Raw genomic sequence first — 66,425 nt, forward strand, 5'->3', positions numbered from 1 at the left:
TAATATTGCAATTATATGCAATTTAGCTTTAAAAATACTAAATAAATTTGTAAAAATATGCAAAAATTATATTAGCTATATTTTAGAATATATATGATAATTCAATAAATGAATCACCAAAAATGATAATTTTGGGAATTATTATTGGGTTTTTATGGATAAAAATAGGGGAATAAATTGGTTTAAAAGCCTTTAAAATTAAGGAAAAAAATACTAAAACATTTGAACATACTTATATATGCATATATATGCTATTTTAAAAGTATTTTGCATATTAGAAAATATATAGGAAAAAATTGGGTATCAACAGCTACCCCTCTTTATCCGGAAAGGATGAAAGAGTTATGGGGTAAAGATATGATGGCCAATTTGACCAAGCGAAGCGGTTTGAAGAAGTTAGGTCGCGCCTTGACTTCTGAGCTGCCTACATATCCCTGGTTTTATAAGAATCGGGTCATATGTAGTTCAGGATCCGTCGGCGGAGTATGCCGATGGAGACTTTTCGAGAACGGACGCAATCTCGGGTGCGTGGTAGGTTTGTGAGAATGTTTAGGCTTGATATGGATGCGGGAATTGGAGCAGGATCGCTCCTGCAGAGATGGTTGTTTCTCGCCGGTGTACCTACAATAAGAAACAATACAAGCATGTATCGCGCATAAATTTAAACATGATGCAAATTCCCGTCGGACCGTGAAGGTTGTCTTTGGACGGTTAGGATGACGTCCTTAGATCATGATGTCCTGGTCCATGAAGCGTGCAATAAAGGATTCGCAGGCCATGAAATGATGCTCTCGGGATATGAGGATGGTGCCTTCGAGCCATGATGCCTTTGAATAATGATACACAAAAATAAAAGGGATCCTCAGGCCATGACATGGTGTTCTCGGGCTATGAAAATGGTGCCTCCGAACGATGACGCCTTTGGATAATTTGGCAATCTTTCAGCCCATGAGATGTAGTTTGTGGTGATCTTTCAGCCCATGCGATGCAATTTTGTGGCGATCTTTCAGTCTATGAGATGTAGTTTGTGGTGTTCTTTAAGCCATGCAGATGCAGATGGAGGAAGAGCTTAACCTCGGAAGGCAGAATGGTAGACTTATGCGATGTAGAAAATGCAGATGGAGATAGCGTTTAGTCTCTGAAGGTAGAATGGTTGCCTTATGCAATGCAGAAATGTAGATGGAGACAACGTTTAGTCTCGGAAGGCAGAATGGTAGCCTTATGCAATACAGAAATGCAGATGAAGACAACGTTTAGTCTCGGAAGGCAGAATGGTAGCCTTATGCAATGCAAAAAATACAGATGAAAACAACATTTAGTCTCGAAAGGCAAAATGGTAGCCTTATGCAATGTAGAAATACAGATGAAGACAGCTTTTAGTCTCGGAAGGTAGAATGGTAGTCTTATGCAATGAAATAAAATGGCACATGGTAATAAAGCTTTCTTAGCTGATAATATATTGCGATGTTGTGACTACTGGGGACATTGTGCCTGCTGGGGACACTATTGTGTATGGATAGCAAATGTGAGTAAGTGCAACGGTTCTGAGAGTTGTATTCCTGAACAATGTTTGTCTCATGAGTATATAGCCTGTTTGATATTTTGCAATCAGAGTGCCTGCATCCAAAGAAAAATCATGAGTTTTGCAAAGAGGAGGTTAGTTCGTATCCTCGTTGGCTCTACTTGACCTGCTCGACTCTGATTTGGCGACACTATATGTGTCATTGGGGTAGCGTTGCTAAACAAGGCAATTTCGATAATAAACATACATGAGTTTGTAAAAATATGACATAAGGATATAATTAAAAATAACTTTTAGATGAATCGACGATTGTGACACGGTTCAGGACATTGCAACCTCTCTTGCTACGGAATTTTGAGGGTCCTCCTCAAAATTCTGCCCCAGTTTGATGGGTTGACGTTTCTGACTATTGCTTGCGATGATTCGGCTAAAATTGCTTCGGAATTTTGAGGGTCCTCCTCAAAATTCTGCCTCAGTTTCCAATTGTGGGGGAAATGAAAATTTTATTGAATTGTGACCGAACCCATATGGCTGCCTACATATCCCCTCTTAAATGGGAATCAGGTCAGGCGTAGTTCAAATTACATCATACAAGGGAAGTATAAAGATTACACATAATAACGCTTGACTGCATCTGAATTAATCGGCTTCGGCCAAACTTGTCCGTCCATTTCTGCAAGTATGAGGGCTCCTCCTGTCAAAACCCAGTAGACCATGTATGGACCCTGCCAATTGGGGGAGAACTTCCCCTTGGCTTCATTTTGATGCAAATTTTTTTTATTTAACACCAGCTGCCCCGGTGTGAACTGTCTCGGCTTGACTCTCTTGTTGAAGGCTTTTGACATTCTGTTCTGATAGAGTTAACCATGGCAGACCGCGTTCATTCTTTTTTCGTCTATAAGGGCTAGTTGCTCATAACGACTTTTCACCCACTCTGCGTTGTCGAGCTCAGCTTTCTATATAATCCTTAGGGAGGGAATTTCTACCTCGGCGGGAATGACTACCTCTGTGCCATAAACCATCATATAGGGGGTTGCCCCGGTTGATGTGCGGACTGTGGTGCGATACCCCAATAGAGCAAATGATAACTTCTCGTGCCACTGTTTATGCTTCTCTATCATTTTCCTCAATATCTTCTTGATATTCTTGTTGGCGGCTTCCACAGCTCCGTTCATTTGAGGCTTGTAGGCTGTGGAATTCTTGTGTTTGATCTTGAAGGTCTCACACATAGCTTTCATCAAGTCACTGTTGAGGTTGGAGCCATTATCAGTAATGATTGAATCCGGAATCCCGAATCGACAAACAATGTGGTCGCGGACAAAGTCTGCCACAACTTTCTTAGTTACTGCTCTATAAGATGATGTTTCGACCCATTTGGTGAAATAGTCGATTGCTACTAAGATAAACTTGTGTCCGTTGGAAGCGGCAGGCTCGATTGGTCCAATAACATCCATTCCCCAGGCGGCGAACGACCACGACAAGCTTGTTGCATTAAGCTCATTTGGAGGCACCTTTATCATGTTTTCATGTATCTGACAACGGTGGTATTTCCGGACATACTGGATGCAGTCCATTTCCATAGTCATCCAAAAGTAACCAGCTTGAAGTATCTTTTTTGCTAAGACAAAACTGTTCATATGAGGACCGCAGGTCCCAGCATGAATCTCCTCTAGTAGTCTGGATGCTTCCTTCGCGTCGATACACCTTAGTAGTCCCAAATCAGGAGTCCTCCTATACAGGATTCCTCCGCTGTGAAAGAAATTGTTGGACAACCTCCGAAGTGTGTATTTCTGAGTAGGGTTTGCAAGTTCTAGGTACTCGCTTTTTGGCAAATATTCCTTGATATCATGAAACCAAGGCTTTCCATCTACTTCTTCTTCAACATGGGCACAATACGCTAGCTGATCGTGGATCTATACTGAAATGGGATCAATAAAATTCTTGTCTAGATGTTGTATCATAGATGACAGAGTAGCCAACACATCGGCGAACTCATTCTGGACTCTAGGAACATGTTGAAACTCCATCTTTGTGAACCACTTTCTCAATTCCTATACATGATGCAGATACGGGAGTATCTTGGAGTTCTTGGTTGCCCATTCTTCTCGGACCTGATGTATGAGTAGGTCTTAGTCTTCAATCACTAGCAACTCTTGAATGTTCATGTCAATGGCCATTTTGAGCCTTAAGATGAAAGCTTCATATTCAGCCATATTGTTGGTGCAGGGGAACTAGAGCTCGACAGACGTCGAATAATGCTGACCGGTGATCTCCTAGTGCCTGTCCCTTGATCGTTTTCTGAGTCACATAGATGATGTTAAATTCACTCAATAGGATTTGCCACATGGCTGGCTTGCCAGTGGGCATGGGCTTCTGGAAGATGTACTTAAAAGGATCCATCCTTGATATGAGATATGTAGTGTAGGCACATAAGTAATGCCTCAGCTTCTGGGCCACCCAAGTCAAAGCACAACAGGTGCGCTCTAATAGAGAATACCGAGTCTCGTACGGGGTGAACTTCTTACTGAGTTAATAAATGGCCTGCTCATTCCTCTTTGTTTCACCATGCTACCCCAAAACGCAACCGAAAGCTCCATCCAATACTGCAAGGTAGAGTAATAAAGGTATACCTGGCTCAGGCGGGACCAAGACTGGTGGTGTTGACAGTTATTCCTTGATTTTGTCGAAGGCCTTTTGGCAGTCATCAGTCCATTTGGTAGTGGCGTCCTTCTTCAATATCTTAAAGATGGGCTCACAGATAACTGTAGACTGTGCTATGAACCGGCTGATGTAGTTAAGTCTCCCCAAGAAACTCATCACGTCCTTCTTGTTCTTTGGCGGTGGAAATTCTTGAATAGCTTTTGACTTTTGATGGATCCAGTTCTATTCCTCGGTGACTCACAATAAACCCAAGCAATTTTCCAGTAGGAACCCCAAATACGCACTTCGCGGGATTCAGTTTCAGGTTGTACCTTCGCAGTCTATTGAAGAACTTCCTCAAATCTTCCATGTGATCAGTGGCCTTCTTAGACTTGATGATAACATCATCTACGTACACCTATATCTCCTTGTGTATCATATCATTGAAAATGGTAGTCATGGCCCTCATGTAGGTGGCCCCAGCATTCTTCAGGCCGAACTACTTCATTTTGTAATAGTGCATTCCCCACGGCGTAATGAAAGCCGTTTTTTCAGCATTTTCTTCACCCATCCAGATCTGATAATAACCAGCAAAGCAATCAACGAACGACTATAATCCATGTTTGGTGTAATTGTCATTTAGGATGTGTATATTTGGCAAAGGGAAGTCGTCTTTCGAACTGGCCCGGTTGAGATCCTGATAGTCGACACAGACTCTGACCTTCTCATCCTTCTTTGGAACTTGCACAATGTTGGCTAACCATGTTGCGTATTCTACTACCCTGAGAACCTTAGCTTTGACCTGCTTAGTGACTTCCTCCTTGATTTTCAGACTCATATCAGGCTTGAACTTTCTGAGCTTTTGCTTTACCAGCGAACATGTTGGGTCGATTGGCAGTTTATGAGCCACGATAGATGTACTCAGGTCAGTCATGTCCTCATATGACCAGGAGAATATATCCTCATATGACCAGGCGAATATGTCCTCATATTCCCTTAAAAATTCTGTGTATTCCTTCTTTTCTGACAGCGATAAGTGAACGTCGATTCGTGTTCCTTTGACGTTTTCTGCATCTCCCAGGTTAATAATCTCGGTCTCGTCCAGGTTCGATTTAGGTCTATTCTCAAAATTCTCAACTTCTTTTAACAATCTCATCTGGTATGTCATCTTCATCTGAATTAATGTCCGTTTGTTGCGTTGTCTCATTGCATGTCACAATCATTGGTTCATCAAGACAAGTAATAGTAATGTTGTATAAGTAAAGTAATGAGAGAAAAATAATAATGAGTGTTTATTCATAAGAAAAGTCAAAATGATTTGATAAATTGCATAATCGTTTGGAACATTGGAGATCTTATTGCGGGAATTGAAAAATACGACAAGAAAAATCATTCGTAAATAAAAACAGTCTATGATTCTTGGTTTAGCCTTGCTACCCCGAGGCTCGTCGAGCTCTGGTTGTCCGGATAGTCCAGTTATTGAGTCTTTCCTCTCTGCTTACAGCCTGTATGGAAGGGCCTTCCTCCCCCTCCTCCTCGAGAACAACACAACAGTCCATGTAATTGTCTTCTAGGAACAAGTTCTTCATCGATGCCAGTGTTTCTTCTTCGTCTGACCCATAAATAATATCTGCTGGTTAGAAGGTCTGCTCCAGATGTGGTATTGGCTGCTCCAGTGGATAGTAAGGACCGCGCCATGGTGGCGACCAGTTGTTGAGTTCTTCCCAGGTGTACTCATATCCTAGACCGAAAGTAGTGCTGTGTTTCTTGAGCTTTATGAGCTTAGCGATTCCTTGGAGGTTCTTTCCGAGTCCCTTGTCAGGTTCGTACCCACTCCAATTCAGTATACTCTCGATCTTGTTATCCCACTATTTGTCTTTGTCAACAATATTTACCCGTTCAATGTGATGGTAAGTCTCTCCACCTAGCTTCCTTTTCCCTTCAATTGCCGGAATGGTTTGGCGACTGTATATAGGGTTGCTACCATCGCTGTGAATGATCACTTCTTGGTGATTCCATTCGAACTTTACGGCCTGATGCAGTGTTAATGCTACGACCCCAGCAGCATGAATCCATGGCCGTCCCAACAACAGATTGTAGGATATTGGCACATCTATCACTTGGAAATCAGCATCAAACCAAGTTGGCCCCATTTGCAAGCATAGACTAATCTACCTAATGGTGGACCTTTGGGAACCGTCGAAGGCTTTCACATTGATGGATCCGTCCTTTATCTCGTGCAATCCCTTACCCAACTTCTTGAGTGTTACCAGGCAGATATTGAGGCTGGAACCTCCATCGATCAGGATTCTAGTAATAAAATAGTCCTCGCATTGCACGGTGATATGCAGTGCCTTGTTGTGCCCCAGCCCCTCAGGTGGCAGCTCGTCCTTATGAAAAGTGATCTTATGGCTCTCCAACACCTGTCCTACCATGTTAGCCATTTCTCCACCAGTGATGTTGCTTGGTACATATGCTTCATTAGTACCTTCAATAGAGTGTTCTTGTGCGCCTCGGAGTTTTGTAACAAAGCAAGAATGGAGATTTGTGTCGGTGTTTTGTTCAACTGGTTGATGACCGATTATTCCTTGGCATGTATCTTTCTCCAAAAATTGTCTGGACCTATCTCAATGATGGGTGGCCGATTGGAGTCCTGCTTGCTTGACTCAGCTAGATGTTCAGGGGTATAGAGTCTACCAGTTCTTGTCATACCCTGTGCTGCAATAGTCTCTTCAAACCTGACCTTTCCTTTCCTCCTTGCCTCGGCTGTATAGTTCCAGGGTACAGCCTTTATATGGAATGGTGTCATGGTCGATATTGCCACTGGGATTGGTGTGGCTATCCTTACTCCGAACGGAGCATGTGCCTTAGGTGGTAAAACTGCAACCTCAAATGGTGCGGGCGCATTTGTCGGAGACACGATTCAACCTCAATCGGTGCTGGTGTCTTTGCAGATGACGTTGTTTCAAACTCAAGTGGCACAAACATATTTACCTCAGCGTCCCCAGATGGCTGAATTTGGACTACGATTGGATTAAGGGTAACTATTGGCTTCTTTGGGTCATCACCTTCTGTGATCAACCCGATTTATCCCTCGGGATCCCAATCATCCTCTATTTCAATCATGTGAATGCCACCACCCTTATGGTCTGGAAGAGGGTTGTTGCAGATATTTGGAGCAGGTTCTTTTTCCACAATAATCTTATTATCGATCAGAGACTGGATCTTGTCTTTCAAAGAACGACATTCATCGATAATGTGTCCCTGCATGCCGGAGTGGTATGCACATGATTTGTTTGGGTTAACCCACTGAGAAGGGTTCTTAGGAGTTGCAGTAGGAACAGGGGTGACATAACCAGCAGCTTTGAGTCTCTCGTACAATTGGTCAATAGGTTCAACAATGGCTGTATATTGTTTTGGAGGTCTGCGATCGAAATTTAGTCGAGGTCTAGGGAAGTTTTGGCATACAGGAGGTGATTGATAGTAGGATGGTTGAGCATTGTAGGTTTGGTAGACATGTGCGGGTTGGGAATATTTGGGCGAAGTAGGCTAATATGTGGGAGGTGGAGGTGATTGATAAGTTGATGGTAGAGCTTGGTATGAGGGTAAGGGTGCTTGGTAGTTCAGAGTTGGCTGATATGTAAGTGGAGGTGTCGGGTAAGTTTGGTATTTGATGGAAGATTTGGTTCTCTGTGAAACTATTACGGCCCCCACGTCCCTTTTCTTAGACATACCACTGGACTGCAAGGCCTTATTTGTAGCTTGCATGGCCTTGAAGTTTGTAACCATACCGCTTTTGATGCCCTATTCAATCTTTTCACCCAGCTTGATAATGTCAGAAAATTTGTGGCTCTCGATCATCATTAGTCGTTCATAATACTGTGGGTCCTGAGCCCGGACAAAGAATTTGTTCATCTGTTCCTCCTCTAAGGTAGGTCTGACCTTAGCATCTTCAGACCTCCAGCGACTAACATACTTGCGAAATGTTTCTGTAGGCTTCTTCTTTAGATTCTGAATATAGAACACATCCGACACATTTTCTATGTTAAACCTGAACTTGTCCATAAAATCGAACGCCATGCTTACCCAGCTTGACCATTTCTTTGGATCTTGGCTGATGTACCAGGACAACACATCTCCTTTCAGACTCTTCATGAACAACTTCATGCGGATTCTCTCGACTTTCCCTACTCCAACCATCTTATCACAGTACGTTCTTAAATGGACTCTTGGATCCCCTGTACCATCAAACATTTCGAACTTTGGAGGTTTGTACCCCTCGGGCAGTTCGACATCGGGTTGTATGTAAAGATCTTCATAGTTCAGCCCCTCAATTCCCTTGCCTTGAATCCGGCTAGTCAATTTCTTAAGTTCTTTAGCCAGGTTCCTGATGAGCAAGTCCTTATCATCAAACTCGGGTGTGCTTGAGATGGGTTGGGTGGATTGTGGCACGGTCTCCATATAGATAGGGTGTTATGGTGGGTGTGGAAGTGGTCATTTGCGGAGTTTTAGGGTTCTAGGATGAGTAGTGAAGCATTGTTTAGGAGATGGCAGGTGTTGCAGTGATGGTGAGGAGGGGGATGGTTCTGTTGCTTTGGGATATTCTGTGGAGGTGTAGGGTTCTGAGCATTTGGGAAATTGATATTGGGAGTGGTGAGGAAAAATGACAGATTTGCTAGATTCCGAACCTGGTCAAGCTCTTTTTGGAATTTCAGCAGTTTTTGTTCAAGTTGGGATGCATTTTCTTTAGGAACCTGAGTACCATGACCATTAATGACCTCTACCCATTCAGTTGAATTCTCCTTTCTGACGTTGTTCAAATCTTCCATCTTTCCTTTGTTCTTGTTTTTGACAGGACTAAGAGGAGGAGTGGGTGGAGGGTCCCTGGATCTCGTGGAATAGGATGATGTTGCCAGAGTGCACGAACTAACCTTTGGGGAGGGTAATAATAAAACAAAAAGGTAACCAAGTTAGTGAGGATCATAAAAAAGTGCTGCAGTATTTAAACACATAGTGCGGGAATGTAAAGCGTGTCCTAATTTGGGAACCTCTTTGTGCCCGAGGTAGGCCTAGCGACAAATTGATTTGGAGAACTTAGAATGCTAAATACCTCATTTTATTGATAGAAAATAAGACGAATCCCAAATCGACACTAAACAAACAGGAAATAAAAGTCACTAATGGTCAGTGGCCTTATTACAATTTATAAAGCGGAAAAAATAAACTCCTATCTACTTGATCCCTGAATGACCTCCCCTAGATTCGACATATTTGGCTCCGTCGAACAGCTTCCCCAACTCGCGAAGTCCCAGTAATAGGTAAACCCTGGCTAGATGTCCGCCTTCGTTTCCCTCAGCCTTTTAACAATCTTCGATTCTTTTGAGAAATTTCCTTTCCAGCTCTACTATGCGCCGCTCCAAATATCCTAGTCGCTTGTTGGCACTGACATCCATGTCCTTCCATTCCTCAATCAGCTTCTGGTTGTCCTCTTGTATCTCACGGTGTTCACTCTCACATTCATGGAACCCTTTTGCGCAACTGGTTGTATTTGACCTGTGCCTCGGCCTTTTCATCTATGATTCGATGACCTTGAACAAACCCAAGCTAGCCCAGACCTTCATGATTATCCTCCAACCAGCCTGAATAGTAGGGAGTACAACCAGCATGGTACCTGTCTAGCTCGATGGTGTCTCTCCCCATCACAATCTTGCAGTGCCACATATGCTGAGCTTGGCACTTGTAAGGACTATCATCATACTGGAAGTCAGCCCGGAAATGGCTCATCTTGTCGACCCTAGGTACAACCTGCTTCCTACAAGCTTGCCTCATAACTCGGAGAGGGACGTAAGGGTATATTCCTCTCAGACCAATCAATACCAGGAAAAGTTCATCTCTGGATCGGGCGATGAACTCCTCGGTCGGAACCACTCGAACATCCATTGAATTTGGTCTTCAGTCAGATTTTCAAAAGGCTCGACCCATTCTCCAGCATCCTCTGGTTGGGCAAACATATTAGGGATGTAATTCATTCGCTTTGGATGATGAAAAGCGATGTGATCATCCCAGTCCCTTCATAGAATCTCTTGTCGGTATTCGCCCTTTTGGAGGTGTTCCATGAGCCAGAGTTGAAGTAGTAAATTGCAACCTTCGAAGTGTTTTACTCCTTATTGACACTTCTCTAAGGCTCAGTACATATCCGCAATGATCATGGGCACAATGCTGAATGGTTGCCCACCAATTCCTTCCGTTAAGGTCTTAGTTACCATGGCTAGTCTGGTATGGATTCTTGCTTCTTCATTGGAAACACGATCAGTCCCAGGAAATAAAACATGAAGATGAAGACCCTTCAATGAATGTGCCCTAAGGACGTAATGGAAAACTCACCAGGGTAGGTACGGTAGGATTTGCTGTGACCATACCTTTCGTACAAATAGTCAAAAGGGATGTAGGATTCCTTAAAGCATGTCAGTTTTGGATTCTTCTTCAGACCCATCATTTTGAGGAAGCCCCTGCCCTTTCGGTTCTCAGGCATTAACAATCCCGAAGTTTCCCATACTATACCGACCAATCCTCCTATCTCCTCTAGCAAGGGTGTCATTTCAATGTCCCCAAAGCGGAACATAGCTCTCTCACAATCCCAGAACAAAGTAGCAACTTCTACGATTTTGTTGTTAGGTTGGATCTCCAGGAGGGAAGGTAGGTTTCCCAGATACTTTCTGACGAGGGTTTGATCACTAGAGTGAAGATCTTTCCACCAGCTTAGTAGTCTTGGGTGGATATTGGTGACCATGCCGAATCTAGGGACTTCGTGCCTTATATTTCTGCAAGACAAATAGGGTTAGGCCCGTACCCCCAACAGACTTGACTATTTAATACCAACAATTAGCATGAAGCATTTAGTTCTCTAAATAATTGCACAGAACGTGGTGATGTTCGTTTGGGTTCAGAGAAACCCAGTGGACTTTGGACAAGGCTATCTTAAAGGATCATTATGCGGACAACATAACTGACCCGACTAGGTTTGACCATGATGCATGCACAGTTTGAACAGAGTAAGGTTTCTATGGGGTTTTAGGCTGATACCCTTGAGCGGACAACTCAAGGGGGAAAGGCACGGAACTGTCGACTACACCGCTGATCAACTAGTTTTACCGCAAATATGCTTTTCCGGATTTAGGGGTAATAATATAGGAAGAGCGCAACCACTCATTATAAGAGTTGCTATGGTATTTGTTTGGAACGAGTGGAGTATGATGTTGAGCATGATTATGCAATAATTAAAAGCATGTTGGCACGTATTTGCACGTTAAGAAAGCGACAAATACAACAGTTTCATAATTTAAAGCAACAATAAAGGAAACAAATGAAGAAGATAAGTCAGTTTTGCTTTTGAAAAGAAATTAAACGCTTAAAGGAATTTAAACAAGTAGTTGCACATAAGGGAGAGTATAAATTCACAATAACAGTCTGAAAAGGTAAAAGCCTAAATAATCCCCAGCAGAGTCGTCATGCTGTCGTGCCCCATTTTCCCCCTTAAGTATATGGAGATCGGATTTATGACATTTGGGGTATAGGACAACTTGTTCCTTTTGGGAACTGGGTTTGCATTTGAAGAGTCGCCACCTAATGATTTAAGGTATATTAGGACGCCTACAAGGGTTCACTCCTTAGTTCGTTTGATAACCAGAGATTGGGTAAGGGCTTGAAATTATCCTAAGGGGAAGGTGTTAGGCACCCCTCAGGATTCACTAGTGTGGTTCCCGGCCAGACAGTTTTGTGAATTTATGCAATTTAGCAAACAAACAGGTATAGGCTCAAATAGTAGGAGATTTAAACACATAAGAGTTTGAAAACAATTAGAAGGCGAATTTTTGAAAAAAGAAAGAGTTACAGTTTCTACAAATACTTGAAAATATATAAGAGGCAAAGGGGGTCCTAGGTTTATTTGTAATATGGATCACGTCATTGCGATACCCGGTATGACACTCCTCAGAAGAGGGGATACACGAGGTATTAGTGCACCGGTCATCATATCCATATCTACCATTCCCACCCTGTTAAGGTATTAAAGTGCGAATTGGTCTCGACCTCTATTGCATGCTATTACCCGTCTCATTCCTATCAATCCCAGAGGAACTTAGGACTACTATTCCTAAAGGGAAGGGATATTAGGCTGTCTTTCTGGTTTCAAAAGGTGAAAAAGCTAAGGCGACATACAAAACACATAATACTGCACATTATGGGAAGCATGTAAACAAGTAAAGGGCTCATGTATACCTCCTCAAGCAAAAACACATCAATTAGCATGACTTAAGCATACATTTAGGGTCTGAATTTAAAATACTAAAGGCGAGTGAAGTTTAATTATTGAAGCAAACAAGCTTAATACATAACTCAGATAAGAAGTCTGAATCAGGTTTGCCTGCTGGTTGTAGTGATTACTAATTAACAAAGGCATACTCAATTTTATTGTTGTTATCACCAAAGGCTTGCCTAAGTGTTTGGGTGAGATACTATAAACATGATATTTATCGCTGATTTAGAAGGTGGCAAAATAGTAACAATTTTAAAACAAATGATTTGAGATCCTATAGACATGCTTTCTAAACCGTATTAATAAGAAGAGAGAGAGTTGTTTAAAACTAGTTAAGAACTGTATGAATTGAATTGATTTTAGACTAGACTGATTTTCGATCTTATAGGCATGGTATCTATTATCGATGAGTTAATTCCTATAGACATGATATCTAATTGAATGTGTAATGAAGCAGGCAAAATTTACTCGCAATTCCTATAGGCATGATTTCTATAAAGTTACTGATTTTAAATTATCGGACATGAAGCCAGATTATAAACAGTTAGATCCTAAGAACATAGTGTCTAAGTGTGGTGATGCAGAATTTAAGACGAGTCCTATAAGCAGGTTCTCTAAATGTAGAGTTAAGTATACAGAATTTAAATCCTATAAGCATATTTTCTAGATGTAGGACATGCAGAATTTTATTGAATACAGATCTTATGGGCATGATATCTAAATGCTGAGTTGAACATGCATAATTTAAAACAAGTCCTATAGGCAGGTTTTCTACCCCTCTAACAGCTAAAGATACATAATTACCCATCCCTTTTCACTAGCCATACCCCAATGTTTATTACAAAATGAATAATGAATTACATCAGAAAAGTATAAAAGAAAAAAATTACAACCAGAGGAAGCCTGATTCTGACTTCCTCTCTGAGTTATAGAATAAACCACCTCAAATGTCATTTGTTTCAAAGCCTTTCTCAGGCCTGGCTGTGTCAGAGTTCCCTAAGGGTCTCAAGGGAATCCCGGGCAGTGCTTACACCCAAGTTTGCTTAACCAGATAGTAATGAGTGTTGTGTGGAAGGGCCAGCCCTTATGTGTCCAAGTTCAGAGGGAGCTTATGGGTCCCAAGGCAAGGCTCACACAAGAGGGGCAGAACCTAAGTATAAGAGTATTGTGGAAGTGCAGGAGCAGAGAGTTGTTTAAAAACTATATTGAGAATAGTAAAAGGACAAAGGTAGTAGTTTGAAAAACAGTAGTAGTAAAGCTAAAATTTTATAACATCAGCAATTTGCACAAAGGGGCAGGGGTTTGGGAGTACATTGCAGGTGGTATATGACCCTAGGAGGGGCCAAATCTGGACATGCACAGCAAAGAGTGATGTTGGCATGCCCATAAACCAGCCAGAGAATACAACACATAGAGGGGATATGAAGAATATGACCCCAGGGAGGGTCAGGTTTGGGTCATGCACAACAATGTCTCATGCTGACATGCCCTCAAACCAACCAAAGAATACAAACACATAGGGGATATGGGGGTTTGGGATTCATAAGTCATAATAAGTGACTGACAGAATTCATACATAAGGATAACATTAATTCAGAAGGGGAAAGGGACAAATTACAGCATGCTTAATAGTGGAACTTTGATTAAATACAAGCAGGAAACATGCAAGAGTGCAAGATATAATAAAGAAACATGTTGTTATTGATGCTGAAGATTAATTAGAACATACTAGTAAAGAAGCAAATGCAGAACGAAAGTAATCAAATTTCCCACAGCCTAGCCTTGGCTTTCAGCCGGCTAGACAAGGCACCAATACAAGTAGTAACAGAGTAAGGAGAAAGAGTTTTTGAGTGGAGTGTGTGTTCTGAGCTCAAATAGTTCGTGTGTCTGAAAAAAGAAAAAGTGCAGGGTATTTATAGCTTTTGAAAACGGGTGAAGGAGAAGTAATAAGATACAAACATGGAAACAATCACAAGTCAGAATCAATTACACAAGTGATTCCCTTTAATTAAGGAATCACTGCTTAACGGGCAGTGACAGACTCAAAAATAAGGACAGAAAATCAATTTGTAAGCAGACTGATTATTACCATAAAAGGAGTAGTAAAACCATGGAGTAAGTAATCAAGTCTAAGTACAGAACTATACTTATTTTGGAAAAGGGATTCAGTAAGGCAGAATAAGGAAAAGCATCAATTAATTTTAATAGGCGAGTGAAATTAGAGTTCATAAAAGAAAGGTTTTGAACTCAGTCACAAGATTGAAGGTCAATCAAAGAAGGAACCTCAGCATATAAATAGAGTGAACAAACATCAGACATGTAAGGCCAAACCCATTGCAAAAGAAACAACATACAGAAATAGGCATAAGGTTCAGTAGTAAAACAGACATTCGAAGCATAGTAGCCAAGTAAGTCAAGTCACATTGAATCAATAGGGAAGAAAAAAGAGTATCAGAACATGTAAAGTTTCACAGCAGCAGGTGAGGAAAACCCCTTGAAAAATTAAAGTTTCAAGCATAATCAAGTTGTAAAGATAATAAAAACCCAAAATAAGAGGAATCACATAAAGAAAAGAGGTTCTGAAACAAGGAACTTCAAATCGAGTCAGGTACTCAAACGAACAGTTTCAAACCCAAAGACATAGGTTTTCAATAACAAACGAGTTCAAAAGATGGTAACAGACAAGTCAAGCAAGAATTTAAACAAACAAGCACACATCTAACAAACAGTTTCAGAACATGACTGAAGCCCAAAGAAATTAAAGTTTTAAACATGCGAACATCACAAACATGTTAAAAAATCAGAGAAGAGATTTTAAAATAACTTTACAAAAAAACCTTAATCGGAAAAGATAAAGAGTCGTTTTGAAAGCAAAGTTAAAGAAACTTCGAGAAAATGCTTAAAAGTTCAAAGCAAGCACAGATCTAAAGTAGATCTAAAAGAAATCGAAAAGTCTTAGAGGTTAGGGTTTCAGAAGACCCAGAAAAAGGTGAGAAAGGCTTCGAAAGTTACCGATCTAACTAGGAGAGTCAAGGATCTGACTCGAACGGCCATGGCTGGTCGGAGAAAGGTCAAGGATGACCGGAGAAAGGCCATGAACTGGAAGGACTCCTTCAAGGTCTGGCCTTGAATCCATAAGAACAAACACATAGGAGCCATGGAAGGCTGGTACAGGTCTCAAATGACCACAGAGGGCCATGGATTAGGTAGATATCAAGGTGGGGTGAGAGGGCGGCGGCTAGGGTTCATGAGAGCTTCATAGAGGTTTGAGAGAGAAGGGGAGTTCAAAGGTGGCGGATTGTATCAAATGATAGGGTTTTGGGGGTCGTTTGGGATTAATTAAGGTAAGGGCAGCCAGTGGCCGTTGATCTAAATGATCAACGGCTGAGATTTAAAGGGTTAGGTGGGGATCCGGGTATGGGTCAGTTTAATTGGGTTGGGGGTCGGGTATGAGTAGGAATTGGGCCAGGGTAATTGGGTTTAAATTGGGGTAGAATTTGGCTACAATTGAAATGAAATCTGGCTAGATTTTAAATAGTCATTTTCCCTATTTTATTTTATAAAAAATAGCAAATTAAATTCTGAAAACAAATTAAAAGCCCTAAAATGATCTGCAACACATAATTATCAATTTAAAAATACTGGACTTAATTTTATAAATATAAACACAATTAAATCTTAAAAGAGACTAATATTGCAATTATATACAATTTAGCTTTAAAAATACTAAATAAATTTGTAAGTATGCAAAAATTATATTAGCTATATTTTAGCATAAATATGAGAATCCATAAATGAGTCACCAAAAATGATAATTTTGGAAATTATTATTGGATAAAAATAGGGGAATAAATTGGTTTAAAAGCCTTTAAAATTAAGGAAAAAATACTAAAACATTTGGACATACTTATATACGCATACATATGCTATTTTAAAAGTATTTTGAATATTAGAAAATATATAGGGAAAAATTGGGTATCAACAACTGCCCCTCTTTATCCGGGAAGGATGAAAGAGTTGTCGGGTAAAGATATGATGGCCAATTTGACCGAGCGAAGCTGTTCGAAGAAGTTAGGCCACACCCTGGCTTCTGAGCTACCTACATATCCCTGGTTTTACAGGAATCAGGCTATATGTAGTTTAGGATCCGTCGACGGAGTATGCCGATGGAGACTTTTCGAGAACGGACGCAATATTGGGTGCGTGGCAGGTTTGTGGGAATGTCTAGGTTTGATATGGCTGCGGGAACTGGAGCGAGATCGCTCCTGCCGAGATGGTCGTTGCTCACCGGTGTACCTGCAATAAGAAACAATACAAGCGTGTATCGCGCATAAATTTAAACATGATGCAAATTCCCATCGGACCATGAAGGTTGTCTTTGGACGGTTAGGATGACGTCCTTAGACCATGATGTCCTGGGCCATGAAGCGTGCAATAAAGGATTCACAGGCCATGAAATAATGCTCTCGGGCTATGAGGATGGTGCCTTCGAGCCATGATGCCTTTGAATAATGATACGCAGAAATAAAAGGGATCCTTAGGCCATGACATGGTGTTCTCGGGATATGAAAATGGTGCCTCCGAACGATGACACCTTTGGATAATTTGGCGATCTTTCAGCCCATGGGATGCAGTTTGTGTCGATCTGGAGGAGCCAGTGGCTATTCTAGACCGGTAGGTTTGTCAGTTGAGAACGAAGAGTTACCCTTCGATTCGTGTGCAATGGAGAGGTCAGCCTGTTGAGGTAGTTACCTGGGGGTCCGAGTCCGATGAGGAGCCGATATCCCCATCTTTTCATCGACTCAGGTACTTTTCTATATCTGTTCGAGGACAAACAGTTGTTTTAGAGGTGGATAATGTGATGATCTAAAGGTTCATCTTTCGTTTTAGAATCCGATTTCGTGTTCTGAGGCCTTAAAACCCTCATTTTCATTCTCCGCGATTTGCTTGCATAGTCCGGGCGAGCTTCCAAAAAGCCTTATATGAAAATTTGAGAAAAATAGTGTGTTTTGCCTTTAAAATTGATTAAAGTTGACTTCGGTCAATATTTTGAGTAAACGGACCCAACCCGTGATTGGAAGGTATCGTACAGTCCGTAGTAAAATATGGGACTTGGGCGTATGCCTTGAATCGAATTCCAAGGTCCTTAGCCCGAGAAATAAATTTTTGAAGAAAATTGTTTGCTAGAAAATATTAGAATTTTTAGAAATGGAATAGTGTGTGATCTCGTTGGTATCGGGACTGTATTTTAGTTTCGGAGCCCGGTACATGTTTGATATAGTATTTAAGTCGTGTCTGTGGAATTTGGTCAAAAACAGGACTGATTTGACGTAATTCGGGCCGTTGGTTGAGAAAATAAAAATTTCAATATTCTTAAAGCTTTCATGATTTTTGTGTTAAATTTGTTGTTTAAGATGTTATTTTGGCGATTTGATCGCACGAGCAAGTCCGTATGATATTTTTAAACTTGTATGAATGTTTGGTTTGGAGCCCCAAGGGCTCGGGTGAGTTTTGGATAGGCCACAGAGTGTTTTGGACTTAGGAAAATATTGATGATTTGCTTCAGCTGTTGCAGGCCTCTGATCTCGTAATTGCGAGATCATGCATCGCAATTGCGAGCCCTGCAGGGTCCGCATTTGTGAGCCTTTCATCGTAAATGTGATCAAAAGTCTAGGCCAGCATAGTTCGCAAATACGAACAAATGCGAAGGGAGTCTGGGAAGGTAAAGGATCGCAAATGCGAACATTTGTTCGCAATTGCGAGGTCTGTGATCGCAAATGCGACACTTTCATCGCATTTGTCTAGGAAACAGGAATTGTGAAGGCTTCACAATTGCGATATCCCTTTCTCAATTGCGAGCTTCGCATTTGCGAAGCTCTGGTCGCAAACGTGACATCTGCAATTGAGTAAAAGGGTTTTGGATGGGATTTTTCATTCATTCTTCAAATTTTCAAAACCTAAAATCCAAGAGGCGATTTTCCTAGAGCAAGTTCTTCCCTAAATTATAGGTAAATGATTCTTAACTCAATTCCTTCAATCTATTTCATCTTTTTACAAGATTTCATCACAAAATCTAGGGGTTTTCATGGGAAATTTGGTATTTTTGGGTAGAATTTAGGAATTTCGAAATTTGGGGATTTAGACCTCAAATTGAGGTCGGATTTCAAAACCAATTGCATATTTGGGCTCGTGGGTGAATGGGTAATCGGGTTTTGGTCCGAACTTCGAGTTTTGACCAAGCGGACCCGGGGTCAGTTTTTGACTATTTGGGAAAAATGTTGGGAAATCTATAATTAAGCATTGGAATTGAGTTCTTAGCATTTATTGATATTATTAAGTTAATTATGATTAGATACAAGCGGATTGGATCCTATTTGGTCTAACCTTAGCTTGAAGGAATAGGTGTTGTTGTCCTATTTGCTACGTGTTAGTATTGAGTACGACGTATAGGTATAGTGACGAGTATCTATATGTTGATGTTGAGCATGCAAGTGAGTCTTATACTATGATCGTTGTGTCTCTTATTACGTACTGTTCATGCTTAAATTGATAATTCTCCATGTTGAACAAGTCTTATGATATTTTCTTGGTATTGGATCATTGTCGAGTATTGACTCAAGTTGAGACTTATTTTGTGAAGTTAACTGTTGAAATGAGATTTGTTATTGTTGATTCCCTTGCCGGGCTGTTATTGTTTTTACTATTTGGGTGAGGAAAAGTGTAAAGTACGAAGGGTAATACCGTGCACGATATTGTGAGTGAGTGTTAATGCACGAAGGGTGATGTTGTGCCATATTATGTGAGTGTTAATGCACGAAGGGTGATGTCGTGCCATGATTTTGAGAGTTAACGCACAAAGGGTGATGTTGTACCATGATTATGAGAGTTAATGCACGAAGGGTGATGCCATGCCGTTTCTGTCTTTTCTTATGGTAAGGATGAGAATAAAAGCACGAAGGGTGATGCCGTGCACGTGTTATTATATCATTATTTCTGTTGGTTCAAATATGGTGTTTACTTTGCTTCTTCATTGAATTACTGTCAGAATCTGTTATTCCCCGCAACATGTTTTCCGTTCCTGTCTTTATCTGTTAAATTTCTGTTATTATTTTTTCTCGTATATGATTTAACTGCTCAAGTTTATATTGTTGTCGTGTCCTAGCCTCGTCACTACTTCGCCGAGGTTAGGCTCGACACTTACTAGTACATGAGGTCAGTTGTACTGATACTGCACTCTGCACTTTCTGTGCAGATTTCGGTGCCGAACCTCGTGAGTAGAGTTTGGGTTGCTGCCTTCAGTCCACGGGAAACTCAAGGTAGATCTGCTGGCGTCCGCAGACCCTGGAGTCCCCTTCTTCCACATTTTGGATTTCCTGTCTCTTTCTATTTGGAGAACAGATATATTTCTTTTAAATCAATATTTGTAGAATTTCTTAGACGTTCGTGGATTGTGACACCAGATCATTGGAGTAGCCATGTATTAAAGTTGTTGAACTGTTATAACACTTCTGCACTTTATCTCTGTTTAGCTTTAGCTATTATTTATTTATGTTCTAGTTAATAATTAATGTGGTAAAATTGTATCTGTCAGCTTGCCTAGCTTTCAAGAGTAGGCACCATCACGATCGCAACGGTGGAAAATCCGAATCGTGACAGCCAAGGAAAGAGAAAAGCTTAGAGATGCACAATTTCTTGGTTTGCAAGCTCAAATCAGAACTCTCCTTTCTATTGAAGCTTTTCCATTGCCCCAGTCTCGTGAGTCATCGCCAGAGGCCCGAACTCTATGTGACCGTTCCTCCCGTCCTTCAAGTGATCGTTCTTCCGGCCCTCTACAAGACCGTTCTTCCGGCCCTCCACAAGACCGTTCTTCCAGCCCTCCACAAGACCGTTCTTACCGTCTTCGAGATGAAAGTTCTCAGGTATTGGTGATGCAATAGGAAATACCCCTTGAAGAGTAATTTGATATACTTTGAACTAGATTAATTGAACTTGTTTTGAATTCGAATGAATATTTTTTAACTTGTTTTAAAGGTTTGATTGGTTTGAATTGGGATGTTGGTTGGATATGGTTGAATAGGGTGCATGAGTGGTTGGATTTATGGTGAATTGGGGGTTATTGGTATATGTTGAATATGTATTTCTATTTGGCATGTGGTGTAGCTACTAAACAAGCATTTTCTAACAAATATATGCCTAGAAAACCCCGACTTCGGTCGGTAAAGATAAAAAAAATTGATAAATACCGACCAATGTTGGTCGGTTAACACACAGCAAATACCTGAAACTCAACAATACCGACCAATATCGGTCAGTAATTTAGCTGAAATTCTCCAGAAAATCAAGATTACCGACCAACTTTGGTCGGTATACTTAAATTTTAATTATTTTAAATAAAATAAAAATTCTTATACCGACCAACGTTGGTCGGTAATTAAAATTATATTTGATTAATTTATTTTTCTTTACCAAACAAAGTTGGTCGGTCATTTTCGACCGACTTTGGTTGGTATGCTGTACCGATCATTTAATTACCGACCACGCATAAATGGTCGTATTTTGGACGCTTGTTGCCCATTACTAACCAAAATCAGTCGATTTTTCCGGATGGTTTTAAGCGAATTTTTAGTAGTGTATGTAATATGTGTTCATATTGTTTAATTCTCTATTTAATTTGATATTTTGTACTATTATTTTGTAGATGGGGAAACGTGCAGTTACTGTAAAATATAATATTACTATCATATCTCAACCTAACATGAGATTATAATTCGAATACCATAAACAATTTGAACTCCAAGTGGGATGTCATCGCTTTGGCACATTTATCTAACATTTTTAACTCATACATTTTTTAGGGATAATATATAATAACCCACTGAATTTGAATACGTAATACATATTCGAAAGGTTTAATTGGTTAACTGTTGAAAGGCTCAAAAGTAGAATCCGAATCTAGGGGGGTTGAAATAGACAAGATTCAGCTCAGATCCAAAGAAATAGAATCTGATATTCTCTCATTTCTTTGTCTTTTCTTTCATATTCGATTTCTTCATTCCGAATTTCTCCATTCCTTCCTATATGCCTTTCTAGAACCCATCTAAGTAATGTGCGCAGTACAAAGTTCATGATGCAGAACTCATTTGATTCATCCTATTGGTGTATGTAATTATTTCACTTTACCGCATGTACTCTTATACTTTGTGGGAGTCCTATGACCGCTTATGTTTATTAGAAGTGTAATGAATACCACTTTTACAGAGCATATGACCTAGAGAATGAATACACTCTCCTGAAGGTGAGTGAGAAGCAAAAAAATATTAAACACTTATGTTTAAAATATTTTTTTATTAAAATCTATTACTATTTGTATTTCTTATTTCATTTGCTTTTTTTTTCTTCTTCTTATTCTTTCTTTTTCTCTTTCTTTTTTTCTTTTCTTCTTCATTTTTTACGTTTTTCTTCTTCCTTGCACTATTTCTTGCCAGAAAAACTGGTGATTCCATCTTCGAGCATAATTAAAAAGCATTGCCTTTTAATTAGTCAAGTTGAAAGCATCTTCAAGTGTATCTTGATGAATTAGTAAAAGAAAATGACAAATACATAAAGAGAAATAGAAAATATGCGCAGCTAGATAGATAAATTATATTCCCCAAAGAAGCTTACATTGAGAAAAAATTTCAGACACATTCTTTGCTAGCTATTTTAGGAAAATCTTCATTTCAGATATAAGGTTCTCGATAGAAACACTGTAATCACTTCACGAAAAAATAAATAACTTTATTAAAATTCGTAGGCCACTTTTTTCATCTCGCCAGAAAATTTGGCGGCCACCTTATTCCTGCTTTCAACTCCACCAGTCAACTATTACTATCACTCTTTAAAAAGCTTTGAACTTTATAAAATGAATAAATCTTTGAAAATCAAGAACTAATTTTGCAACTAAAAATCAAGAAAACATTGAAGTCCAGGGGGTGAAAGAAAATGACGAAGAATGGGAAAATAGAGAAATAAAATGATGATGAAGAAGGGGGGAAATGTGAAAAGAAAATAAAGGAAAAAAATAATGTGTGTATCAAACACCATACAAAAACTGGTTCTCTTTAAAATGTGGCATTTATTATACTTTTAACAAACAAGAGGGTCATAGAACCCCCCATAAAATATAAGGATGCTGTTGAAATGTCAAAATTTCAGATTCCCACATCGGTGGGTTAGCAATAGTTGGGGGGATTCTCCCCCTATAAAAGAAGGCTTAATGTTTAGGATTTAAACACACCTCTCATTTGCCTTCTCATCTGTTTAAGGCATTTGTATCTTCTCTCTTTAGTATTATTTCACTTGTATTTTTGGAGTGAAATAAAATATTGGTTGTGTCCGAGGAGTAGGCAAAATTAGCCGAACCTCGTAAATTCTGGTGTTCCCTTTATTGTTGTTTTATTGTCTTATTTATTATTTGGTGGCTGTCATAATTTTTGGTATAGTAGTTGTGACTTATTCACACTATATACATTTGGCTTCCGCAACAATTGGTATCAGAGCCAAGGTATTGTCTAAGTATGCTCTGTGGTTGCAGCATAGTCTGATCTTCCACATCAGAAAAGATTTATCTTGGTAACTGAGTCAAGGTTCTGTCTGAGTATGCTCTGTAGTTGCAGCTTAGTCTGATCTTCTACATCAGAAAGGAAATAATCTTGATTTGTGTCGTCAACTATTAAATAATATTTGTGTCAAATATGGGAGACAATAAACAAGAAGAATCTACATCAAGTGTCAACAATACGTCATCATTGGCATCTTCGCTTATGACAAGAATTGTGTCAAATGCGAAATTTGCGGTAGAAATTTTTGACGGGTCCGGACATTTTGGGATGTGGCAAGGCGAGGTTCTAGATGTCCTTTTTCAACAAGGGCTAGATCTGGCCATTGAAGAAAAGAAACCAGATGTTATTGGAGAAGAAGATTGGAGAATTATCAACCGTGTTTCTTGCGGTACCATTCGATCCTACCTTGCTAGAGAGCAGAAATATCCATACACAAAGGAAACTTCTGCAAGTAAATTATGGAAAGCACTGGAGGATAAATTTTTGAAGAAAAACAGTCAAAATAAATTGTACATGAAGAAGAGACTGTTTCACTTCACCTATGTTCCTGGTACCACGATGAATGAACATATCACCAGCTTCAATAAGTTGGTCACAGATTTGCAAAATATGGATACAACTTATGATGATGGTGACTTGGCCTTGATGTTGTTGGCGTCACTTCCTGATGAGTACGAGCACCTTGAAACTACTCTACTCCATGGAAATGACGAAGTTTCTCTCAGAGAAGTTTGTTCGGCTTTGACAGCTATGAACAAAGAAAGCGAGAAAAACAGAAGGGCAGAGAAGGAGAAGCACTGTTTGTAAGGGGTCGTCCTCAAAATCAAACGAGGAAAAAGAAGGGAAGATCCAAGTCAAGATCCAGACCCAGCAAAGATGAATGTGCCTTTTGTCGAGAAAAAGGGCACTGGAAGAAAGACTGTCCGAAGTTGAAGAATAAGGCCAAATATAATAATGGAAAGGCCATTATGGATTCAAATGTAGCTGATTGTGATGATTCAGACTTCTCATTAGTTACAACAGAGTCATCAACATCATCAGACATATGGTTGATGGACTCGGCTTATAGCCATCATATGTGTCCCAACATGGACTGGTTTGTGGAATTTCAAGAAGGAGAATATGGAGTCATCCACACAGCGGATAACAGCCCTCTTACCTCATATGGCATTGGTTCAATACGATTAAGGAACCATGATGGAATGATCAGAACATTAACAGATGTTCGATATGTACCGGATTTGAAGAAGAATCTCATCTCTGTGGGAGCCCTGGAATCAAAAGGGTTCAAAATCATTGCAGAAAATGGAGTGATGAGAGTATGCTCCGGTGCACTAGTGGTAATGAAGGCTAATCGGAAGAATAATAATATGTACCGCTATCGTGGCAGTACAGTTATTGGGACAGCGACAGTGACATCCAGTGACGACAAAGAGGCAGAAGCAACCAAGCTATGGCACATGCGCTTGGGACATGCTGGAGGAAAATCCTTGAAAACTCTATCAGATCAAGGATTGTTAAAAGGAGTAAAGGCTTGCAACTTGGAATTTTGTGAGCATTGTGTTAAAGGGAAACAGACAAGGGTTAAATTTGGTACAACGATCCATAATACTAAAGGCATTTTGGATTATGTACATTCTGATGTTTGGGGTCCTTCCAAAACACCTTCATTGGGTGGGAAGCACTATTTTGTAACCTTTGTTGATGATTTTTCCCGAAGAGTATGGGTGTTTACAATGAAGAGCAAAGATGAAGTGTTGGAAATTTTTCTCAAATGGAAGACGATGGTGGAGAATCAAACAGGCAAGAGGATCAAGTGTATTCGCACAGATAATGGAGGTGAATACAGAAATGATCATTTCAATAAGGTATGTGAAAATGATGGCATCGTCCGACACTTCACTATTAGACATACACCACAACAAAATGGAGTGGCAGAACGTATGAACCGGACCTTGCTGGAGAAGGTACGGTGTATGTTGTCCAATGCTGGCTTGGGCAAAGAATTTTGGGCTGAGGCAATTACATATGCATGTCACCTCATTAATCGTCTACCATCTGCTGCTATTGATGGAAAGACACCATTTGAAAAATGGTATGGAAAACCTGTTGTAGATTATAACTCTTTGCACGTGTTTGGCTCAACTGCATATTATCATGTGACGGAGTCAAAATTGGATCCAAGGGCAAAGAAGGCTATTTTTATAGGAATTACTTCTGGAGTCAAAGGATATCGCTTATGGTGTCCTATGACAAAGAAAGTAATATTCAGCAGAGATGTTACCTTTGATGAATCTGCTATGGTAAATAAGGTAACAGAAGACACCAAACAAAATAAAGGTGCTTCTAAGCAGGTGGAGTTTGAGGGAAAATTTATTTTTCCTACACAAGAAGCAGAGGAGGAAACAAATGAAGATTACCCTCTGGAAGGTGAGCCAGTAGAGGAGATTCCAACTCAGGAACCTCAACAACAACTTGAATCAATAGCAACCAGTAGGCCAAAAAGAACAATAACGAAACCTGTTCGTCTCATAGAGACGGTTGCTTGTGCAACCTCAATTGTAGCTAATGATGTTCCTACCACTTATAAAGACGCTGTCCAAAGTTCAGAAGATGATAAGTGGAGGATTGCCATGAATTATGAAATACAGTCCCTTCATCAGAATCATACATGGAGATTGGCCAATCTCCTGAAGGGAAAGAAAGCAATTGGGTGCAAATGGGTATTTGCAAAGAAAGAAGGATTTCCTAACCAAGTAAATGTTCGCTACAAAGCAAGATTGGTGGCCAAAGGATATGCTCAAAAGGAGGGAATTGATTACAATGAAGTGTTTTCTCCAGTTGTAAAACATTCATCCATTAGAATTATGTTGGCTTTGGTAGCACAATTGGATTTGGAACTAGTTCAGATGGATGTAAAAACTGCGTTTTTACATGGAAACTTGGAGGAGGAAATCTACATGACTCAGCCAGAAGGATTCAAAGTTGCTGGAAAAGAAAATATGGTGTGCAAACTTGAAAAATCGTTGTACGGATTGAAATAATCTTCTAGACAATGGTACAAGCGATTTGACGAGTTTATGTTGCAGCAAGGGTACAAGAGAAGCAAATACGATCATTGTGTGTATTTGCACAAGCTTAAAGATGGTTCCTTTGTATATCTTCTCCTATATGTTGATGATATGTTGATAGCTTCCAAGAATTCGGAAGAAATTGATAAGTTAAAGATTCAACTGAAGAAGGAGTTCGAGATGAAGGATCTGGGTGAGGCAAAGAAAATTCTTGGCATGGAGATAATTAGAGATAGACGTTCAAAGAAACTCTGTTTATCTCAGAAAGAATATTTGAAGAGAGTACTACAACGTTTTGGCATAGATGACAAGACTAAGCCAGTTAGTACTCCACTTGCTCCCCATTTTAAGCTAAGTACTACTATGTCGCCAATGGATGAAGCTGAACGAGAGTATATGTCAAAGGTACCATACGCAAATGCTGTTGGTAGCTTGATGTATGCAATGGTTTGCACAAGGCCTGACATTTCACAAGCTGTTGGAGTTATTAGCAGATATATGCACAATCCAGGGAAGGAGCATTGGCAAGCTGTGAAGTGGATTATACGGTATATTCATAATACTGTAGATGTCGGGTTAGTTTTTGAGCAGGAAGACAATCAGTTTGTAGTTGGATATTGTGACTTAGATTTTGCGGGTGATATGGACAAACGAAGATCAACTACTGGTTATGTGTTTACTTTTGCAAAAGCACCAGTTAGTTGGAAGTCTACTTTGCAGTCAACAGTTGCTTTGTCTACAACAGAGGCAGAGTACATGGCTATTACAGATGCTGTGAAAGAGGCAATTTGGCTTCAAGGATTGCTAAAGGAGCTTGGTGTTGAACAAAAAGGTATCACAATTTTTTGTGATAGTCAAAGTGCTATTCAATTAGCGAAGAACCAAGTTTATCATGCAAGGACGAAGCACATTGATGTTCGGTATCATTTTGTACGAGAAATCATAGAAGAAGGTGGAGTCACGGTGAAGAAAATTCATACTACAGAGAATCCTGCTGATATGCTGACAAAGGTGGTGACTGCGGTCAAGTTTCAACATTGTTTGGATTTGATCAACATTGTTGAACACTGAAGATTGAAGATGAAGACACAACCAAAATTTGTTATAGAGAGAAAATTGAAGACGTGGAATTTTTTCCAAGGTGGAGATTTGTTGAAATGTCAAAATTTCAGATTCCCACATCGGTGGGTTAGCAATAGTTGGGGGATTTTCCCCTATAAAAGAAGGCTTAATGTTTAGGATTTAAACACACCTCTCATTTGCCTTCTCATCTGTTTAAGGCATTTGTATCTTCTCTCTTTAGTATTATTTCACTTGTATTTTTGGAGTGAAATAAAATATTGGTTGTGTCCGAGGAGTAGGCAAAATTAGCCGAACCTCGCAAATTCTGGTGTTCCCTTTATTGTTGTTTTATTGTCTTATTTATTATTTGGTGGCTGTCATAATTTTTGGTATAGTAGTTGTGACTTATTCACACTATATACATTTGGCTTCCGCAACAGATGCATCTACTCAGGAAGTGGTTAAGACGACATGGTAGCCTAGTCTAAATGTTTACCTTAGTATAAGTTCTATATATGCAGTTATTTTACTATTCAATTGTGTCGAGTTGGACTGGTTTAGATACTGTTGACTCAAGATTGTTTATTTCACGGACTATTAGATCTAATCTCAGTTATACAACATTAGGGCAGACGAAATCTGTGAGCAACAATAAATAACTGTAGCATACACATAAATAAATGACAGATTGTCCTTTTGACCCTAACAAATGATTCAATAACAATTGATAAGACTTACCGAGTTATATATAATTATTTTTTCAATCAAAGAAGCCCTGGTGGAAAGTAACGATCAAATTAAAGAACCTTCTAGAAGCTTTGAAGGTATCAAGAATTTACTCAAATATTAATGGCGACTTGGCCAGTCAAAACTCACCACCTTTTCTGGAAAAACCCTGAGCTTTGAGCCCTGAACTGACAAAATAAGAATATAAAAAAATAAAAAATGGTTGTCACTTTATTATGGACATAGTATTTTCGAAGTTCAATTTGGCTGTCACTTTATTTTTTATGGATAGCAATCAACTTGCTTGACTAGTTCAGATTCGTACTAGGAGGACTAACTAAAGCTAGTACTAAAACATATTCTAGTAGAAAAAAATGCATTCTCAAAACTCGAACCTAAAACCCTGGATAAAGATGGAGACAACTATCTCTATCATGTTCCTTAATAATATATTATAAGGTAATAGGTATACTATATAGTATACATATGCAACTATTTTATTTATGAATCATGTGCAAGCCTTAAAACAAACAAAAAGATTAGTATGCATTAGGTTCACATGGGTAAATAAAAGGGGGGGGGGGGTAGTTTAGTGGTACTAGTAATAGGGGTACTAGTAATAGCAGCAAGTCAACAACAATAATATTATCGATAGGAGAGTAGTATTTGCAAAGCCATGCCGTCATGCTTGCCTACTCCAAGATGGCTCACCAAATTCACAACTCCAATTAGTCAAAAGACACCACTCATCTTTCCCACAAGAAATGTGTTATTTGGTCACGACAAAATTAGGTTAGCTAAGCGCATAGTCAAACCACCAACTAATAACCCTTATCAATCCCCCATGGGCATGAGTTCCTCAATTAAATTCTTTCTTTTCCAACCAAAACCAGTTAAACCAACTCCCCTTTTCCACCAACAAATTCAAGTAAGAATTAAAACCCTACAAAACTTATCATTTTCTCAAATATTTGCATGCAAACATGGTGGTTTTATCAAAAAAGAGAGAAAGAGAAAGAGAGTTTGATAGCATAACAACTGTTAACTAGCAAAATCAGAGGAAACGAAGGTTTCCATCAATGGAAGCCAGGGTTCGAGAAAGTTCTTCTGAAAGAGAACTTTGATTAACAGAAGATGTAAAATGAAAAATATGTCGGTTCTCTTCATTGAGTTGGGCCCATTGCTTTATACATAAACCCGGATTGGGTCCATTACAAATTCAGTCCAACAAGTCAAAAATAAGAAAGATCTAACTGAGCTAACTAAAACAAAGTTATATACATAAATACACATTTGGGCCATTTGGGCCTATCAGTATTATTCTTTCAGCTTTGGGCCTGAAGCCAAATATGCAGATAGTCCAACACCCCCCTTGAAGTTGAAGGGGGATAGCACCTTCAACTTGTCCCGGAATGAATGATGGAGAGCACCAGGAAGAGGCTTTGTAAGCACATCAGCAAGTTGTTGAGCAGTTGGAACATGGTGAAGTTGAATAAATCCCTCAAGCAGCTTGGTCCGAATTAAATGACAATCCACCTCGATGTGCTTAGTACACTCGTGAAAGACAGGATTTTTAGCAATATGAATGGCTGCCAAGATGTCACAAAATACAGAAATAGGAGAATAAATAGGAACATAGATGTCAGTTAATAATCTGGATAGCCAGATTAGTTCAGCCACAACTTTGTTTACAGCACGATATTCAGCTTCGACTGAAGACAAAGAAACCACTGGTTTCTTCTTAGACTTCCAACCAATAAGACTATCACCAAGGAAAATATAATAAATTTGTGTCTCTGGGCAGGCAGCCCAATCACTGTCTGAATAAGCATGGACAAACATATCAGCAGAATCAGAGTAAAAGATCCCAAGATCATCAGTACCCTTGAGATATCTAAGCAAGTGAAGAGCAGCACACATATGAGGAAATCTGGGGGACTTTAAAAATTGACTAAGGTGTTGAACTCCAAAAGAGATATCTGATCTTGTGTGAGTAAGAAACAATAGTTTACCAACAAGACTTCTGTATTTTTCTGGTGTAGGAAGAATATCACCAACATCAGCATGCAATTTATTATTTAACTCCAAAGGACTCACCACAGAACTTACATCAGAACAGATAAACTCATGAAGCAAATCAGTTACAAATTTCTTCTGATTGAGAAGAACACCCCTAGGCAGATAGTTAACTTCAATACCCAAAAAGTAATGCAATGACCCCAAATCTTTAATCTTGAATTCATTGTCCAAAAATTCTTTCAATGAATCAATACTAATGTTCTCTATGATACTTGATCATGTTTGTATTATACTATTAATCCTGAGTTTGGTATAATCTGATCTTCTAATCATCACCTATGACTATTATTCAACATATACTGCCAAGATAACTAGATGACCAGGAGACCCTTTTATAAATAAAGAGTAGTCATTGGGGGAAGAATGATAACCTCTAGAACACAAGGCATGAGATAGTTTAGCTTACCATTGTCGTGAAGCTTGTCTTAGGCCATAAAGGGATTTCCTAAGTCTACAAACCAATAGAGCAGAAACAGAAGAGTAGGAAAGGGAAACAAAAAGACCCAAAGGCAGTTTCATGTAGACCTCTTCATCTAAATCACCATGAAGGAATACATTATTAACATCAAGTTGAAATAGAGACCACTTTTTCTTAACAACAGCAGCAATAAGACATTTCACAGTGGACATTTTCACTACGGGAGAAAAAGTTCCATTGACATCCACCCCCTCAACTTGGGTGTCCCCTCTAATGACAAGCCTAGCTTTTTATCTTTGACACTACCATCAGTATTGTATTTAATTTTATAGATCCATTTGCACCCAATAGGTTTCTTACCATTTGGGAGATCAACAATGTCCCAAGTATGATTTTGTTCTAAAGATTCAAATTCTTTTCTCATGGCATCTTGCCAAGCTGGTATGGGAGCAGCCGGGAATATGTATATGGTTCAAATTCTTTATGCTGAGTAACAGAACAAGAAAGAGATGATAGAAGGGTGTAAACATAATCCTTTAAATTGGATGGATGAGAGTGAACTCTACTAGATTTTCTTAAAGGTAGTGAAGAGGAAGATGAATCCGGAGAAGGAGCAGGTATAGTAGTAGGAATAATGTCAGGGTTAAAGGAAATAGGAGAGGTTGGCACTTCATGTACAGAATCATGTAAGGAGGAAGTAGAAGGATGAACAGGGTGAGTGGGACTTGGAACAGGAGATTGTACTTGTGAAAGAACATCAGCAACAAGTTCTGGGTGTGACAAAACATCAGCAGCTTCAGGAAGATCAATGTTAGGATCAAGAGAAGAAGATTGTGGTGTATTTGGTAAAAGACATTCAGGAGAAACAAGAAGAGAAAAATCAGGTGAGAAAGGAAAATGAAGTTCATGAAACATCACATCTCTAGAGAAGAAACATTGTTTAGTGTGCAAATTATACAATTTGTATCCCTTTTAGCAAAGGGATAACCAAGGAACATACAGGGAAATGCTCTAGGTTTTAATTTGTCTCTTTGGAGAATGGGAACAGTGGCATATCAAAGACACCCAAAAGTTCTAAGATGGGAATAACTAGGCACTTTACCGTACAATAATTCATAAGGAGATTTGTTGTTGAGTAATCTGGAAGGAAATCTATTGATGATATAAGTGGTTGTTAATAGGCAGTCCCCCCAAAATCTTATAGGAACTTTAGACTGAAAGAGTAAAGCTCTAGATGTTTCAAGTAAAGTCTTATATTTTCTTTCCACCACACCATTTTGTTGAGGAGTGTGGGGACAACTAGTCTGATGAATAATGCCATGTTTAGAGAAGAAATAAATGTCAGCAAGACTAGAGCCTAGCTCTAATGCATTATCAGATCTAATGTTTTGTATTATAGTATGAAACTGAGTCTTTACCATGGCAATAAATGCTTTAAGCAAAGAGAATGGATTACTCTTGGATTCCATTATATGAGTCCAAGTGCTTCTAGAAAAATCATCAACAATGGTGAGGAAATACTTGAAACCAGAATAGGTAGGGGTATTATAAGGTCCCCAAGTATCAACATGAATGAGTTAAAAAGGTTTGGAAGTTTTAATGGAATTTTCTGGGAATGGTAATCTGGTTTGCCTAGCCAATGGACAAATTGTACAAGGAAAATACTAATTAGAAGAAATTTCATATATACTCTTCATTCTAATAAAAGGAACATGAGCAAGTCTATTATAACAGACAATATCCATTTTATTCAAAACAGCTTTATTACATATGGCAGAATCTTTATGTACATCAGAAGAAGAGAAAGAACTAGAGTTACACAAAGATGAAAGGTTGTTGATATTTGAAACATTTGTCAGAGTTGGCTGAATCTGAGATGATGATTATTCTCAAACAAACTTGTATAAGGCATTGTCCAGCTTACCATGATCCAGGGGCTTCTTCAGAGAATGGCCATGTATAACACATGAGATTCTGGTAAACTGAACTATGCAATCAAATTGTTCAGTAATTTTGTGTACAAAAATGAGATTATGTTTAAAAGAAAGTGGATAAAGGACATTGTGAAGAATAATGGACTTAGTTAAGACAAAAGATCATGTACAGGTAACCTTAACTTTATATCCATTTGGAAGAGAAACAAGAAAAGGAATGGATAAGGGTGTGATATTAATGAGATATTCTTTATTGGAAGTCATATGATCAGATGCACCTGAATCTACTATCCAAGTTAAGGAATCTGATTTACTCAGCAAAGTAGAATTAAAACTATATACAACAGTCTTAGGCAGTAAAGTATCAGCAAAATTGGCAGAACTTAAAGTGTTGAGAGAAGGTCCAAAATCAGAAATGTGAGTCCATTGAAGCAAGGATATCAATTGAGCATACTGCTACTGAGTCAATCCATGTACCACAGATCCTTGTTCTGCCTTATTCTGAGTAGAAGTTGAAACAGAATTGGCAGAAACATTTTGTGGAGTAGCAAGTTCAGAATCTACCATGTTTGCAGCTAGTTTTCTGCCTTTGGTGAACTTAAAATTTTGAGGAAATCCATTAAGTTTGTAACATTTGTCAATCAGGTGCCATGTCTTCTTACAATACTTACAGAAGAGACCAGACTTAGATTGATCAAAAAATACCCTTTGACTGTACTGTTTTTGTTGTGGCTGTGGTTGAGTAAATTTGATATTGTTGGAACTAGCATTGAAAGAGGCAGATTCTGAATGAGACTGAGGATTTGTAGTAATTTGTCTTTGTTTTTCATCTTGTAGAAGAATGATATAGAAAGAATCAAGAGAAGGTAAAGGATGCATCATCAATAGATTGCTTCTAACACCCACATAAACCTCGTTTAATCCCATGAGGAACTGATGTACTTTGTCCTCTTCTCTTTCCTTTTGTAAACCCTCTTTAGCAGCACATTTACAAGAGTTTGCATGACTACTACGCATAACCTCCAATTCATCCCATATTTTCTTAAGTTTATTGAAATAAGAAGGAATATCAAAAGATCCCTGATATGTGGATGCTAGATTTCTTTTTAATTCAAACACCTTAGTTTCATTTACTGTCCCATATCTATTATTAAGTTGTTTCCATATGCTCTCAGCAGTATCTGAGTAATGTACACTCTCAGCTATGTCTGGTGAAAGTGAGTTGGTCAGCCATGATATGACCATATTATTGCAGCGGTCCCATTGCCTAAACTGAGGGGAATTTTCAGGAGGCCTAACACAGGTCCCGTCAATAAAACCAATTTTATTTCTAGCAGATAACGAAACAATCATACTACGCTTCCAACTTCCAAATCCATTCACCGAGAACGATATCGCAACAAGAGAAACCCCAGGTACATCAGAAGGGAGAAGGAATAACGGGGAAGACGGTTCAGGTGTGTAAACAAATGAAGAAGATGAAGAGTTCACAGGAGGATCGAGACTACCCATATCAACCAGGTAATATCAATTACCAAATGTTCAGAAGAAAGCAACTCAATACTTTTCACACAATGAAGAAATCAAACAACTGAGGAACGAAAATACCAGACTTCTTCGCGACCTGAAGAAGCAAAGGCCTTTAACAGCATAAACCCAATGTCTGACAAAGAAACCCTAGGTTCTTCGATCGAGTTTGAAAATACGAGAAAAATGCCATAGAATCTTCAAATCAAAAGACTTTGTTGATAGAAAAGATAAAATCCACACTGAAACACCTTGAAATTTTCTCAAATCGCTGAAGACGCAGATCTTTGACGAAAGCAAAAAAACACCACGAAATCGAACAAAGGTAACACCGGACGATGCAGGAGAACGAGAGCTAGCAAAATCCCTGCTCTGATACCATGTTAACTAGCAAAATCAGAGGAAACGAAGGTTTCCATCAATGGAAGCCAGGGTTCGAGAAAGTTCTTCTGAAAGAGAACTTTGATTAACAGAAGATGTAAAATGAAAAATATGTCGGTTCCCTTCATTGAGTTAGGCCCATTGCTTTATACATAAACCCGGATTGGGTCCATTACAAATTCAGTCCAACAAGTCAAAAATAAGAAAGAGCTAACTGAGCTAACTAAAACAAAGTTATATACATAAATAGACATTTGGGCCTATCAGTATTATTCTTTCAGCTTTGGGCCTGAAGCCAAATATGCAGATAGTCCAACAACAACCATGGCTAATTACTTAATGCTTCTTTCTCGCCAAGAAAATCACAATTTTGAGACGATCAACAATTCTCCCAGTCGAGTTTTCGAGTGCAAAACTTGTAATAGACAATTTTCTTCGTTTCAAGCTCTTGGAGGTCATAGAGCAAGTCATAAAAAGACAAGATTAATGGGAGAATTGAACTTTAATCAGTTGCCAACTTCTCCTCCTAAACCAAAAACACATGAGTGTTCAATATGTGGACTTGAGTTTCCTATAGGTCAAGCTTTAGGTGGGCATATGAGAAGGCATAGAGCTATGTTAAATGAAAATATTCAAGTTCATGTTGTAAATAAATCAAAGAGTCCAAGAGTTTTATGTTTGGATTTGAACTTGACACCCCGAATGATTTAGAGTTCAAGTTGAAGAAAACGGTTCTGTAGTTGATTGTTTTTTGTGATTATATACTAGGGGAGACGAGATACAGATGTAAGGTGGAATATGCAGGTTCAATTGAATTAATTAAACCGTATTTGTACTATGTAAATATATAAATTTAAAAGGTGTACATATAATAAAATTATACTGTTCTAAATGTACAAACTCTAGATTCTGGATTCACTTATAAATAGATATGTACTAGACGTACCAGACAAATAAATAGTATCAAGACGCCTAGCATACTAACTCTAAAGTAACTTTTGCAAAACCACTTCCAAAAAAAAAATACTCTTCAAATGAACAGATTTTGAAGGTTATTTGGGCAAACATGTTGAAAGAGAAGAGGGTAAAAGAGAAAAGTGTCATTGATAAGATTGGTACCTTGTATTTCGTAAAAATAGCACGGGCTAGCCAGTTTTCAGACTAGTCATTCAAAAATAGCCGGTATTTTTGCAAAGTCATTGAAAAATAGCCACTATTTTACTGCAATACGGAAAGTTTCAACATAATATACTGGAGATCGGTGCACCTGTGTATGAACTTCCAGCATATTATGCTGGAACACCAACACGCGGAAAGTTTCAGTATTGTATTATGCTGGACCGGTATATTATACTAGAACTCCAGTATATTATACTGGAATACTTTTCCGGAATTTGAACAGTATTTTCGTTCAAATTTATCTTTACATGAAAAGTGGCTAAATTTCGATTACTTTTGAAACGGTAGCTATTTTTGAATGATCCCTTGTAAATCTGGCTAGTTTTGAATTTCTCCCTTGTATTTCACTATACTATTGAACCAACTGGCAAGTGGCTATAGGTCTGGCACTTAATTATGACTTATTCTACAATGGTGCAATCTAAAATTACAAATACTAAACTATCACTATTTACTGATAGATATTCCATATAACTCGGTTCACTGGGGATTAGTTTAATTTTTAGTACGACCAGCTTCTTCCTTGACCTTGTCAATCATTTTCATCCTTTCTCCAATTCCAAACCATCAGATTAGTAGATGTGGCTCCACCCCATCTAAGTTCTGACCTAAATATATTGTTCGGATTTTTTAAAATTATTGCCGAATCGGAGTCTCCAAAAATGCATTTTTTAGGATTCGAAACGAATGAGATAACATTTTAAAAAGCCCAAGCAACATAAGTTGTAACGATTCGGTTGAAATGGAGGATATATATCTCACCAATTAACTCGATCGATTGTGTTATATATTATCTTTTTTCCTACTTAATCAATGTAAGCAGCCTCAGATACGTCTCTTCCCTTATTTGTTTTGTTAGTTTTATTACACGATATACATAGCTTGAATAGTATACATATGGCTACACCCTTTATGAAATTAATCTCAAAATTGCTTTAATTTCTCTTGAGGGGTTGGGGACGATTTCTATTATCCTGTGTTGAGTGATGGGATGTGGACGTCTATGTGTCTTTTTATATATTGATCTCGGAAAATCTTCAATAGTTTTTGGGGTTGGTTTAGGCCCGAACTTCATTTTTTATCATCCCTATTCCCACCCCTCCTCATATGAATGTGAAGTGTATATAATCTTCTTGCTCTTGTAAGACTGTCAAAAGAAAAGAAAATTTACGCAGCCAAGCATTAAGCATCAATCACGGGTCAAAGATGCAAAACCATCGTAAGAGTGCTGTGAATAACATGACCATATACTTGTTTTAATGTTCACGTGTGATCTGAAGTAAAGCAAATGTAATAGTCAATATTTCTGGAAACAAATAGATAGTATGAAATTTTCCACAACTAACAGATAATACCAAACGCATAGTGTAAACACAATAATCAAGTATATATAATTCTATATAAATCATAGTATATATATTACATCCAGGCTTATGTATGAATAATCACATACAGTTAACCTTTTTACAATCTTAAATAATCCATCTATAAAACGAAATCCACAAGATTAGAGACTCCTAAATCCCTCGTATAAATGAATAAATAAATTCTTATCTAGAGCAAAATCCAATAACAAGAAAAAAGAAAGAAAACTAAAAACCTAGCATGTAATTGTTTACATATGATTTAGAGTTTATGCTACACTGACAGTGTATACAACATAAAATAAAATAAAAAAGGCAGCCCGGTGAACAAGGCATCCCGTGTTCAAGCAAGGCCCGAGGAAGGGTCGCACCCTATAAGAGGTATGATGTAGACGGCCTAACCTAATGCAAGCTGCTTCCATAGCTCGAACCCGTTCCATATAGGTCATATTGAGATAACTTTACCCTTGCTCCGAGGCTCCCCTTCGTATATAACATGAACTCTAGACTAGTGATTATAATCACAAGAAGCAATCAACTACAGGAGATGACTTCCCCAACTTGAACTCTAAATCATTCTCCAAAGGAGTCAAGTTCAAATCCAAACATAAAACTCTCTGACTATTTGATTTCTTTACAACATGATGAGGAACTTGAATATTATTCTCATTCAATATAGCCCTATGCCTTCTCATATGCCCACCTAAAGCTTGGCCTATAGGGAACTCAAGCCCACAAATTGAACACTCATGTGCTTTTGGTTTAGGAGGAGAAGTTGATAACTGATGAAAATTCAATTCTCCCATTAATCTTGGCTTCTTATGACTTGCCCTATGACCTCCAAGAGCTTGAAATGAAGAAAATTGTCTATTGCAAGTTTTACACTCGAAAACTCGATTAGGAGAGTTGTTCATCGTCTCAAAATGATTTGCTTGGCGTGAGAGTAGCATCAAATAATTAGCCATGGTTGTAATGGTATCAAGATCACCTTCTCTTTCTCTCTTTATGGGTAGAACCACCATTTTCATGCAAATGTTTGAGAAATGGTAGGTACTTTTGTTTCTTTTATGGTTGTTTTTGGTTGAATATTGGGTGTGGACGAGGGGTTTTTGGTTAACTTTGGTAGGAAGAAGAAAGAATGAAATATATTTCAGGTTTTTGTGGGGGGAATTAGGTTGTTTATTTATAAGGGTTTTTAGTTTGATTAGTTTGACTAGGATTAGTTGAATTGTTTTGTAATGACGAGATCGGGCGTGTACTTTCTTGTGGGATAAGTTATATACACTTCTTTATCTGTTTAGGAAATGACAGTGGGGCTTTTAATCTAAAAGGAGTATGTAGTAGTTTTGCTAACTTGAATTAGTGGTCTTATTCGGTGCCGGAGCTAAGAATTTTACTAAGGAATTCAAGAAATTAAAAATTAAATATGTGAAGTAGCCAAGGAGATCTCAACATCTTATATAGACAAAAAAAGATTTAACCTTAGACACATAATATAATTTTCGAACGAATTGAAGAGGGTTCAGATGAACCCTTTTGCCCCTAGCTCCGCCCCTAGTCTTGTTGAGGTAGATTAGTGATGACAAAATGGATTAAAAAATAGTTATCGATCCGTATTATCAACTATGGATAATAAACTTTTTAAAAATGGGTCAAATATTGATAAGATCCATATTATCCACTTAAAAATGGATAACCAATGAGTTTAACTTTACATTTGCAAAGACTCAAAATGGAGGTTCCTCAAGTGTGGTAGAGAAAAATCCTTGGTATGGAGCGCTTCCCCCCGAATGGGGCCCTACGCGGCGCGAATTCGGATATAGTCGGGCTCCAATGCGGGTACCCGACACCGGGTGGGAAAACAAATAAAAAAAAAATTAGGAATTCTCCCAAAATTAATCATATTCAAGAAGTCATGGATAATATGGATATCCATATTATTTGACAGGTAACCCATTTTTTATCCGTATTAAATATGTGTGAGGTCGAATATTTATCCATTTTTGCATTATCCGTTTTCGATCCATCCACATCCGACCTTACCAACCCGTTTGTCACCCCTAGGGTTGACATCATGGATCACGCAAGCGTGACAATGTGGCTTAGCGAATACTACTTATCTCCTTGCCAAAAGAAGAAGAAAAAAAACACTATAATAATAATAATAATAATAATAATAATAATAATAATAATAATAATAATAATAATAATAATAATAATAATAATAATAATAATAGTAATATTCTTGTACTAGCAATTTGCATAAACAAAGTCGTGAGTTGACTAGCGAACCAACATGTTACATGACGATATATATATTTACGTAAATTCGTGGCACCTTCATTTTTCTAGAAATTCTATTAGTTCTTCCCATTTTGGTTTCTTTACTTTGAAAGAATTAAAATGTAAAGTCAGCAACTAAGTATTATTATCATTAAGTCGTCTGTTGGGGGGTCGGAAAGGGGAGTTTTGTTCACATGCTAATTAAGCAAAGGAATACAATGTTAATGTAGTGGATAATATAATGATAAAAGGATTATTGTCATATGCTGAGCAATAATGTAGAAATTATTAAGGAAGAAATAATAATACAAGGAGAATATTATGTAGTGATTATATATATTTGGAGTATATCTTTATCTTTAAATCTCCTATTATACATTTTATCCCGCATAAAAAAAATACATAGAGTTTTACAAAACTTAATGCGAAAATTAACGAAACAAAGTATTAGTTATACGGAAATTATTATTTTTTCTGAGATAGCCGTCAAACATTAATAATCATGCATTATCTTTTTTAATTCCTCTAACCAAACATAAATAACCATGGATTGAGAATTATCCCATGAAAATGCTAAACAGATATTTTGATGCATCGAATCGAAATTTATGTGAGAACACGGAATTAAACATATTATTAACTAGTTAATTAATTAAATAATTGACTAAACTTGGTGTGCTAATCGCGTTCAACATTCATCGCATGTGTACCATAGATTAATTACAGCTAGCCTTCATTGTTCACACTACATTACATTCTACTTGTTTGACCCAATTTACTAAATCAATAATATGACGTTATTGATGATATTTTCATACTCTTGAGCCATTCATTCAACTATTTTATGCAGTGCTATATTACGAAACTTGGGAGGAAATTTCATATATATAATTACTAGAACTTGCAACACTACTAACGGATAACCTTAGATGTGAGTAGGTCAGACATGTACTTTAGGGGAAACTTTGGACTTGTCTAAATCTAGAAGGTCGTAAGTAAAAACAATATGTACTTGTTCGTACAACTGGATATTTTTTTCTAAAAGTCATCAGTTGACAACAGTACAAAAATATCTTAGTGGGTTTCTTTACACTTCTCTGGAGTATTTCTTTGTAGTAGAATTGAATTGTAGTTGTACGTGACGTTTATTTGCGTAATATGTACTGACAGCAGCGACGGATTCAGAATTTAGGCTTTATGGATTCAATCACTACTAGAAATTCGGTCAAAACCGACCGCGGTCGACCGATCAACTTTGGTCAATCAAAAAACCAGTCGAAACACCGACCGAAGTTGATCGGTTTTTCAAAATATTTTATTTTTCAATTTTTTTTACGAAACCAACCAACTTCGGTCGGTCTTTTTTGGCGCAAAAATGTGGGAAACAATTTTTTGTATCCCACAAAATTTATTTTTCAAGAGACCGACTAACTTTGGTCGGTTTTTTTATTTAAAAAAAATTAAAATTAATATTCGAAAAACCGACCGAAATCGGTTGGTTATTTCTGTCGGTTATTTTAAAAACCCGATCGATTTCGTCGGTAGTTTTATTTTTTAATAAAACCGGCCGACATTGGTCACTTACTTTCGCGCGAAAATGCAATTAAAGAGTATAAATAAAATAATTGACAGTCTTAAAATAAAATGCACCAATGGTGTAGTGGTAGAATAGTATCTTGCCACAGTAAAGACCTGAGTTCAATTTTCGAATGGTGCATTTTTTAATTACATAGCTAAAATTGCTGACTTCGATCGGTTTTTTCAGCAATTTTTTCTTTTTTGCAATTTAGTTGACCGACCGAAATCACTGACCAAAGTCGGTTGGTTGGCTCTACCGACCATACGATTACCGACCGCCACGAATCGGCCGGTTTTCGATCGATTTTTGCTAATTACCGACCAACATCGGTCGATTTTGGCAGTCGGTTTTCCACCCTTTTTTTAGTAGTGAATCTAAAAAAATTTAGTATTGAACCCGTTATATTTTTAAAATTATGAGGTTCAACTAAACTCAATAATTTGACGTAGAGCATAAATTTATTTGTAAGTGCATTAGAAATTTTATTAGGTATATAGTTCAGATATATATCTTGATCCTTAATCAGATGTTTCAGGGTGCTCACATAGAGAATCTTTTGGTAGGGTGTGTTTTGTATCTTTAATAGCTACACAAGGTACGAATTCAAATTAGTCGACTAAGTGTGTTTTGAATATGAATGATTAAACAAAAAATACATCAAGTTTAACAAGAAAATACCAATTAAACAACTACGGGAAGGCTAGTGGTCAACTAATATGAACACTTTTTATCTGTACCAACTTCTTCCTATCTCTTGACTTATGAATTAGTCTAACAGAAACTAGACTGAAGAGAAAACCATTAAAAGGGTCCTTTTTGTAATTGTCTTGACCTTTTATAAGGACAAGAACTCGCCACCCTAACATCATTGAAATTATATATTGACATTCAACTATATATACTTTGACATATTTGGTCCTTAATTTGCATTGGCGACGGTTGTGATGAGATGGATAATATCACTTTACCATTAACAGAGATTTCGGTTCGAGCCTTAGAAATAAAAAAAATTGATAGAAAATATTTTTTTTTTCTATTTAATGAACGTTATCCAGATACCTAACACCGGTAGAAAACCAAAAAAAAAATAGAAGTATGTATGTGTGTGCACGCGCATAGAGATTTGGGAGGGGGGAATAAAAGGTCACATAAGTGGTAGTTACCCTCAATAATTTCCGAGATTTTTGTGCTTTTATTTTGTGGTCTTCCATTTTAGATATTATTTGAAGAAATTTTTACCTGATTAGCCTTCTAGATTATAGACTACATTCTTCTACAATTTGTCATCAAATATCCTAATCTTCCACGAAAATCTTAATTACATGCACCTTATATTCCAGAAATATTTATTTTGGTAAAACTTTCCACAAACAAAAAAGAAACTGTTTGAGAACACTCACAAAGTACTCATAAAACTTGAATAGAGATACAACTATCGAATTATATTCTTGTTTTGTTTCTACAAAAATTTTCTTTAATATATTTCTCCAAAAAGCTTTTCATAAATTGTCAAAGCCCTTGAATAACACAAGTGTGGATAAGGGTACATAATCGAAGTCTTGAGATAACTGTGACAAAGTCGTATCCACATGATGGTGAGTTGTATATGGTCTTGACTCTAATACTATTCTTCTTTAAGTAGATGTCGGCATAGCACTGCTATTTCATCTGCAGCTCTTATCGTTGAAGGAATAAGTATTACTTTGGCTTGATTGCTTTCACCAAATCTAGCTAGGTTGGGAGTCGATTAGCTCGACTTGAATTGGAAGTAGTCGTCGGGCAGGTCTTGGATAGATTTCAAGCGGATTTGAACTGCTTTATTCGGTCTTCAGTTGGCCTACGAGGCTGCTGAAACACGAAAAACATGTATCTAATTTTAAGTTGGATATAGTTTTGCGTACAATATTACCTTTATTTTTAAAAGTAAACAAGAAAAAAGAAAAATGTAATTAAGGATTTTTTTGGTGTTTTAGGTGTTTTTATTCAACGATTGTTAATCCCGGTATTAGAAATCCATGTTGAATCTCATATGAAATAATATTACAATTTTGGTATTAAATAATCTTGATATTAATTATATCGAAAACAAAAATCCAACAACATGTGGAACAAAATAATCCTAAATTCTATATCAAAAATTAATTCAATCTTATTCCGTGCAGTTGTGTACAACAGCTTTGTCCTTACCTTATTAGTAGGATTATTGTCTACGTTCCCAAAATCCTTTTCAGACTGTATACACTGTTTCAACTTGCTTAATTTAGTGACAAACTTTGTTCGTCTTTTCATCAAAATAGGTAGGTGTTTTGACTAATAATACTGATAACGCCAAGACCAAACCTTAGCAAAATGACAAGTCATTGCCATAGATTTTTGTTAGTTTTTAAAAGCTTAGATAAGATACATTGAGTTGATCTCAAGTAGAGTACTTAGTCAAAATATTAATACGCTTGTATTTTTCAAATTTATTATGTTTTGAATCTTCAAGAAGCAACTTGACAATGATCTCTACTTAGCTCTTCCTTCGTAATAATGACCTGGACACAATTTTTTGGTTTCATCTAAAGAAAATATATACTACTCCTTCGGTAAAAAAGATTGTTCTAATTTGACTTGACACAAACCGTAAAAGAAAGAAAAACATTTGATATATATGATCTTAAGTAAGCCATATTATTTGTATAGTTGTAAAACTGTTATAACATTTGTGTGACCATAAATGCTTACTATTAAAAAAAATATTGAAAGAAGTCAATTTTTTAAAAACAAATTAACAAGAAAATAGTGTCAATCTTTTAGAAACGGATGGATAACATTTTAGTTTGTTACAGTACTTTTTTTCCTTTGAAGAGTACCAAGAGGCAAAAAAACTAAAGTATGAAAAGTACAACGTCTTATCTTTAAGCTGAACATTTTTCAGTATTATTTTTTTTACAGAATATAATATTTCTCACAATAATAGTAGGACTTTTAATGAATATTGACTTTATTGTGAAGATTATAAGAAAGTGGGACTTTCTAGCTCGATCATTGGGGCGGTTGGTTAGAAAAATTAATTAGTATAGGAAATTGATTGAAGTCAATAATTTAGTTTTGTAAAACTAATATGTAATTGAACAAGACTCAAACTTTTTATAATATTGGCAGAGAAGTTAATGAATTAAGCAAAAATCAGAAAATACCAACTGATCCATTATGTTGCTACATCGTCTCAGCTAAAGCCTTCAACCTTACTACTTGTGCCACTACATTACCATTCACTAAATCCACTTAGTAAATCATAATTTCAAACTTTTTCCAAGATACTAAAAAACAAAACAGGAAATTAAATAAAATAAATAAATTCCAACAAGATCATGTTGTTGTTGTTTCCTGTATAATACTTTTTATCTGGTATAAATATGAAATGATGGAAGATCAAGTTTTAACTTTTCCACTCTTAGATATATATTATCCTCTTTATCAGCTACCTACAGCAGTAACATACGTAAATATAAATGATATAAATGGAACAAAAATTAATTCGAGCACACTGAATTCACAGTGTTTCCTTAAGGAATTTAATCCCCTCCTAGTACCCAAGGTTATGGATTATTTCCTCCCAGGATAGAACGAATTACACACTGGTGTAGCAGTACTTCAAACCCCAGTATTTCAGCGAACGCAAAGTTCGCCAGCAAATCACACTTACAGTTGCTTTGTTTGTAGTTTTAAAACAATGCAGAACAAGGGAGGAGAACTCAGAAGTCGAATGGAAATTCTGAGAGGAAGGAATGCAATGTATAGCCGATGTTGAATTCTTACTGAAGAGGATATCAGATTGCAATTCGTTTTTCCAGTGTATACAGAGTGTAGTTTGAGTGTATACAGAGTGTATATCAATTATATACAGAATGTATATCAATTGTATACTGAGTGTTTCGAGTGTTTTTTTCCAGTGTGTTCTCCTTTCTCTACAACTTCTGCTCTATTTATAGCAGTCATGTGAGAGAAATCTGCCCCCTCCATGGTGGAACAAGCATTAGGATATCATGGAGGAAGCACTTACATGGTGGAATGAACACTTGCTTGGTGGGAGGAGCACTTGACCATGATGGGAGGTGCACTAGGCATTTTGTTGCTTTCTTGGTGCAACACAATACACGGATTGGAAAACATCTGTTACAAACACGGATTATATCACGTTAATATTCACTATTAACAAATAAATTTGGTCCAAATAATTAATCAATCGATCGATCATTTGATCAAATCCGAATCCAAATCCAAATCCCATTTCTCATTCACTCTCATTTTAAGACTATTTCATCTTAAACAAAAACTCAATAATCCAAAACTCAACAATCCCCCACATGAATGGGGAATGGTTATATCACGGAAGTATGCATGAAAAACTTGTGTGATTTGCAAGCAAGAATTAATTGTATCTGGATAAGTAGGTTCCCTTTAAACTTTCCGCAGTGAACTTATGTCGGATATACTCGGTCAATCGGTAGATTTGATATCTTTGAACCGTCAAACTTTAGTGTATACCTAGACAACCATAAGTCACACAATCAATCCCTTAACCGTCTTTGGTTCTCATTGTTGTGTTCGTTTCAGCCATGAACACTGCCTGGTTTCATAAGTGCGTAGAGAATTGGCCTTGCAAAATTCTCCTTGAAGCGGCTAACACTTCACACTTACATAGGTGATTCCTAAACGTGTCATCCCGTAGATACACTATTTGATATACCCTGTATCAAATTTAGAAATCATTAAAAAGCCTTAATGTTTTATCCTTGGTACTGAACATTGTCTCATCACGAGAATGGACTAAAAAATTTGTTGACAATGTTGAACCGTCATTAATGACTTTGTTTGATCTCCTTGAACCTAGATCTTGGGATCTCCAGTCTTCTAGGTAGAGTTACCGCCACAATGACTTGTTCTCGGCCATAGTCTCATTCCCCTCGATGATTTCTCAACTACCTCTCTAGTTAGGCCTTTTGTAAGTGGATCCGACACATTATCACTTGACTTTACATAGTCAATCGTGATAATTCCTCTAGAGAGAAGTTGCCTAACGGTTTTATTTCTTCGTTGTATATGACGAGATTTACCGTTATACATAACGCTCTCAGCCCTTCCAATTGCCGCTTGGCTATCATAGTGTATGCATATTGGTGCCAACGGTTTGGGCCAAAATGGAATGTCTTCTAAGAAATTCCGGAGTCATTCAGCTTCTTCACCGTCTTTATCTAAGGCTAGGAACTCAGCCTCCATTGTAGAGCGGGCAATACATGTTTGTTTGGACGACTTCCAAGATACCGCTCCTCCACCAATAGTAAATACATATCCATTTGTGGACTTCGAATCAGTTGAACCAGTGATCTAATTTGCATCATAATATCCTTCAATCACCGCAGGATATTTACTGCAGTGCAAATCAAAGTTTTGGGTATGTTCTAAGTATCCCAAAACTCGTTTCATTGTCATCCAATGAGATTGACCTGGATTGCTCGTGTATCGACTTAGTTTACTTATAGCACAAACTATATCTGGTCGTGTACAATTCATGATGTACATTAAGCATTCCAACACACGAGCATAATCTAATTGTGATATGTTTTGGCCTTTATACTTTGCTAGTGCAAGATTTACGTCAATTGGAGTCTTTGCAACTTTAAAGCCCAAGTGCTTGAATTTTTCAAGTAATGTCTTAATATAATGAGATTGTGACAATGCCAGACCTTGAGGAGTCTTTTGGATCTTAATCCCCATAATTAAATCCGCAATTCCCAAGTCCTTCATATCAAACTTGCTAGTTAGCATACGCTTAGTAGCATTTATGTTGGCAATGTTATTACTCATTATCAGCATATCATCCACATATAGGCAAACAATGACTATGTGATTTGGAACATTTTTAATGTACACACATTTATCACATTCATTTATCTTAAAACCATTTGACAACATTGTTTGGTCAAATTTCGCATGCCATTGTTTGGGTGCTTGTTTTAGTCCGTAAAGGGACTTAACAAGTCTACATACCTTATTTTCTTTACCTGGAACCACAAACCCTTCAGGTTGTTCCATGTAAATTTCTTCCTCCAACTCTCCATTTAAGAAGGCCGTTTTAACATCCATTTGATGAATTTCAAGACCATACACTGCAGCTAATGCTACTAACATCCGTATGGACGTAATCCTTGTAACTGGGGAGTATGTATCAAAGTAGTCAAGACCTTCTCGTTGTCTATACCCTTTGATAACAAGTTTTGCCTTAAATTTATCAATAGTGCCATCATCTTTCATTTTTCTCTTAAAAATCCATTTAGAACCCAAAGGTTTATTTCCAGGAGGAAGATCAACCAATTCGCATGTATAGTTGTTCAATATGGATTCTATTTCACTATTGAGTGCCTCTTTTCAGAACAATGATTCCGAAGAAGACATAGCTTCTTTGAATGTTCGAGGCTCATTTTTCAATAAGAAAGTCACAAAATCTGGTCCAAACAAAGTAGACGTTCTTTGACGTTTACTACGTCTTGGATCCCCCTGATTAAATGTACTTTCTTTTGTTTCTTCCCGGGGTCGTTTAGATCCTTCACCAATCGACTCGCATTCCTTTTTATACGGATATATATTTTCAAAGAACTCAGCATTATTTGATTCTATAACCGTATTATTATGAATGTCGGGATTTTCTGATTTATGAACCAGAAATCGATATGCTTTACTATTAGTCGCATATCCTATGAAAACACAATCAACTGTTTTCGGTCCTATTTTTACCCTTTTGGGTTTAGGAACTTGCACTTTTTCCAAACACCCCCACACTTTAAAATAATTCAAGTTGGGCTTCCTTCCTTTCCATTTTTCATATGGAATGAATTGTGTTTTGCTATGGGGTACTCGATTTAGTATTCGGCTGGCCGTAAGAACAGCTTCCCTCCACAAGTTCTGTGGCAAACCAGAACTTATCAACAATGCGTTCATCATCTCCTTTAATGAACGATTCTTTCTTTCCGCAATCCCATTGGATTGGGGCGTGTAAGGGGCTGTTGTTTGATGAATAATTCCATATTCTAAATATATTTGTTCAAAAGGAGATTCATATTTACCACCCCTATCACTTCTTATCATTTTGATTTTCTTGTTAAGTTGCGTTTCAACTTCATTTTTGTATTGCTTGAATGCGTCTATTGCTTCATCTTTACTATTAAGTAAGTAAACATAGCAATATCGAGTACTATCGTCAATAAAAGTTATGAAATACTTCTTTCCACCGCGAGATGGTATTGACTTCATGTCACAAATATCTGTGTGAATTAAGTCTAAAGGATTTGAATTCCTTTCAACCGACTTATAAGGATGTTTAACATACTTAGATTCCACACATATTTGACATTTTGAGTTTTCGCATTCAAACTTAGGCAATACTTCCAAGTTAATCATTTTTCGCAAGGTTTTATAATTGACATGACCCAAACGTACATGCCATAAATCATTTGACTCAAGTAAGTAAGAAGAAGCTGAAGTTTTATTATTAGTTTCAACAACTATTACATTCAGCTTGAAAAGGCCCTCAGTAAGGTAACATTTTCCTACAAACATTTCATTCTTACTAATCACTACCTTGTCAGATACAAAAACGCACTTGAAACCGTGCTTTACAAGAAGTCCAGTAGAGACTAAGTTCTTCCTAATCTCGGGAACATGAAGGACGTTGTTCAAAGTCATGACCTTGCCATAAGTCATCTTGAGAAATATCTTACCGTATCCTTCAATGTTTGTTGTAGCAGCATTTCCCATAGAAAGCGTCTCTTCGGGTCCAGCAGAAGCATATGTAGAAAATGCTTCTCTCACAGCACAAACATGGCGAGTGGCTCCAGAATCAATCCACCGCTCCTTTGGGTTTCCTACCAGGTTGCATTCAGAAAGCATGGGCACAAGTCATCAACATCATCATGCTTTTCTACCATGTTTGCTTGACTCATTTGCTTGTCTTTCTTCCGAGCACGACACTCCGTAGATTTGTGTCCCGTTTTCCCACAGTTGTAGCAGTTTCCACTGAACCGCTTCTTGCTTGGGTTGTATTTCGGACCAGAAGCCTTCTTTCTCTTTTTGTTATCTTCAACAATATTTGCTCCCATTATTGTTGAATTTCCACGGCCTCTCCTTTCAGCAGCTTTATTGTCCTCTTCGATTCTCAATCGAACAATGAGATCTTCAAGGGACATCTCCTTTCGTTTGTGTTTCAAATAATTTTTAAAGTCCTTCCATAATGGAGGCAACTTCTCAATTATTGCTGATACTTGGAATGTCTCATTGATGACAAGACCTTCAATTAAAATTCCGTTAGTAAAATTACTAAAAATTTTACTTTCAACTTTTGCATTCATTTGAAATATACCTTCAGCAAGTAGATCATGAATAATCACTTGTAACTCCTGGACTTGGGTAATAACAGACTTGCTATCTACCATTTTGTAGTCCAAAAATTTTGCAGCGGCGAATTTCTTCATCCAGGCATCTTCAGTTTTGTATTTCTTTTCAAGCGCATTCCACAATTCTTTTGACGTCTCCACGCCACTGTATACATTATACAGATTATCCTCCAGTCAGCTAAGAATATAATTCCTGCACAAGAAGTCAGAATGCTTCCACGCCTCAATCACGAGAAAGTTATCATTCTCTGGAGTTTCATCTGGAAGATCAGGAACATCTTCCTTGATGAACTTATGTAGACATAACGTAGTCAAGTAGAAGAACATCTTTTGCTGCCAGCGCTAGAAATCCATCCCGGAAAATTTTCCGGGTTTCTCTGCCGGTGCCAACGCCGGAGTTCGATTTGTCGATGCGTTGGCAGTCATCGTCGGAACAGCTTGATTTCCGTCATTCGCCATTTTTACTGTAAAACTGACACAGACAAACGTTTAATAAACGTTTAAAACTGGAGTGAAAAATCACGTAGATTTTAATCTCCAACAAAACGCCATGAAGGCTTTACTCTCCAAATGGGAGTACACAAAACCACAAAGGTTTTAAGTTTCCAGAATAATAAAAGTAACACAAATACAAAAATTAAAATAAATAAATTCCAACAAGATCATGTTGTTGTTGTTTCCTGTATAGTACTTCTTATTGTAAAGATTATAAGAAAGTGGGACTTTCTAGCTCGATCATTGGGGCGGTTGGTTAGAAAAATTAATTAGTATAGGAAATTGATTGAAGTCAATACTTTAGTTTTGTAAAACTAATATGTAATTGAACAAGACTCAAACTTTTTATAATATTGGCAGAGAAGTTAATGAATTAAGCAAAATCAGAAAATACCAACTGATCCATTATGTTGCTACATCATCTCAGCTAAAGCCTTCAACCTTACTACTTGTGCCACTACATTACCATTCACTAAATCCACTTAGTAAATCATAATTTCAAACTTTTTCCAAGAAACTAAAAAACAAAACAGGAAATTAAATAAAATAAATAAATTCCAACAAGATCATGTTGTTGTTGTTTCCTATATAGTACTTCTTATCTGGTATAAATATGGAATGATGGAAGATCAAGTTTTAACTTTTCCACTCTTAGATATATATTATCCTCTTTATCAGCTACCTACAGCAGTAACATACGTAAATATAAATGATATAACTGAAACAAAAATTAATTCGAGCACACTGAATTCACAGTGTTTCCTTAAGGAATTTAATCCCCTCCTAGTACCCAAGGTTATGGATTATTTCCTCCCAGGATAGAACGAATTACACACTGGTGTAGCAGTACTTCAAACCCCAGTATTTCAGTGAACGCAAAGTTCGCCAGCAAATCACACTTACAGTTGCTTTGTTTGTAGTTTTAAAACAATGCAGAACAAGGGAGGAGAACTCAGAAGTCGAATAAAAATTCCGAGAGGAAGGAATGCAATGTATAGCCGATGTTGAATTCTTACTGAAGAGGATATCAGATTGCAATTCGTTTTTCCAGTGTATACACAGTGTATACAGAGTGTATATCAATTATATACAGAGTGTATATCAATTGTATACTGAGTGTTTCGAGTGTTTTTTTCCGGTGTGTTCTCCTTTCTCTACAACTTCTGCTCTATTTATAGCAGTCATGTGAGAGAAATCCGCCCCCTCCATGGTGGAACAAGCATTAGGATATCATGGAGGAAACACTTACATGGTGGAATGAACACTTGCTTGGTGGGAGGAGCACTTGGCCATGGTGGGAGGTGCACTAGGCATCTTGTTGCTTTCTTGGTGCAAAACAATACACGGATTGGAAAACATCCGTTACAAACACGGATTATATCACGTGAATATTCACTATTAACAAATAAATTTGGTCCAAATAATTAACCAATCGATCGATCATTTGATCAAATCCGAATCCAAATCCAAATCCAAATCTCATTTCCCATTCACTCTCATTTTAAGACTATTTCATCTTAAACAAAAACTCAACAATCCAAAACTCAACAGATCATTCCTAGTCAGAAATGAATCTGGGACTTAATTTTAATCGATTTAACTTTTAAGATTTTTAACGTTAAATTTATTGACTTTTTAAATTTTGGGTTCGAAAATTTATATTTTTGACATTCGGTGACTTTTCACATATGTCTATACTTAATAGTTAATAAAGGAGGAGTAAGAATTTTAAGTTTGTGTTTTGAATTCTAAAAAGACAACTAATTGTGTACTGAATTATTTATTTACATATATTAAGTGCATTTTTGAACAAGAATACAATAATTTAGCCAAAAGCTAAGGGATTCTGCAAAACTCGTAAGCAGTATATTAGCAACGCGCTCGGTAACCAAAATATTAGGTTCAGTTGAACATATGCTCCCATCTATTAATGTTCACTTTGGGGAATTTGCATCTATACCCGTTTTTTGGGTCACATTTTAATTTGTGTCCGCTTTGCAAAAAAAATTGCAAACGTACCCACTTTTTCGCGGTACTTTAGCATACGGGGCTAAAATAGCAAATGCAATCACGCAAAACTTCAGCATTCTAGTAGTCGAGCTTGAAGTAGACCACTAGTGCTGAAGTTTTGTTCTCTATTTGCTGAACTTAAACATTCTAGTAGCTGAGTGTTGTGATGCTGAAATTATTTAGGTCATTTGTAAAAACTACAGCACTAAATATGCTGAAATTTTTTTGTCCTGGATAAGCTTTTTCAAAAACTTCAACAGAAGATGCTGAAATTATTTAGTTCATTTGTAAAAACTTCAACACTATATAAATGGAAGTAGAAGAGGGAACATCAACTTCAGATTAACGGACATGCAAAGCAAGCTGAAGAATCAGCCAACTCCATACAAGAAATTCTTAATTTTTGTTGCACTCTCTATTCTGTTTCAAATTGCAATCACTCTCCTCTTCATTGTACATAATGATAGTGTTGTCTAAAAATGCAAAAAACTCTTCATTCAACATTACAATGAACGCTGAATTTGGTGTCAATAACACCAATTTTGGACCTTACAAGTGCTGAGACATCATTGTTTATTTTTTCTATAATGGTGCGAGTATTGGAGAAGCCTTTGTTTCTCATGGCAAAGCTGGTTTTCTATAATGGTGTAGAGTATTGGAGAAGGGCGGGGAGAAAGGAGACTGAAATTGTTTAAAAAGTGCGTACAAATTAAAAAAAATTTAAAAAATAAGTATATATTAAATGAGGGAGACGAATAGGATACCCGTGAAATTTTTACACTGTCATGTTTAACCATTGGCCAAAAAGAGAAGCACTAGCGTTATTTGGCATTTGGGCACAATAGGCGAGAAGAGATTTGGGCTTGTAATTTGAAATCCCTATAAAGCCAACCTCTCCATCCAAAGAAGGGGATGCCATGTTTCTTCTCTATCACTTAGTAGTTAATTATCAAAAGTTGTTTATACATCATATATAATTTCAAGAGTTTTGCTTATGCTCGATCAAGTATCTGAATGTGTCACGAATAGAGAAAACAGATCTCCTATAAATGCAGCGTAGTATAACCAATGTCCACTTTTAACTTCATTGAAGCGAACCGAGTGGGTATTATTTTGCTTATTATTTTCTTTTTTCTGCACAAGTTATTTGATTGGTTTGAATTCCTGTTAACTCATACTGGACTAATAAGGAAATGTTCAAAATTAAGTCGGCCCAGACTGTAAATAGGAACATCCTTCCTCCATTTTGCGGAGACTTTATTGGCCCGACCATACAAGAGTAACTTCTCAGGCCCAGAGAACAAAAGCTTTAGTACTAAGATTTGGGTAGGGGCCGCGCGAACGCAGGCCCCCACTGTCACAAATTATGACGTAGGCTCGGCCACTTGGGCCGACCTTAGGTGGGCACCCCTCCAAAGTGCAATGGAGGTCACCAACCTAGGCCATGGGCCTTCTTGATCGCCCATTAACCCCGTCCAGGTAAGTATGTTTGATGTTGTTCCCTCTCATGTCTTTATAGTACTCCAGCTCCTTGCTTTCTTCTGTCTCAGCCGATGTGGGAACCTTTCGCCACTAAACATTTTCTTTTTAAGGTATGTTTCTCTGCTAAACACAATTCTTTTTCTTTTTGCGTTCCACCCTCTTTTGTTCCTTTATTGTTATTGGATATTGGATATGGGATACATTCTTATGAACCCCCCCCCCTTCCAAATCTATCTACCACCATCTCTTTTCTTTTTGGTTTTTACCCCTTTATACTGTGAATATACGAATCATTTCATATGAAACATGATTCTTATGTACAACCCCCTCGATCCACCCACCAACTTTGTTTAGTTTTGGCTTTTTCTCTTTATTTAGTGGATATTGCAAAGAGAGCCGAATAAAAAAACACACGCACACACAAACCAGAGCCGTTTGTCTGAAGGGAAAAAGGAGACGAGATCAAGAACCTTCAAAGGGAAGAAAGAACTAGGATAGAGCCGTGAGCGAGTTGTCTTACTGATCAAAATTGTTATCAACTGAAAACGTATACATTTGAAAGCATTAGTAAAATTGTTTAACCAACTTTAAAAGGAGCACAAACAAAACGGCCTTATTTCCAAACAACTGAAACTCCCACTGTACTATAACAGGCACAGAGAAAAGTAAACATTCTACTGTCGCATCAGTTTTTGGAGGCTAGTGCTATGGATACGTGAATGCTTCAGTTTCAGAACGGATAGTTAACCGGATCACGTTGCAAGGCTTTCTGCACAAGCTCAGACTGCTCCTTCACATGAACTTGGTAGAACCCAGTGGCTGTGGCAGCAGATGGAGCGCGACCGACATACTTGATGTCATCCATGTTACCTCTGCCTAGTGATTTCATGGCAGTACAAAGGCGTGGTGCAATGTAATGGAATGCACCCATGTTCATTGGCTCTTCTTGGCACCAAACTATCTCTGCATCTGAAAATATGAAAAAGTTTGAATTAGTTATCACCAGATTTTAGTGCCAATGCATTACTAACTCTAACAGAAGGACCAATGACATTGTCTTTCTCCATTGGAAATCCTGGCACAGAGGTATGCATGCAGTCATTTTCAGGGATGCTGGTTTGGCATGCTGTGTGCTTTCATCTAAGATATGAAAATGCAATTTCTGGATAAACATACACAAATAGATTTTCATTTAATTTCATGAGCAAGAGGTAGCCCAAATATTTCAGAGGCCATACTTGGATATCGCTTCAATTCACGCTGGATAAGGTCATATGGGAAAGGACAAAGCTGTTCCACCCGACAGATAGCAACATCTTTCCCATTGGCTTTCTTTCTTTCCTCATCAAGCTCATAATAGATCTGCGAAGAGGCATGAAAAAATAATTTAGCTCTACAAACTTGTGGGGAGAAAAGAACAGTGTAATCCAAAATAAATAAAATGATCCCCATTCAAAACGTCGCTTTAATTGGAAAAACTCTTTTAACTTAACCTTTGTAACGGGGTTGGGGATGAAAAAGGGGTGCGACAACTTTGCCAACTCCGCTAGGGATAACCAGAATTCGACCTTTGATACATTGACACTTATTTGGTTTTTATCATGTTTTTGAATATATTGTGTTTGTTGGCCTAATGTGCTTACTTGCCATCTAAAGATGTTTATATCTGCATAGTGAGAGAGGAAAAAGGTGCTTTTAACTAATCCTTCATCAGTAATGTGTTTAAAATTGCATGGCACAAACTTAGGAAGAACATAATAGATAAAAATGGAATCAGATCAAATGAAAGAAGTATGTTACACACCTTTCCTGAGCAAAGGACCAGCCGTCTGATACCCTCTTCAAGATCTGAGTGGTCATTCTGATCTTTTATCAGGCGCTTAAACCTGGTACCTTGTTTGTCGAAACCTGGGTGGCCTTGAACATCGTCGAACTCAGATAGATTTGACTTGCAGTCTTTGTGACGAAGCAAGTTCTTTGGGGCCATCACAATGAGAGGCTTCCGGAAATCTCTGTGAATCTGAGGAGGAACTACACATGAGAAAACAAAAGGCGCACAAAACTTTAATGAGCTCAAGAGTGGCACTTACTTGACGCCGCAAAACATGGAAATAATTTGCAGGAGTTGTTACATTGACCACCTGCCAATTACATTCCTGAATCTGCTTTCGTAGTGTAGGTTCCATCTCTGGGATAACAAATGGGTTGTCATCACTCATCTGCCATGGAAAATCATCTCATTAAGTTGACCAAAAAACAAAGGTAATCATACTTTGTTGAAGCAATCAAAGGAACACAACTTTCATAATGCCTCCCAGATCTAGTGATAATCATCACCCATTTATTGGGGAAAAAAGTGAAGAAACATAAAAGACGAACCCAAAACCATCTTAGACCATGCCTTCAATTGATTCAATGGTTAACCAACATGTAGCCAGTCAATGGAGAATTTGACCAACCCCATCCTCATAACCCTGAAAGTAGAAGATGCAGGACTCTAAAGGAAGATAAAACATCACCATTAGATAAGTCTTTTAAAAACAAATCGTTCACTTCGCTGTAGTACATAAGCTGGACCTTATATTCTATATAAACCTAGCACACTTCTAGGCACAATCCTGTGCATGGAATCACATGGTTCCAACCTCTTGTATCTTTTCTTTTCTTTCAACCATGTCACATCATATTCATATTTCATGACTTGGTAAATGCTCCTTAGCCAAAATGGAAAGAGAAACTTCCTAAATATCAGAAACGCAGCTTCTATTAGTGTGAAAAATAGCTACGCACCTGGAGGAAACGTTCCAAACGTCCACTTGAATGCTCAGGGCCCTGGCCATCATAACCATGTGGCAGAAGCACAACCAACCCAGACTGGCGCAACCACTTCGCCTCTCCACTGCTCACAAACTGGTCAAATATTACTTGAGCTCCATTGGCGAAATCACCAAATTGAGCTTCCCAAAGTACCAATGAATTTGGGTTTTCCATTGAATAACCCAATTCAAATCCCAGAACACCAAACTCAGAGAGGGAGCTGCATAGAAATAAGAGTGAATACAGAGTTATATATTGATCTTAAGGATCGTATATTAGATACTGTTGATAAATAACCACATTCGATAAACAAAATAATCCACAACCACAAGTTACTCTACAGATGGACTGGAAGTTTGGGACTAATCATATTCATGAAAAAATAACAAAAGCTTGCCACTCCATAAACATAATAATTCTCCCAGAGTATCAACTTCCTGGTTCCTCAGAGAGGGAACAAGGCATACTTCACAGCAGAAGAAAGCTTCTCATAACAGAAACCAAGACTTGAGAAGGGACGAAATACAAACACGAATGACTAGATCAGGACGAAACATACATGCATACAAACAGGACATACTTTACAGCAGAAGAAAACTTCACCCACTCACACACACACATAAATGTTTGCTCCTAAAGTGAGCTGGATATCAAATGTGAACTTTTCAGTAAGTTGATCTAGTTCTTAGACAGAAGAGCTTTCCCTGACAAAATCGAGGATCAAGTTAGGCATATTCTGATACGCAGTCAGAAGTATATTTACATGACTGAGGGAATCTGCCCACTGACGACTAGCATCATTCAGCAGAGATCAAATGGAAATTCAATATCCTAACAAATAGAGAAAAAAAAAATATCCAGCGAAAACTGGCATACTAAAGATAAAATATCTCAAGAATGCAACCTCATAAACTGGGTTAGGAAAAAAAACAGTTATAAGAACATACCTGTTGCTCACGGTGAACATCTCTTCATTTTGGTTCATCATAACATGATCAAGAGGACAGTACTGTGCCCCTGTCTCCTGATCATGAAGAACAGAATGTCTGTGACTGAAAGTTCCTCTCTCAACATCCTGACCACTCAACCTAACATGATTACCTTCCACAAGCAATGTTGCAAAAGCAAGTGCTTCTCCAACTGCCCAGTCAACACCCTCCCCTGTCTCAATCATTTTTCGGCGATCATCAAAAATCCTTTTCACTGCCCTGTGAGGCTTAAAATCATCTGGCAGCGTTGTGATTGCTTTCCCAACATTCTTCAAGATCTCGGGTTTGACACTGCAGAATGGCACATATTTTGAGTCTCATGATTCAAGCTTAGAAATAAATCATTTGAAGTTAAATGACCACTAAAAGCATACCCAGTGTTTCGAACACGTGAAAGCTGTGAAGGAGACTTAAACCCAGCCCAAAAGGCAGAAAGCCAATCTCTTTTTTGAGGGACATAATCTTTACTAGCAACGAACTCTTCATTAAGGATTCTATTAATCTTGTTATGTATCTTTTCCACATCATCTTTTGTCACCTGGCCGGATTTTAGGAGTTTGTTCTGATAGATCTCCAATGATGAAGGATGATTTCTGATGATCTATTGCAAGACATAAAATGATAAAGATATCAGTGTTGTCATACAGAATATAAGAAGATCCATTGCTTCAAGCAGAAGCTAAATGGATTCTTTCATAGTTGGTCACAATTCACAGTAGGAAGGTAAACAGAGTGAATTGCGCCCCAAATCTAAATTCAACAGTAGTTATGTATAAAGCACAAAAAAATTCAGTGAAACTAACCTTATACATCTTAGGCTGGGTGAAGGACGGTTCATCAATTTCATTGTGTCCAAAACGACGATAACAGACAATATCAACCACAACATCTGAGTGGAATTTCTGGCGCCATTCTGCAGCAAGTTCACACACATGAGCAACCGCCTCAACATCATCACCATTGACATGGAAAATTGGAGCATTCAAAGCCTTTGCGACGTCAGTACAGTACTGAGATGATCTTCCAGCCCTTGGATCAGTAGTGAACGCCACTTGATTATTTACCACAATGTGAATGGTCCCACCAGTCGAGTAATTTGGAAGAGCACTCAGATGCAGTGTCTCATAGACAACACCTTGTCCTGCAAAACTACCATCACCATGGAGTAAAATACCCATGTTCTTTGTTCTATCCACGTCATTACTGTAATATTGCTTTGCTCTAGTTTTTCCAATAACAACCGGATCCACAGCTTCCAAGTGGCTTGGATTTGCAACCAAAGATAGATGAATTCTCTTCCCACCCCTAGTAGGCCGATCATAAGAAGTTCCCAGGTGATACTTAACATCACCAGTTCCCACATAACCAGCTTCATCCCCAGGTTTTGTGCCGCCGCTAAACTCACTGAAAATCTGCTTTAGTGGCTTTCGAACAACATTACCTAAAACATTTAATCTTCCTCTATGTGGCATCCCAATAACTATGCTCTCAACTCCAAGATCTGCTGCCCTGTCAAACATCTCCTTCATGCCAGGAATCAAGGTCTCACAACCTTCAAGCCCAAATCTCTTCGCTGCCATCCACTTTGTGGCCAAGAAGTTCTCAAACTGTGTACTCCACATCAGCCGGTCAAGAATAACTTCACGCCGCTCACGATTGTACTCCATAGATGTTGGGGTTTCAATCCGTTCCCTCAACCAATTACATTTATCACGATCAGAAATATGCATGTACTCGTAACCAATGCTTCCACAATAAGCCTGCTCAAGCCGTGTTAATATTGCCCTCAAAGTTTGCACGGGACGATTCTCAGACAAGAATCCAGACATCCTCCAAACACCAAGGAAGAATTCTCTATCAAGATCAGCTTCAGTGAACCCATATAATGCTGGATCCAAATCATCAGGAATTTCCCTCTCTTCCAAACCTAATGGATCCAGCTTAGCTTTCATGTGGCCATTGACCTGATAAGCTCTCACGAGCAACAGAAGACGCATACTCTCTTGGATCGTCTGACCTGAAATCCCAGGCGACGTGGCAGCTTGTCCAACAAAATTCCTAAAGAAGTTATCCCATGACTCGTCAACACTATTTGGGTCTTGCTCCCAGGCTCGCTGAAGCTCCTCAAGGTAGACGCTGCTCGTTCCATCTAAGAAACTGTCAGTCAACTTAGAGAGTGGTACTGGTCTAGGGACAGGAGCAGCTTGTGCCTTCGGCCTGGCAACTGTGGTGTGAAAACACCGACCTTGTGATGGAAGAACGCGAGTTCTTGGGACGTAAGAACCACCCTGCGACAGAGCCCTTCTAATGGCAAGCCTTGCCACACTAGAACCAGCTCTAAACCACGCCATTACTGCAACTTAAGTTCTGAAATCTAAATGAACTCTTGGAAAGTTTTAATAATTCCTCGACCTAATTCAAACCTTAACAACAATCATTATACATCGATAACAACCTAGATGAACAATAGAGAAAATACTAGAATGAGTAATTTGAGCCAAACAGCCAAAAAAAAAAAGTCAATCAACATCTTTTGATTATAGAACTTTCAATCAATCAATAGTCAAATCAGCTGTGCAGTGTATTTATGGAAGAAACCAAACCCCCCTAAAAGGTAAATTTTATCGTTTTTGTTTTTTAAATAACTGAGAAATCACCCAGGACTAGTGGCATACAGTTCAAACTCGGTAGATATTGGGCCCACCCATCAAAATATACTAGAATGAGTAATCTGAGCCAAACAGCAAACAAAGTGCCATCAACCAACATTTTCAATTATAGAACTTTCAATCAATCAACATTAAGAATCAATAAGTAGAACTTTGAATAGACTCCGAAGTGTATTTATTGAAGAAACCAAAGCCCTAAGTGGTGATTCTTTTTTTTTTATAATCGAGAAATTGCCGAGGACCAATGGCGCACGATTCAAACTCAGTGGATAATAGGCCCGCCTCTCTACACTTTGCCGCTTTTTTACCAACCTTTTGTCTATAGCAGAGTTCGAATTCTTAAGAGGTAAATATTTATCAGTTCATTTTCCCTGAAACAACAATTTAAACAGCTGCTAAATCTAAAATTATAACCTATTATCTCCTAAATGAACCAAAATATGTCCCGGGGAAAAAAAAGCAGAAATGTTCGACGAGCAGCTTCGTTAATACAAAATTTAAAACCTCATATTATAAATGAATCAACTACGCAATAATGCTAAACTATCAGGTGTCAAGTTCACATAGGCGGTGTAACACAGTGTTATAAATAGAACACCAAATTTATACTGAACTGAACTAAGGGGAAATGTAAATACATCGGGATATTATACACAGAAAGAAAAAAAAAACAGATCTGTATGTAATAGTGAAAATTGAATGGGATAAGAGTGAGCTGATACCTAAAATTGCGAGGAGAGAGAAGTAGAGGAAGAAGGTTAGGGTTGCAAGCCCTAGAGCGACATGGCCAATAGGCAATAGCTGAGAATGATGGATTTTTTGAAGAGAAAAGGGACGATTCAACGTTCAAGCGGCTGCTGCTATAAACGCGTGTTAAGCTGAAAAATGCATTTCCACTGCCGCCACTGTAGGACTAGGAATACTTAGCTTTACTTTTTCTACTTCTTTTTTTATTTTTTTATTTGTTTTTGGTTTTCAAACAATGTCTGCTTTGAGTTACAATCCGTTTTGGTGTGACTAATTTAAATTCATGCCAAAAAATTTCTTATTCGAATAAAGAGTTTAATGCAAATACTTGAACAGATACTTCTGATTAAGTTTATCCAGGGGCGACGCCATAAAATTCTCCAAGTATGTTAACACTTGAAAGAAATAAAAAAAATCTTGACCAAGGGGGTTAAATATATATTATATATATCTAAAATATAATATTTTACTTATATACATAGTATAATTTTTAATAATATTTTGACGAAGCGTGGTCAATTGATCACCCTCAGCAAAAGGTGGCTTCGCCCGTGAGTATTGTATTGGGAAAAAAATGAGTCTGAATATTGAAGATGACGTGTCATGACACGTGGACTGGTCAAAAGGTCAAAACGCAATAAATAGTCAAGAGGCACGGGCGACAACAGATATGGGGAGAAAAAAGAAACATAGGTATGGACCGTTACTCAAAATGGCACGAGTCTCGTACCTATTCGAGTCATTTAGAGACCGAAGATCGGAAGAAGTTGAAGATACGAATCTGATGACGTAAAAGAGTCTAAATACAGCATTAAATATCAAATACGTTAGAGAATTTGAATTAATAGAAATGATTGTGTAACGTTTCTTCTAATGTCATTTATTGCTCATAATTGTCTTATTAAGACAAAGGCATTACACTTTCTCCTAGAATCAACTATAAAAGGAGAAGGACTCAACATCTGTGGGGACATGAAATATTATTGAGATTACACTGAAATACAAAACTACTTATTACTTTATTATTCTCAGAAGTCTTCTATTATTTTTGTCTCCAGATTATCAGTAACCCGAATTTCTTTTTATTTCTAGCTTTGACCAAAGACTCAGATTTTTGGTTAAACAAATTGGTTCCGTTACCGGGAAGCTGATAATCTATTCTTTTTACGTTACATCCTACCTGTTGTTATCATCATGTCAAACAACAACGAAAACATTCATGAAAATCAAGCACATCAAGTGGATGGAGATCAACGTGATGATCTTTCCCCTCAAGGTTCTCCACGTGGATCTCGTGAGGGCACTCTTAATGATCAATCTAAGCATGTTGATGGAAGAGATGAGGTTTTACAGAAAATAATTGACGCACGGGTTGACAAAGCTTTAGAAGCTCTAATCCGTCGATTACCTGCTGCACTGTCAACACCAAATGACAACACGTTGGAAAATCCCCGTTCTGGGCTGATTAATTCGGGTAATGGAGCAACCTACAGTGATTCACAGGAAGGAGAACCAGGTAATTCAAATAATTCTCATTTGCAAAATTTAGTACTAACTTTGCAGAAACAACTTAAGGAACAGAATGAGCGCATCGAGCAAATCCCTGGAGTTCCCCTTGTAATCAAAGGAGTGGATGTGGATAAATACTCACAACAACCTTGGAAACCAAGTGTTGCCCCCCTTTCAATCTCTAAAAAGTTCAAAATGCCTGACATCTCGAAATATGATGGCACAACAGACCCACGTGATCACGTAACTGCATTTACTACAGGTGTAAAAGGCAACGACTTGACCAAGCAAGAAATTGAATTAGTGTTGGTCAAGAAATTTGGAGAAACACTCACCAAGGGTGCATTAACCTGGTATTCTCTTTTACCTGAAAATTCTATAAACTCTTTTGCTGAGCTTGCAGATTCTTTTATTAAAGTACACTCGGGAGCTCAAAAGGTTGAAAAAAGAATGGAAGACATTTTCAAAATTAAATAGAGGGACTCAGAGTTGCTTAGAGATTTTGTTGATAGATTGCAACGTGAGAGGATGACTTTACCTCGTGTACCTGATAACTGGGATGCAATAGCTTTTGCAAGCAACTTAAATGACAAAAGTTTAGAAGCCACGAGAAAACTTAAAGAAAGCCTTCGAGAGTTCCCTGCAACTACGTGGAATGACGTTTATAACAGGTATAGTACGAAGTTGCGAATTGAGGAGGATATCGTACCTCAGTTTCATCATGAAGAAAGGAGCAATTCCAGGAGATCAGAAACCGGAAAAAGATCAGGTAAAAACAGGTACGATCCATATATGGGACCTGCAGGGAAAGACTCACTGTCAAAGCAGGATAGTCAACGATATGATCAAAAATCGAGGAACATGGAATCTGGTTCTTCATCAAGGTTTAGAAATGACCGAAACAGACAAGAGTCACGAGATGATGACAGAAGTTTAAAGGCAAGGTTCGGTGGATATAACTTTAATGTCATTGCCTCCGAGCTCGTAGCTGTTTTGAGGAGCATGGGAGATAAGGTACGATGACCAAAAGAGATGCGGTCAAATCCACATAGACGCAATCCAGACCATTGGTGTGAATTCCACAATGATCACGGGCATAAAACTTCAGGATGTAGATTCTTACAAAGTGAAGTGGATCATCTATTGAAACAAGGGTATCTCACTGAGTTATTTAGTGAGAAAGGTAAGCAAGCCTATATGAAAAATAGGCAAGAGCCACCAAAGCACCCTTCACCCAAGAGACCATGAATGTTATAAGTGGGGGAGAAGATATTCACGGTGTAACATATACGACTTCCAACAAGGTTTATAAAGTAAAGATAACACACGGGAAACAGGTACGGCAGGTTTTAGAAAATGAAAGTATTTCTTTCGATGATGCAGATACCGAAGGAGTAATGACCCCACATAACGACGCACTGGTAATATCTTTACTTGTACATGATACTAATGTAAAACGAGTTTTGATTGATCCAGGAAGTTCCGTAAATATTATACTATTAAGGGTATTACGTGAAATGCAAGCTGAAGACAAAATGATACCTAAGGCGCATACATTGTCCGGGTTCGACAATTCAAGTGTGGTAACAAAAGGAGAGGTAATTATAACAACTTTTGCTGCGGGTGTTGTTAAAGAAACTAAATTTCAGGTAGTAGATATGGAAATGGCTTACAATATGATCATGGGGAGACCTTGGATCCATGTTATGGATCTTAACAAAGCCTGCCCAAAAGATTCTTTCCCTTTACCGCATATAGCTCAGTTAATTGATGCAACTGCAGGACATGAACTTTTGAGTTTTTAGATGCATATTCGGGGTACAACCAAATTAAAATGGACCCCAATGATGAAGAAAAAACTTCTTTCATCACAGACAGGGGGACTTACTGTTATAAAGTAATGCCCTTTGGTCTCAAAAATGCTGGAGCAACCTATCAAAGGTTGGTCACCAAAATGTTCCAAGAACATTTAGGAAAAACTATGGAGGTATATATAGACGATATGCTCGTCAAAACCCAGCATTCTCATGATCATATTTCTCATTTATCTGTTACATTTGAAATTTTACAAAAATTTAATATGAAACTTAATCCAGAAAAATATGCATTTGGGGTTGCCTCAGGCAAATTTTTGGGTTTTCTCGTTTCTAACCGTGGTATTGAGGTAAATCCTTCTCAGATCAAAGCAATAGAGGAGATCCATGATATCCTTACGAGTAAAAAAGACGTCCAAAGGCTAACGGGAAGAATTGCAGCCTTGGGGAGATTTATTCCCAAATCTTCAGAAAAATGTTTTAAATTTTTCTCCGCACTCAAAAAGCAAGATCATTTTGAATGGAACGAAGATTGCCAACAAGCCCTTAGAAATTTAAAAGTTTATTTGTCAAATCCACCACTATTGGTAAAACCAAAGGAAGGAGAAAAGCTACTCATCTATTTGGCCGTGTCAAAAGTTGCGGTAAGTGTTGTCTTAGTCCGTGAGGACCAAGGTAAACAATCTCCTATCTATTATGTAAGCAAGTCTTTACTAGATGCTGAAACACGATATCTACAACTAGAAAAATTAGCATTAGCTTTGATCATGGCATCTAGAAAATTAAAACCTTATTTTCAATGTCATCCCATTGTTGTAGTTACTGCTTTTCCATTACGAAACATTTTGCATAAATATGAATTGTCAGGTAGGTTAGCAAAATGGTCTATAGAATTAAGTGAATACGAAATCATTTATCAACCTAGGACTGCTATAAAATCTCAAGTATTAGCCGATTTCGTAGCTGATTTTAGCCAGGGGATGCATTTAGAAGCAGAAAAAGAATTACAAGTTTTTAATGGTGCAAACCCGGGGACTAGGATTTTATTCACTGATGGTTCGTCTAATGTAAAAGGAGCAGGCCTAGGGATAGTTCTCATACCATCTACGGGTCAGACTATTAGATAGGCTATAAAATGTCATTCTATAACTAACAATGAAGCAGAGTATGAGGCTGTAATTGCAGGTCTAGAATTGGCACGAGAACTCGGCATAACACAGATTATAATCAAGAGTGATTCTCAACTCGTGATCAAGTTGGGGACTTATACAGCCAGGGAGACACGAATGCAAGAATATCTCGAAAAGGTACGGGAACTAATAAAGCAATTCCAAACTTGGAAGGTAATGCACATCCCAAGAGATGAGAATGTGGAGGCAGATGCTTTAGCTAATCTCGCATCTGCAGCAAACGTAGCAAACGACGCAAATGCTTCAGTCGTACATTTATTTCATTCCGTTCTCGAACATGATAAGAACGAGGTAAATTTTAATCATTTAACATGGGATTGGAGAAACAAAATTATTGCTTTTTTATAGCGCGAAACCGTGCCTGATGACAAAAGAAAAGCTTATGCACTTCGCAAAAAAACTGCTCGTTATTGTTTACATCAAGGAAATTTTTATCGAAAGATGTTCGGTGGACCATTAGCAAGGTGTCTCGGACCTTCCCAAACAGAATATGTAATGAGGGAAGTACATGAAGGACATTGTGGAAATCACGCAGGAGGAAGGTCGCTGGTAAAAACGCTGATTCGAGCAGGGTATTATTGGCCTAAAATGGAAGAAGAAGCAAATGGTTTCGTGTCCAAGTGTGATAAATGTCAAATATACGGCAATAATATGCATAGACCAGCTGAGCTACTACATCCTGTCATAGCTCCGTGGCTCTTCATGAAATGGGGAATGGATATCGTAGGTCCATTACCACAAGCAAAAGGTCAGGTGAAGTTTCTACTTGTACTTACTGATTATTTCACTAAATGGGTAGAAGCAGGAGCATTTAAACAGGTACGAGAGAAAGAAGTTAAAAACTTTATTTGGAGGAATATAATATGTCGCTTTGGAATACCAAAGGAAATCGTGTGTGATAATGGTTCGCAATTCATAGGAGCTCAAATCACAGAATTTTTTCAAAGTTGGCAAATTAAAAGGATAACATCTATACCATACCATCCAGTGGGTAATGGACAAGCGGAATCCACAAACAAGGTCATTATTAACAACTTGAAGAAAAGGTTACAGGATTCAAAAGGTAATTGGCCTGAGGTATTACCTGGAGTATTATGGGCTTATCGTACAACTACAAAACAAGCACGGGAGAAACACCATTTTCAATGGTTTATGGTGCGGAGACCTTAATTCCAGTTGAAATAGGAGAACCGAGCACACGGTACGTTCAAGCAACGGAGGAATCAAATGATGAAGAGATACGGGTGAACCTTGATTTGCTCGAAGGAAGAAGAGAAGCTGCATTAATAAGGATGGCAGCACAAAAGCAAGTAATTGAACGGTATTATAACAGGAAAGCACGCCTCATATTCTTTAAAATTGGGGACTTCGTGCTTAAAAAGGTGTTCCAATTTACAAAAGCTGCTAATTCAGGAAAGCTAAGTCCAACATGGGAAGGACCCTACAGAGTTCGTGACATTGCGGGAAAAGTAGCATACGAGTTGGAGACAATGGATGGCAAGGTTCTACCCTCACATTGGAATGCTGTCCACCTAAAGAGATATTATTTCTGAGAAAGTACCTACGATCAGGTATCGCTGTGAACACC

At 37.9% G+C, this 66,425-nt stretch overlaps 4 protein-coding genes and 1 non-coding gene across 6 annotated transcripts; all 5 read right to left on the minus strand.

Annotated features, from left to right (window-relative positions):
• Positions 1–29,253: 29,253 nt before the first annotated feature.
• On the minus strand, positions 29,254–30,645 carry LOC107772054 (putative mitochondrial protein AtMg00810). The gene is made up of 2 exons (XM_016591539.1): positions 30,475–30,645; positions 29,254–30,168 (listed from the first exon to the last, which is right to left on the minus strand). The coding sequence occupies exons 1-2, from the start codon at positions 30,643–30,645 to the stop codon at positions 29,254–29,256; spliced, it is 1,086 nt and encodes a 361-aa protein (XP_016447025.1).
• A 2,178-nt stretch (positions 30,646–32,823) lies between these two features.
• On the minus strand, positions 32,824–33,879 carry LOC142166083 (uncharacterized). The gene has a single exon (XM_075224499.1). The coding sequence runs from the start codon at positions 33,877–33,879 to the stop codon at positions 32,824–32,826; it is 1,056 nt and encodes a 351-aa protein (XP_075080600.1).
• A 2,943-nt stretch (positions 33,880–36,822) lies between these two features.
• On the minus strand, positions 36,823–37,991 carry LOC107772055 (zinc finger protein ZAT11-like). Its single transcript, XM_016591540.2, has one exon. The coding sequence runs from the start codon at positions 37,844–37,846 to the stop codon at positions 37,340–37,342; it is 507 nt and encodes a 168-aa protein (XP_016447026.1). The 5' UTR covers positions 37,847–37,991; the 3' UTR covers positions 36,823–37,339.
• A 14,955-nt stretch (positions 37,992–52,946) lies between these two features.
• On the minus strand, positions 52,947–53,107 carry LOC142166759 (U1 spliceosomal RNA). The gene has a single exon (XR_012697136.1). It is a non-coding gene; the product is annotated as a U1 spliceosomal RNA (small nuclear RNA).
• A 487-nt stretch (positions 53,108–53,594) lies between these two features.
• Positions 53,595–60,587, minus strand: LOC107772051 (uncharacterized). 2 transcript variants are annotated; one of them, XM_016591536.2, is made up of 9 exons: positions 60,300–60,587; positions 57,712–59,363; positions 57,283–57,509; positions 56,867–57,199; positions 55,893–56,139; positions 55,193–55,321; positions 54,907–55,122; positions 54,341–54,464; positions 53,595–54,071 (listed from the first exon to the last, which is right to left on the minus strand). In XM_016591536.2, the coding sequence occupies exons 2-9, from the start codon at positions 59,257–59,259 to the stop codon at positions 53,833–53,835; spliced, it is 3,063 nt and encodes a 1,020-aa protein (XP_016447022.1). In that variant the 5' UTR covers positions 59,260–59,363; positions 60,300–60,587; the 3' UTR covers positions 53,595–53,832. The 2 variants fall into 2 exon arrangements, with proteins under 2 accessions (XP_016447022.1, XP_016447023.1); XM_016591537.2 differs by having other exon boundaries at positions 57,712–59,320; positions 60,300–60,508.
• Positions 60,588–66,425: the final 5,838 nt, after the last annotated feature.

The sequence above is a fragment of the Nicotiana tabacum genome, chromosome 11 (assembly GCF_000715075.1).
Source record: "Nicotiana tabacum cultivar K326 chromosome 11, ASM71507v2, whole genome shotgun sequence".
NCBI lineage: Eukaryota > Viridiplantae > Streptophyta > Magnoliopsida > Solanales > Solanaceae > Nicotiana > Nicotiana tabacum.

What these genes read in the sequence shown, in the direction of transcription:
- LOC107772054 (XM_016591539.1), bottom strand. Translation starts at nt 30,645, where the DNA reads ATGTCCACTGTGAAATGTCTTATTGCTGCTGTTGTTAAGAAAAAGTGG. An exon ending in CTTCTGTTTCTGCTCTATTG is followed by an intron (nt 30,169 to 30,474) that starts GTTTGTAGACTT and finishes AATGAATTCAAG; the next exon opens with ATTAAAGATTTGGGGTCATT.
- LOC107772051 (XM_016591536.2), bottom strand. Translation starts at nt 59,259, where the DNA reads ATGGCGTGGTTTAGAGCTGGTTCTAGTGTGGCAAGGCTTGCCATTAGA. An exon ending in ATGTTCACCGTGAGCAACAG is followed by an intron (nt 56,140 to 56,866) that starts GTATGTTCTTAT and finishes ATTTCTATGCAG; the next exon opens with CTCCCTCTCTGAGTTTGGTG. An exon ending in TCCATGTTTTGCGGCGTCAA is followed by an intron (nt 55,123 to 55,192) that starts GTAAGTGCCACT and finishes GTTCCTCCTCAG; the next exon opens with ATTCACAGAGATTTCCGGAA.
- LOC107772055 (XM_016591540.2), bottom strand. Translation starts at nt 37,846, where the DNA reads ATGAAAATGGTGGTTCTACCCATAAAGAGAGAAAGAGAAGGTGATCTT.
- LOC142166083 (XM_075224499.1), bottom strand. Translation starts at nt 33,879, where the DNA reads ATGGGTAGTCTCGATCCTCCTGTGAACTCTTCATCTTCTTCATTTGTT.